The sequence below is a fragment of the Papio anubis genome, chromosome 17, assembly GCF_008728515.1.
Source record: "Papio anubis isolate 15944 chromosome 17, Panubis1.0, whole genome shotgun sequence".
Lineage (NCBI taxonomy): Eukaryota > Metazoa > Chordata > Mammalia > Primates > Cercopithecidae > Papio > Papio anubis.
In genome coordinates this window covers 50573540-50629283 of record NC_044992.1, presented here as the reverse complement: position 1 = coordinate 50629283, position 55744 = coordinate 50573540, and the positions used below count along the sequence as shown (strand labels likewise).

The window sequence follows — 55744 nt, the reverse complement described above, 5'->3', positions numbered from 1 at the left end:
AAAAAATAGCTGGGCATGGTGGCAGGCACCTGTAATCCCAGCTACTTGGGAGGCTGAGGCAGGAGAATCACCTAAACCTGGGAGGCAGAGGTTGCAGTGAGCTGAGATCGTGCCACTGCACTCCAGCCTGGGCGACAAGTGAGACTCTGTCTCAAAAAAAAAAGTTATGCAGGAGAGCTGAGATCTGAAGTCTGCTCACAGGCAAAAACAAAACAAACCCACATACGTTAAAAATTACTTTTGAAGATCCCTTTGGGAGGCACTATGGTGGAGATCCTAATCAAGTCTCAAAGTCCCATGTAGGCGGTTTTCCCTCCAGTGTGGGAACACAGTGGTTGGGCACCCGATGACATTCTTTCTGCATTTTATACCACTCCACAGGCGTTTTCTGCTGCTTACATAATATTTTTACACAATTGTCAGATGAAATGATAGTAATTCTCTTTATATGTATTATGAAGCAGAGTATTAAAAAGTGATCCTTAGCCAAGTGTGGTGACTCATGCCTGTAATCCCAGCACTTTGGGAGGCTGAGGCAGGAGGATCACTTGGGCTCAGGAGTTCAAGACCAGCCTGGGCAACATAGCAAGACCTTGTCTCTATTAAACATAAAATTAGGGCCAGCAGCATTGACTCAACGTTGGCTCATGCCTGTAATCCCAGCACTTTGGGAGGCTAAAGCAGGTGGATCACTTGAGGCCAGGAGTTTGAGAGCAGTCTGGCCAATATGGTGAAACCCTGTTTCTACTAAAAATACAAACGTTAGCCAGGCATGGTGGCACGTGCCTATAATCCCAGCTACTTAAGAGGCTGAGGCACAAGAATCGCTTGAACCTCAGAGACAGAGGTTGCAGTGAGCCAAGATCATGCCATTACACTCCAACCTGGGCAACAGAGCAAGACTGTGTCTTAAATAAATAAATAAATAAAAATAAAAATAAAAATTTAAAAATTAGCTCAGAGGGGAGGTTCCAAGATGGCTGAATAGAAACAGCTCCAGTCTGCAGCTCCCAGTATAAGCGACACAGAAGATGGGTGATTTCTGCATTTCCAACTGAGGTACTGGCTTCATCTCACTGGGGCTTGTCAGACAGTGGGTGCAGCCCATGGAGCAGGGCAGGGCATCACCTCACCTGGGAAGCACAAGGGGTCAGGGAATTCCCTTTCCTAGCAAAGGGAAGCTGTGACAGACGGTACCTGGAAAATCAGACACTCCCACCCTAATACTGCGCTTTTCCAAGGCCTTAGCAAATGGCACACCAGAAGATTATATCCCATGCCTGGCTCGGAGGGTCCAGCGCCCATGGAGCCTCACTCACTGCTAGCACAGCAGTCTGAGATTGAACTGCAAGGTGGCAGCGAGGCTGGCGGAGGGGCGTCCACCATTGCTGAGGCTTGAGTAGGTAAACAAAGCGGCCTGGAAGCTCGAACCGGGTGGAGCCCACCACAGCTCAAGGAGGCCTGCCTGCCTCTGTAGACTCCACCTCTGGGGGCAGAGCATAGCTGAACAAAAGGCAGCAGAAACTTCTGCAGACTTAAACGTCCCTGTCTGACAGCTTTGAAGAGAGTAGTGCTTTTCCCAGCACAGAGTTTGAGATCTGAGAACGGACAGACTGCCTCCTCAAGTGGGTCCCTGACCCCCAAGTAGCCTAACTGGAAGACACCTCCCAATAGGGGCCGACTGACACCTCTCAGCCGGGTGCCCCTCTGAGAGAAGCTTCCAGAAGAAGGACCAGACAGCAACATTTGCCGTTCTGCAATATTTGCTGTTCTGCAGCCTCTGCTGGTGATACCCAGGCAAACAACGTCTGGAATGGACCTCCAGCAAACTCCAACAGACCTGCAGCTGACGGTCCTGACTGTTAGAAGGAAAACTAACAAACAGAAAGGACACCCACACCAAAACCACATTTGTATGTCACCATCATCAAAGATCAAAGGTAGATAAAACCACAAAGATGGGGAGAAACCAGAGCAGAAAAGCTGAAAATTCTAAAAATCAGAGCACCTCTTCTCCTCCAAAGGAACGCAGTTCCTCGCCAGCAACGGAACAAAGCTGGATGGAGAATGACTTTGACGAGTTGAGAAAAGAAGGCTTCAGACGATCAGTAATAACAAACTTCTCCAAGCTAAAGGAGGATGTTCGAACCCATTGCAAAGAAGCTAAAAACCTTGAAAAAAGATTAGATGAATGGCTAACTAGAATAAACAGTGTAGAGAAGTTCTTAAATGAACTGATGGAGCTGAAAACCATGGCATGAGAACTACGTGATGCATGCACAAGCTTCAGTAGCCGATTTGATCAAGTGGAAGAAAGGGTATCAGTGATTGAAGATCAAATGAATGCAATGAAGTGAGAAGATAAGTTTAGAGAAAAAAGAGTGAAAAGAAATGAACAAAGCCTCCAAGAAATATGGGACTATGTGAAAAGACCACATCTATGTCTGATTGGTGTACCTGAAAGTGACAGGGAGAATGGAACCAAGTTGGAAAACACTCTTCAGGATATTATCCAGGAGAACTTCCCCAACCTAGCCAGGCAGGCCAATGTTCAAATTCAGGAAATACAGAGAACGCCACAAAGATACTCCTCGAGAAGAGCAACTCCAAGACACGTAATTGTCAAATTCACCAAAGTTGAAATGAAGGAAAAAATGTTAAGGGCAGCCAGAGAGAAAGGCCAGGTTACCCACAAAGGGAAGCCCATCAGACTAAGAGCCGATCTCTTGGCAGAAACTCTACAAGCCAGAAGAGAGTGGGGGCCAATATACAACATTCTTAAAGAAAAGAATTTTTAAACCAGAATTTCATATCTAGCCAAACTAAGCTTCATAAATGGAGGAGAAATAAAATCCTTTACAGACAAACAAATGCTGAGAGATTTTGTCACCACCAGGCCTGCCTTACAAGAGCTCCGGAAGGAAGCACTAAACATGGAAAGGAACAACTGGTACCAGCCACTGCAAAAACATGCCAAATTGTAAAGACTATCAATGCTAGGAAGAAACTGCATCAACTAACGAGCAAAATAACCAGCTAACATCATAATGACAGGATCAAATTCACACATAACAATATTAACCTTAAATGTAAATAGGCTAAATGCTCCAATTAAAAGACACAGACTGGCAAATTGGATAAAGAGTCAAGACCCATCAGTGTGCTGTATTCAGGAGACCCATCTCACATGCAGAGACACACATAGGCTCAAAATAAAGGGATGGAGGAAGATCTACCAAGCAAATGGAAAACCAAAAAATGCAGGGGTTGCAATTCTCATCTCTGATAAAACAGACTTTAAACCAACAAAAATCAAAAGAGACAAGGCCGTTACATAGTGGTAAAGGGATCAATTCAACAAGAAGAGCTAACTGTCCTAAATATATATGCATCCAATACAGGAGCACTCAGATTCATAAAGCAAGTCCTTAGAGACCTACCAAGAGACTTAGACTCCCACACAATAATAATGGGAGACTTTAACACCCCACTGTCAACATTAGATCAACAAGACAAAAAGTTAACAAGTATATCCAGGAATTGAACTCAGCTCTGCACCAAGCAGACCTAATAGACATCTACAGAACTCTCCACCCCAAATCAACAGAATATACATTCTTCTCAGCACCACATCACACTTATTCCAAAATTGACCACATAGTTGGAAGTAAAGCACTCTTCAGCAAATGTAAAAGAACAGAAATTATAACAAACTGTCTCTCAGACCACAGTGCAATCAAACTAGAACTCAGGATTAAGAAACTCACTCAAAACCGCTCAACTACATGGAAACTGAACAACCTGCTCCTGAATGACTACCGGGTACATAATGAAATGAAGGCAGAAATAAAGATGTTCTTTGAAACCAATGAGAACAAAGACACAACATACCAGAATCTCTGGGACACATTTAAAGCAGTGTGTAGAGGGAAATTTATAGCACTAAATGCCCACAAGAGAAAGCAGGAAAGATCTAAAATTGACACCCTAACATCACAATTAAAAGAACTAGAGAAGCAAGAGCAAACACATTCAAAAGCTAGCAGAAGGCAAGAAATAACTAAGATCAGAGCAGAACTGAAGAAGATGGAGACGCAAAAAACCATTCAAAAAATCAGTGAATCCAGGAGCTGGTTCTTTGAAAAGATCAACAAAATTGATAGACTGCTAGCAAGACTAATAAAGAAGAAAAGAGAGAAGAATCAAATAGATGCAATAAAAAATGATAAAGGGGATATCACCACCGATCCCACAGAAATACAAACTACCATCAGAGAATACTGTAAACACCTCTACGCAAATAAACTAGAAAATCTAGAAGAAATGGATAAATTCCTGGACACACACCCTCCCAAGACTAAACCAGGAAGTTGAATCCCTGAATAGACCAATAACAGGTTCTGAAATTGAGGCAATAATTAATAGCCTACCAACCAAAAAAAAAATCCAGGACCAGACGGATTCATAGCCGAATTCTATCAGAGGTACAAAGAGGAGCTGGTACCATTCCTTCTGAAACTATTCCAGTCAATAGAAAAAGAGGGAATCCTCCCTAATTCGTTTTATGAGGCCAACATCATCCTGATACCAAAGCCTGACAGAGATACACACAAAAAAGAGAATTTTAGATCAGTATCCCTGATGAACATCGATGCAAAAATCCTCAATAAAATACTGGCAAACTGAATCCAGCAGCACATCAAAAAGCTTATCCACCACGATCAAGTTGGCTTCATCCCTGGGACGCAAGACTGATTCAACATATGCAAATCAATAAACATAATCCATCATATAAACAGAACCAAAGACAAAAACCACATGATTATCTCAATAGATGCAGGAAAGACCTTTGACAAAATTCAGCCCTTCATGCCAAAAACTCTCAATAAATTAGGTATTGATGCAGCATATCTCAAAATAATAAGAGCTATTTATGAGAAACCCACAGCCAGTATCATACTGAATGGGCAAAAACTGGAAGCATTCCCTCTGAAAACTGGCACAAGACAAGGATGCCCTCTCTCACCACTCCTATTCAACATGGTGTTGGAAGTTCTGGCCAGGGCAATCAGGCAAGAGAAAGAAATAAAGGGTATTCAATTAGGAAAAGAGGAAGTCAAATTGTCCCCATTTGCAGATGACATGATTGTATATTTAGAAAACCCCACTGTCTCAGCCCAAAATCTCCTTAAGCTGATAAGCAACTTCAGCAAAGTCTCAGGATACAAAATCAATGTGCAAAAATCACAAAGCATTCCTATACACCAATAACAGACAGAGAGCCAAATCATGAGTGAACTCCCATTCACAATTGCTTCAAAGAGAATAAAATACCTAGGAATCCAACTTACAAGGGATGTGAAGGACCTCTTCAAGGAGAACTACAAACCACTGCTCAGCGAAATAAAAGAGGACACAAACAAATGGAAAAACATTCCATGCTCATGGATAGGAAGAATCAATATTGTGAAAATGGCCACACTGCCCAAGGTAATTTATAGATTCAATGCCATCCCCATCAAGCTACCAATGACTTTCCTCACAGAATTGGAAAAAGCTACTTTAAAGTTCATATGGAACCAAAAAAGAGCCCGCATTGCCAAGACAATCCTAAGCCAAAAGAACAAAGCTGGAGGCATCACACTACCTGACTTTGAACTATACTACAAGGCTACAGTAACCAAAACAGCATGGTACTGGTACCAAAACAGAGATAGAGACCAATGAAACAGAATAGAGCCCCCAGAAATAATATCACACACCTACAACCATCTGATCCTTGACAAACCTGACAAAAATAAAAATTGGGGAAAGGATTCCCTATTTAATAAATGGTGCTGGGAAAACTGGCTAGCCATATGTAGAAAACTGAAACTAGATCCCTTCCTTATATCTTATACAAAAATTAATTCAAGATGGATTAAAGACTTAAATGTTAGACCTTAAACCATACAAACCCTAGAAGAAAACCTAGGCAATACTATTCAGGTCATAGGCATGGGCAAGGACTTCATGACTAAAACACCAAAAGCAGTGGCAACAAAAGCCAAAATTGACAAATGGGATCTAATTAAACTAAAGAGCACAGCAAAGGAAACTACCATAGGAGTGAATGGGCAACCTACAGAATGGGAGAAAATTTTTGCGATCTACCCATCTGACAAAGGGCTAATATCCAGAATCTACAAAGAACTTAAACAAATTTACAAGAAAAAAATCAAACAACCACATCAAAAACTGGGCAAAGGATATGAACAGACACTTCTCAAAATAAGACATTTATGCAGCCAACAGACACATGAAAAAATGCTCATCATCACTGGCCATCAGAGAAATGCAAATCAAAACCACAATGAGATACCATCTCATACCAGTTAGAATGGTGATCATTAAAAAGTCACAAAACAACAGGTGCTGGAGAGGATGTGGAGAAATAGGAACAATTTACACTGTTGATGGGACTGTAAACTAGTTCAACCATTGTGGAAGACAGTGTGGCGATTCCTCAAGGATCTAGAACTAGAAATACCATTTGACCTAGCCATCCCATTACTGGGCATATACCCAAAGGATTATAAATCATGCTGCTATAAAGACACATGCACACATATGTTTATTGTGGCACTATTCACAATAGCAGAGACTTCGAACCAACCCAGGTGTCCATCAATGATAGACTGGATTAAGAAAATATGGCACATATGCACCATGGAATACTATGCAGCCATAAAAAAAGGATGAGCTCCTGTCCTTTGTAGAGACATGGATGAAGCTGGAAATCATCATTCTGAGCAAACTATCGCAAGGACAGAAAACCAAACACTGCATGTTCTCACTCATAGGTGGGAACTGAACAATGAGAACACTTGGACACAGGGTGGGGAACATCACACACTGGGGCCTGTCATGGGGTGGGGGGAGGGAGGAGGGATAGCATTAGGAGATAAACCTAATGTAAATGACGAGTTAATGGGTGCAGCATACCAACATGGCACATGTACTCATATGTAACAAACCTGCATGTTGTGCACATGTACCCTGGAACTTAAAAAAAGAAAAAAAAAAATTAGCTGGGCATGGTGCCATGCCCCTGTGGTCCCAGCTACTCGGGAAGCTGAGGTGGGAGAATTGCTTGAGCCCAGGAAATGGAGGCTTCAGTGAGCTCTGATTGGACCACTGCACTCCAGCCTGAGCAACAAAGTGAGACCTTGTCTCAAGAAAAAAAAAAAAAAAAAGTGATCCTTGCTTTATTTCCTGTCAAGGCAGCCCCTAATCCCCAAGACAAGCTGTGTCTACAGCTGTTTGTTGGCTACCAGATTTATGGGAGTAGGAAGGGTAGGGCCCCAGAGACAGAGGTCATTTGGAAGGCATTTTTGCAGTTCATGCAGAAAACTGTTGTTAAAAAATGCACCTGTGTTCAAATATTTATTGGTGGAATGTGTGTAAATGTAATTCCAAGCCCCATTTCAACTAGCAGTCCATATGTTCTGAGCCCCTGGGCAAAATTTTGGAAAAAGTCCATCACTCTGGGCCCAACACTAATAAATCTCCTTATTACAAACCCCTCAAGATGGACCTTTTTTAATCCTTGGGTCTTCAAACAGATAAGTTGGCTGCCTGTATCTACAGCCAGAGAGGATGTGCTCTCTAGAGGAATTTTCTAGGTCAGAAGTGTTAAATAGGTGGCGTATGTGCAGCCAATGCCCATTCCTGCACCTGTGGAAAACATTACTAATTGATCACAGCACTCTCCTATTGTGATCACAGCACTCTCCTGTTGAATTTAATTCAACAGGAGAGTGCTGTGATCAATTAGTAATGTCTTTGGCTCTTTCAGGACAGTGTTCAGTATCAGTTGGGCAGAATTAGTGAGTTATTCCTGTTTGCCATTCTCAATCCACTGATTTGTAACCTTCCCTGCTATCCACTTCATTCTCTGTGAATGGGTTTGAGAAAGTTAGAACCATCTGTCATTTACAGGCAGTGCTCAGATATATTACCCAATTGTATGTTGAAATACGTGCTTTAAAACATGTGGCCAATCAAATTGTGTATCCACTTATCCAGTATCATATCATTTATGCTACCAATCACAGGACCATGCATCCAGACAATAACACTTGATGATTTCTTTAATAACTGCAGAGTTCAGCATTATGCACAAAGCCCATTTTTAATCAGATAGTTAAGAACCAATAAGCAGCATTTCTCTATTTAGTGGAGTTAATATTGATCGATTTCTTTCTTTCTTTCTTTTTTTTTTTTTTTTTTTTTGAGACAGAGTGTCTGTCGCCCAGGCTGGAGTGCAATGGCGTGATCTCAGCTGACTGCAACCTCCGCCTCCCAGGTTCAAGCAATTCTCCTGCCTCAGCCTCCTGAGTAGCTAGGACTACAGTAGGATTACAGGCACCTGCCACCACGCCTGGCTAATTTTTTTTATTTTTAGTGGAGACGGGGTTTCACCATGTTGGTCAGGCTGGTCTTGAACACCGACCTCAAGCAATCCACCTGCTTTGGCCTCCCAAAGTGCTGGGATTACAGGTGTGGGCCACCGCGCCTAGCCACTGATCAGTTTCTTACTCCATTTTTCCTGCCTTTTGAATACAGTCACCAACCACTGCTTCCTTTAAAAGCCAGGCTTATGGTTTCAGAACAAGATGGTATAGAACCACTTTTTCCTCCTCTTCTCCTCTAAATACAACAAAATACTTGGAAACTATTCGACAGACAATGATAAAAGGACTCTGAAAGCTGGAAAGATGAGCTGACTGGGGACCTCAGGACTTGAGGAAAAGCAATGTCATGAGTTTGCTGGGTTTTCTTTATCTCTGTATACCCCAGACTGGACAATGGAGGGGGTTCTGCCAACAGGCCTAGACAGAAAAAACAAACAACATACAAAACAAAGCAAAAAAACAAGCTTGCTTTCTCTGGCCAAAGGGTGGGAAGGAGGAAGCCCAATGGAGACCCATGTAGGGATTCCCAACCCTACCTCCATACTGGGTCACTAGCAGGTTTCTCAATTCATTAGTAGCAGCAGTGGGATCCTGTGTCTCTCTACCCTCCAACCCAGTGGCAAAAGGAGACCCAGGTTCAGCAGAAGGTGGCCAAGTGACACCATACACCCCAAGAAAGCACCTTCTGAATCAGCAGAAGACATCAGCAGGGATTGGGTGGGAGTCCCAGCAGCTCCCCAAGAACAAAGCAGACCAAAATAGCATTGCGAGGGCTTTGAAAATAACTTTCATTGGAACTAAAAACAACAAAAGGCAAGAACCTCCACACTGCACCTTAACAGGACTACTGCTTGCTAAAATAGAAGATTTAAATAGGAAAAATAACACCATAACTCAAATATTTGGAATGCAATAGGAAATCACTATACCAAAAACCAGAAGAATCACAGTCTACACATGATCTAAGGCAAAAGGCCAAGAAGCGATAGAGAACCACAGTCTAAACAAGAAAAGACAGTCAGCTGGTGGCAATACCAATGTGATTCAGATGCTGGAATTTATCTGTCAAGGATTTTAAAGTAGTTGTAATAACAATGCTTCAATGATTAATTGTAACTTCTTTTGAAACAAATTTAAAAATGGAAAATCTTAGCAATTAAATAGAAGATATGAAAAAGAACCAAATGGAAATTATGGGAATGAAAAATACAATAAGCAAAAGAAAAAGCTCAAATGAACTCAGTAGTAGAGTGAAGATAATAAAAGGTAAAATCGGTGTACTTGAGGACAGATCAATATAATTTACTCAATCTTACTGATTTTTTAAAAAGAGCCTCAGAGACCTGTGAGACAGTAACAAAATATCTGTCTCAGGCTCCTAGGGTGTCGCTTTTCCAGCTGCCCAGCTGCAACTGCAGACCGGGGCATCCCTGTGCTCTCAGGGGCCCGGGGTCCCCCTGCCCCTTCAGGCTTGGAAGTGCTGAGTCCCACTGCCTGGCCTCTCCCCACTTCCAGTGCCTGCTCTGATTTTGCAGCAAAGTTGTGACTGAGCCTGGGTGTTGTGACCCAGCCAGGTGTGAGCACACTTGGGGCAGCGCTGACATGCCAGCCCCCTGCCACCTCGGCCCCCTCCAGACCTTGGGCACTGAAGACCAGGGACAGCCTGAAGCATGGGGACTGGGCTGTTAGTTCCAGGTGGAGTCCACAGCACAGAGTGAGAACTTACGGTGCTTTTTCCAGGCTCACCTATGGCCGCCCATGGACCAATCAGCACATACTTCCTCCCTTTTGAAGCCTATAAAATCTCCAGACTCAGCCAGACTCATGGATATGGCAGGATGACCTACCTATGGATAGGAGCTGCCCACTCCAGGTCTCCTCTCCACTGAGGGCTGCAGGCATTGGGACGACCTGCCTGCAGATAGAAGCTACCCACTTCGGGTCTCCTGCGAGCTATACTGCAACTCAATAAAGCACCTCTTTGTCTTGCTCATCTTTCAGTTGTCCTTGCATGTACCTTGTTCTTCCTGGACGCAGGACAAGAACTTGGGGGTCTGCCAAATGGCAGGGCTAAAAGAGCCGTAACCCAAATAGGGCTGAAACACCGCCCCGTCACCACCCCTGCTCTCCATGTTGTGGGTGACGAGAAGGAGAGAAGGGCTGCAGCTCCCTGAGCTAGGGCTCTGACACCCTCTTTGGGGCTCTGCGATTTCTGGCATCTCCAAGCTTCCGAGTGCCACTGCATTCCCCTCATCCAGACGTGGATGCCTGCAGTGGAAGCCGTGTGCAGTACAGCCTCACATGGAGCTGGCACCTGTGCCAGCACCTGAGCTCCCCACCCCACCACAGCAGCCAGCATGCCTGGCTGTGCATAGTGGCCAGACCCTGAACTCACTTGCCCACACACGCCTTGCCACTCCATGCCTGGCTCAGCCCGGCAGGTGTGGGATCTGGGCCTGTAGTGTGAGCCGAGCGCAGCCTGCTGGGCTGAGTGGGTGGAACAAGCCCAGCGGGCACAAGCAATACTCAGGCAGAAGGTGCCACTAGCCACAGAGGTTTCTGGCTGGCGAAGTGACACCCTAAGGATCCCGTGATAGAGCTACTAACATTTGTATCATCAGAGTCTTTGCAGGAAAGGAGAAAGTGTGAGACTGAAAAGTATTCAGAGAAATAATGGCTGAAAACTTCCCAAATCTGGTGAAAGACAAACACAGATTCAAGAAGTTGATTGAGCTCCAAATAGAGAAAACAGTCCAAAGCCATACTGACACATCATAACTAATCTTCTAAAAACTGGAGATTAAGAAAAAAGAAATCTTTAAAACAGTCAGAGAGAAGCAACCAGGAAGGAATGCTAATTCAAACTATTTTTGCAGTACCTATAAAAGAAATGAGAGAGGCCCTCTAGAAGTGGTCCAACACTTATCAAGTGCTGAAAACAAAACCGTCAACCTTGAATCCTGTGTCAGGTGAAACTAACCTTTAGGAATAAAGGGAAAAATGAAGACATTCTCAGATGAAGAGAAACAGTTTGTTGAGACCTACCCTTTAAAAATGGCTAAAGGAAGCTCTCCAAACAGAAATAAATTAACAGAAAGAGGCTGGGACCTAAGAAAGAGAAAGAAGGTAGAAGGAAGGGAAGGGGAGAGGAGGGGAGGTGGGGGGAGAGGAGAAGAAGGGACAGAGGGGGGAGGAGGAGAGGAGGGGAGGGAAGGGAAGGGAAGAAGGAGGGAGGGAAAAGAAAGAAACAACACAATACATAAAAATAGAAGTACAGATGCTCCTTGACTTATGATGGGGTTACGTTCCCAGTAAATCCATGGTAAGTTGAAAAACATTCGAAGTCGAAAATACACTTAATACATCTAACCTGTCAAACATTATAGCTTAGCCAGGCCTAACTTAAATGTGCTCAGAACACTTACATTAGCCTATAGTTGGGCAAAATTACCCTAATATAAAGCCTATTTTATAATGAAGTATTGAATATGTCATGTTATTTGTTGAATACGGTACTGAAAGTGAAAAACAGAAGTAGTTGTATGGGTACTTAAAGTATGATTTCTACTGAATGTGTATTGCTTTTGAACCATTACAAGGTTAAAAAAAAAAAAATCATGCTGGGCGCAGTGGCTCACGCCTGTAATCCCAGCACTTTGGGAGGCCGAGGCAGGTGGATCACGAGGTCAGGAGACCGAGACCATCCTGGCTAGCATAGTGAAACCCCGTCTCTACTGAAAATACAAAAAATTAGCCGGCGTGGTGGCGGGCACCTGTAGTCCCAGCTACTCAGGAGGCTGAGGCAGGAGAATGGCATGAACCCGGGAGGCGGAGGTTGCAGTGAGCCAAGATCGCGCCACTGCACTCCAACCTGGGCGACAGAGCGAGACTCCGTCTCAAAAAAAAAAAAAAAAAAAAAAAAAAAAATGTCATTTAAGTCAAACCATTGTAAGTCAGGGACCGTCGGTATCTGCTGTCTGCAAGTATATGTTCCTTCAAACATAATGACACAAGTAGGCTGGAAGTTAAATGATAAAAGGTAATATATCATGCAAACACTGATTTTAAGAATGCAGTACTGAGTATGTTAATATCAGATAAAGTAAGTTCAGAGAAAGAAAATTACTAGGGACAAAGAGGGACATTATATAATAATAAAGAGATCTCATGTCTATACTCTCAGCACTTTGGGAGGCCAGTGTGGGCAGATCACTTGAGCCCAGGAGTTCGAGACCAGCCTTGGCAATATGATGAAACCCCATCTCTACTAACAAAAAACAGAAAAATGAGCTGGGCACGGTGGTGCATGCGTGTAGTCCCAGCCACTCAGGAGACTGAGGTGGGAGGATTGCTTGAGCCTAGGAGGTGGAAGTTGCAGTGAACTGAGATCACACCGCTGGGAACTTCAGCTTGGGTGACAGAGTGAGACCCTGTCTCCAAAAAAAAAAAAAAAAAAATCAATAACTCAATCCACCAAAAATATACATCAGTCTTTAATGTGTATGTGCCAAACACCAGAGTTTCGAAATATATGAAGCAAAAACAGAGTTAAAAACAGAAATAGACAAATCCACAATTACAGTTGGGGATTTCAACACCCACCCTTAGCAACTGATAGAACTACTAGATAGAAAATCATCAGGATGTAGAAGAACAGAACACCATCAACCAACGGGACCTAACTGATATTTATAGAACACTTCGCCCATTAACAGCACAATACACATTCTTTTCAAATGTCCATAAAATATTCACCTTGATTTAAAAAAAAAAAACACCTTAACAAGTTTAAAAGAATTGAAATGATGAAGTATGTTCTCTGGACATAATGGGATCAAATTAAAAATTAATAACAGAAAGATAACCAGAAAATCTCCAAACCTTTGAAACTATAACTAATATAACCTGAGCAGTTAATGGGCTGGATCATGAAAAGCCTTGTATACTCTATTTAAAGCTCCAGCCCATTATGCAAGAATGGCAAATCACTGAAGCCATTAAGCTAGAAAGTAATATGGGCATATTTTTGCATTAGTAATACAAGTTATAAATCACAAATGCCTGAAATATGGGCAGTAGCTCATATAGAGATTGAGACATAAGCCTCGTAGCTTTTAGACCATAGCCTGGGCAACAGAGTGACTCTGTCTTAAAAAAAAAAAAAAGAAAGAAAAAAGAAAAGAAAAGATATGTAGGGAGGGGGATAGGAGGAAAGAGAAGGAATGAAGTAAAAGATGACCTCAGGTTTCTACCCTGGGTGTCTAGAAGAATGGTTGTTAGTTAATAATGAATTTGTATTTAGACATGTTGTTTTTTTAAAGCTTTTTATTTTGAGATAACTGTAGATTCACATGCATGTAGGAAATAATACAGAGAGATCCTGTAAACTCCTTACCAGATTCCCCCAGTGGTAGCATATTGCAAAACTATATGGTACAGTATCACAACAAGGATATTGACATTGATACAGTCAAGATATAGAACAGTTTCATCACTGATATATTGGATGTCATCAAAAATATTTTGCTCTGTTAAAGACCTTGAGGATGAAAAGACAAATTATAGACTGGGAGAAAAATACATGAAAAGTGCATAGCAGGCAAAGGACTTATATCTAGAATATGTAAATAACTTTCAAAATTTGCTATTTAAAAAATCAGGCCAGGTGTGGTGGCTCATGCCTGTAATCCCAGCACTTTGGGAGGCCGAGGCAGGTGGATCACCTGAGGTCAGGAATTTGAGACCAGCCTGGCCAACATGGTGAAACCCTATCTCTACCAAAAATATAAAAATTAGCCGGGCTTGGTGGTACATGCTTGTAATCCCAGCTACTCAGGAGGCTGAGACAGGACAATTGCTTGAACCCGAGAGGCGGAGGTTGCAGTGAGCCAAGATCGTGCCACTGCACTCCAGCCTGGGTGACAGAGCAAGACTCTGTCTCGAAAAAAATAAATAAATAAAAAATAAAAAAAATTTAAAAATCAGATTAGGAAATGAGCAAAAGACATGCACAGACATTTCACTGAAGAGGATATACAGATGAGATTTCACTACACACATATCAGAATGGCTAAAGTAAAAAAAGTGATAACATCAAATGTTGATGAGGATGTGGAGAAACTGGATCACTCATCCATTGTTGGTGGGAATATAAAATGGTATCATAGCTGCTCTGGAAAATTGTTTTGTAGTTCCTTTTAAAACTAAAATTGGACTTGCCATACAACCCAGCAATTGTACTCTTGGGCATTTATTCCAGAGAAAATATATTTTTGTGCAGAAACTTGCACACAAATGTTCACAGCAGTTTCACATATAATATTCAGGCCGGGCACAGTGGCTCACGCCTGTAATTCCAGCACTTTAGGAGGCTGAGACAGGTGGATCACGAGGTCAGCAGTTCAAGACCAGCCTGTCCAATATGGTGACACCCCTTCTCTACTAAAAATACAAAAATTAGCCAGGTGTGGTGGCACGTGCCTGTAGTCCCAGCTACTCGGGAGGCTGAGACAGGAGAATTGCTTCAGCCTGGGTGGTGGAGGTTGCAGTGAGCCGAGATCGCGCCACTGTACTCCAGCCTGGGCGACAGAACGAGACTCCATCTCAAAATAATAATAATAATAATAATAATAATAATAATGTTTGAAAATCTAGAAACTACCCCAATGTCCTTTGATGGATGTGTGGTTAAATAAATTGTAGTACGTCCATACCATGGAATACTACTCAGCAATAAAAAGGCACACACAACTTGGATGAACATCCAGGAAATTATCCTGAGTGAAAAAAGCCAGTCTCAAAAGGATGGACATATACTGCATGATGCCATTTATGTAATACCGTGAACTAACAGAGAGGTGGAAAACAGATTGTGATTGCCAAGAGTTAGGCTTGAGGGTCTGAGGTGACTGTGGCTAAAGGGTAGCACAAGAGTGTCTTTTGATAATAGTGCTTTTAAGTATCTCGAATGTGGTTGTGGTTACACAAAGCTATACATGTGAGAAAAACTGCATAGAGCTATACACATGTGTACAAAAATGAGTGCATGTATAACTGATGAAGCCTGCATAGGTTCTGTGCATCATCCCAATGTCAGTTTCCTGGTTTTGATATTGTACTCCAGTTATGCAAGATGCTAACATTGGTGGAGACTGGGTGAAGGTTGCAGGAGGCCTCCCTGTTCCTTTATTTTCAACTACCTGTGAATTTTCATTATTTCAAAATAGAAAGTTTAAAAAGTCAGTGCGATGGTTAATTTTAGGTGCCAACTTGACTGAATAGAAAGCTGGTAAAGCATTATTTCTGGGTGTGTCTGTGAGAGTGTTTCCAGGGGAGATTAGCATGTAAGTCTGAGTGAACTATGTGGGAAGATCCACTCTCAATGTGGAGAGGCATCAGTCAACTTGCTGTGGGTTCAGAGAGAACAAAAACAGACAAGAGGTGAATATGTCAATCTATCTGCTGGAACTAGAATACACTCTTCCGCTCCTGTCCTAGGACAACAACTCCAGGCTCCTTGGCCTTTGGACTCCAAGACACATACCGGTACCCTTGTCCCCCCTGGTGGGTTCTCAGGCCTTTGACCTTGAACTGAGAGTTACACCACCTTCTTCTTGGTTCTGAGGCTTTCCGGCTTGGACCAAGCCTTGCTACCAGCATCCCAGTGAGGTGGGAGGCAGAACTTGACTCCAGAGGCGGGGCTTGGACACAGGATCCAATTGAGGACTAGCTAAAACAGGGAAGGGGTGGAAGCAGCTTTCCATAAGACACTCCCATTAGTGTGTCCATGTCAGTTTACCATTACCATGGCAACACCTAGGAGTTGCCACCCCTTTCCACGGAATGATCTAAGGACCCAAAAATTACTACCCCTTCCTATAGGCCGGACACGGTGGCTCACGCCTGTAATCCCAGCACTTTGGGAGGCCGGGGTGGGGGTGGATCACCTGAGGTCAGGAGTTCGAGACCAGCCTGACCAATATGGTGAAACCCCGTCTCGACTAAAAATACAAAAATTAGCTGGGTGTGGTGGCGTGTGATTGTAGTTCCAGCTACTTGGGAGGCTGAGGCAGGAAAATCGCTTGAAGCTGGGAGGTGGAGGTTGCAGTGAGCTGAGATCGTGCCATTGCACTCCAGCCTGGGCGACAGAGTGAGACTCCATCTCAAAAAAACAAACAAACAAAAAAAACCTACCCTTTTCCTAGAATTTCTGCACACACTGCCCCTTAATCTACATGTAATTAAAAGTAAGTATAACTATGACTGCAAAGCTCTCTGCCTGTGGGGTAGCCCTGTTCTGCAGGAGCAGTCATGGAGCTGTAACACTGCCAGAGCTGTAACACTGCTGCTTCAATAAAACTGTCTTCTTCTACCCTACCACTGGTTCACCCTTAAATTCTTTCCTGGGTGAAGCCAAGAACCCTTGCAGGCTAAGTCCCACTTTGGGGGTTATCTGCCCTGCTGCATCAGGGTCTGCAGCTTGCAGATGGCCTCTGGTGGGACTTCTTCAGCTTCCATGATCTTGTGAGCCAATTCCCCAAATAAATCCTCTCTCTGTCTCTCTCTCTGTCTCTCTCTCTCTCTCTCTCTCTCTCCCCTATTGAGTCTGTCTCTTTGGAAAATGCTGACTAATATAATTGGGCTAAAAACTAGCACGACCAGTCATAGCAGGCCTGCAACATTGTCACACCATATGTTTTGAGACATTTTCACTGCTGCTGCTCCCTATAAATGAACAGAGTCCATGGAAACTTCAATGAGGCATTCTTTCCCAATTGTGTATATTCACAGAGGAACTAACGGCACTTGTTCCTTGTGTTTTCTGAACCTTGATGTTGTCATGTGATTTTGTTTTCCGTTTTGACAGTGCTGTACTTGTGGCTGGATGATCTCACCCCAGCTTTTCTTCTTCCGTGGGATGGTGATGACGGTGTATGTTTTAAAGAGTTCTCTGATTTCTCTCTCTCTTTCTCTCGTTAAAACTTCTTTTCATAGCCCCAAATAAAAATGCTCATTGCATCTTTCCTTCTGCCTGCCCCATTTTGGAATGAGAACGTAAAGCCTTTGGGTCCCCTAAATGTAACTTACACATTTTATGTTCCAAGCTTTATTGAAGCGTCTGAAGATTGAGCATTCAGCCACTCAGGAGTGTCTTACGATTCTAAGCAGCCAGGAAATCCCAGGGCCTTCTCTTGTACCTTTTCCATGGTGAATAACCTTGTATTCAGTGGAGAAGAGAGGAGACACATCAATTACACAGAACTATTCTTTGGAACACCTGAGTGTCCATTTAGTCATTACTAATAATGTTAAATAATACAAAATGACAACATGCAGGTGCTTTTGAATACTGAGAGACCTGGAATGTAACTTTGGCACAACTTCAAAGCCACAAGTGCTCCAGTTTATGTCTTATTGGAACAAATCACTTCCCCTCAGACTCCCACAAAGCCTCAAAGATGATGACAAAAGCAATATCATTTCCTTCTTGTATGGAGAGAAGAAATAAAGTCAGAGAGCCCCATGTTTCCCGAATGGATGACTAGTCAATATTATATGAGAAGAGCAAAATCCGTCTCCTTAACTGGGCCCCTCATTCGCCATTTATGGGGTTCTCAGTGCTTTGGTATCAGCTCTGGTCACAATGTTTGATAGTGAGAGAGACATACCTATTCATTTTGGGAGAGAAGATATCTCGTAGTATTTCTGATATAGCGCCTTGAATTCTTGAAGGAAAAAAAAATGGTTTATGTCAATACCAGGGCATTGGTGTTATTACTGAAGTTCTAAATCCTAGGGATGACTTAGAAAAGATTTAAAGACCAAAGTCAGTAAGTGGAGGTTTTTTTAAAACACCACAGATGGCTTCCCCTCCCCTGACCTTTTTAAGGGTCATTCCTAAATGAAGCAAACCAACCACATACTGACTGATTCTTATACCCTAATCCCTGTACATTCAGCCTTTCTTAATGAATTAAGGGATGAGGGAAGATGCTACTAGATTATTTTTCTGGAACTGACACATAATTGTTATGTTATGAAACTGATACATAATAGCTTTGTTACCAAGATGTTTTAGCTGTTTGTTTGATGGTTTGTGCCTGTTAGTTTTGTTTGCTTTGGATGGTTTTTCCTTTAATGATTGTTACATTTCAGGTGATCTGACTCTAGCTGTTTAGGGATCTTTCTGAGACTCTCTAGGCTGAACAGGGACAAACTCTTGTGTGTGTCTGGGAGTATAACATAAGTGCCCACGTGCCTGCCAGTCTATCTCAGATGCCCTGCGGTCATAGTGGGGTTTGCGATCAACAAGCCTCTTCAGAATGCCCTGGTTTTCCATGGTGATTCTCACTAGCTCGCGGTTCCTCGTTTCTCTGTTTAAGCTGAAAAACACAAAACCCCGAGATGGGTGAAGAAGAAAATGCTCATCTTAACAAGTGGGGGAGATGAAGTCATGAGATCATAAATGCCAGGCTGTCTAAGTGCAGGGAGTAACCTGTCCTGCTGAGCCCACAGGCCACTGGGGCAGCCTGTTGATCCGCACTGCACTCTGGGAAATGTACACAGCATTTGGAGGTTTATATCAGTGGTCCTCAACCCTGTTGTCCATGAGAAGATTCTACTTCATTGATCTGAGGTGAACCACGCACACTGGCATTTTGTTAAAATTCCCCAAGGATTATAATGTAAAACCAGGATTGAGAACTTCTGGTTGGGGGAAGGTCTCCCTGTGGATAAATCCCTGGCGACAAGTTTTCGGTCACCTCGCTCCTCTCAGCTTTCAACTTATACCAGAATATAGCAGGATATAGGAATGGCATCTTGACCATCTCCTCCCCCTACACCAAATTCTTTCTCTTGCATGTGCTTCTTTTGTATCCTAATCACACTGCATTGTCATTATTTCCATAAATATCTCCCCTACAAGACCTTGAGTTCTTTGAGGTTAGGAAATATACATCTCATTTCATCTCTGTTATTCCTGGTGCCTAGCACATAGTAGTTGCTTAGGAAAGATTTCTGGAACCAATTTTAAGAATATCACATCATAGCCCCAGCCATGGTGCTATGGTCCAGATGTCTGTGTCCCCAAAATTCTTATGTTCAAATCCTAACCACTAAGGTGATGGTTAGGGGGTGCGCCTTTGAGAGATGATTAGGTCACCCTAATGGAATTAGTGTCCTTATGAAAGACGCCTGAGAGAAACCCCTTGCTCCTTCTGCCACATGAGGTTACAGTGAAAAGATGGCTGTCTGTGAAGCAGGCCCTCATCAGATGCCGAATTTACTGGCACCTTGATCTTTGGACTTCCTTGCCTCTAGAACTATGAGAAATAAATTTTTGTTGTTTATAAGCCACCAGTTTATACCATTTTGCTATAACACCCTATAATGGACTAAGACACATGGCCACCATCTTATAAAAGTGGGCAGTGCATTCTTGTGACAAACTGAATAGGACTCTGAAAAGTCTCTTAGATGAAATAAAAGCTCTTTAATGCTAGAGAAAGGTCCCCATTTTTAAAGTTTTCATTCTGTGTAACATGGTCTGTTTGGTTCTCCCTCAAGATAACTTTCCTTAAGTACTCCTCTGGCTTGGGAAAACCTCACACTAAAACCCAAGAGGAAAGTCAATTTTGACTTTTCAAAACTGAAATGAAGACAAAGAACATTACCTCTTGGAAAAATATTCATTCCAGCAATCCACCTTGGCAGGGCCACGATGGGCATTTGCGATTTTCTGACACAGTTGCTTGTTTTCATACTCGATTTTGTTGATTTTCTTTTGTTCACCCTGGTAAGAAACCACACCTCACCGTGGTGACACCATCAGTACACTGCTCCCACACACAATGACTTGGTGTCCCCCTCCTCTGAGATCATGGGAAAGGGGTGCATTGAGGGCCACAGGGGAGACTGGGAGCAGAACTTAAAAGACTGGGACGCTGGGCGCGGTGGCTCACTCCTGTAATCCCAGCACTTTGGGAGGCCGAGGCAGGCGGATCACGAGGTCAGAAGACTAAGACCATCCTGGCCAACATGGTGAAACCCTGTCTCCACTAAAAATACGAAAAATTAGCTGGGTATGGTGGCATGCGCCTGTAATCCCAGCTACTCGGGAGGCTGAGGCAGGAGAAACGCTTGAATCTGGGAGGCGAAGGTTACAGTGAGCTGAAATCATGCCTCTGCACTCCAGCCTGGGTGACAGAGCGAGACTCCGCCTGGGGGGTGGGGGGCGGGAAATACTAGGGGTGACGTGTGTGGGAAGGAGTGTTAACAAATCTTTGAGTAGATGGGTATTTAGAAGGCTCTGAGAAATTGAACCTCTTTAGGAAATGGACTGGAAGTCCATAAAATACATCTGCACATCTGCAAGCAGCGAGAACAAATACCTGTAGTTTGCTCAATTTTAAAATGTGATGTGTGTGCGCCACTGGAGGTTTGGTATCAACAGTAGGCTTCACTAGAGAAGGGGGATAAAAGGGAACAATGTTACATCACAGGAATTCCAGTAGCGGCCTCAGAAAACCAGCACTAGACAGTGTCCTTGACTAATGAACACTTTTGAGTTAGGACCTTAATGCGACTCAGGAAGTTTTGTTTGGTTTAATTTATCAAATGGACATCTCTGGAGACTTTTGAGCAGAAACAAAAGAATAGTGAAAGTAAAATTTACAGAGATAAATATCCTTTTAATCCAATGAAAAAGCCTCTCTTCCAATCCTTTTCCAATATTTTTAGCCTGTCTATTGGCTTCTGAAGTCCTATCCTCTTTCTTTTTTTTTTTTGAGACGGAGTCTGGCTCTGTTGCCCAGGCTGGAGTGCAGTGGCCGGATCTCAGCTCACTGCAAGCCCCGCATCCCGGGTTCAGGCCATTCTCCTGCCTCAGCCTCCCGAGTAGCTGGGACTACAGGCGCCCGCCACCTCGCCCGGCTGATTTTTTTTTTGTATTTTAGTAGAGACGGGGTTTCACCGTGTTAGCCAGGATGGTCTCGATCTCCTGAACTCGTGATCCGCCCGTCTCGGCCTCCCAAAGTGCTGGGATTACAGGCTTGAGCCACCGCGCCCGGCCGTCCTATCCTCTTTCTAACGTACTTTGGCTTTAAAGAGTTGAAGGGAGTATTTCCATCCAGTGAACTCCCTTGTGGAAGATACATTTTGTTATTGGTGCTAATGCCCTCTTGCCCAAATTCAGCAGATAAGGCCATATCATCCCAAAGCTGTGACCTGGTCTGGTTTACTGTCGATCTCTTTATGGGTTACCATTCCCAAATCCCTGATAGCGGTGTCCAGCCCAAAGTGCCCACATACCTATTTGTATTCTATTCTTGTGAGATATGTAGTGGCCAAAGTCCAGTTTCTTTCTGAAGGTTGTGCTTTGCCTGTGATTAGAGACGATAACAGGGTAGGCCAGATAATCCAGGGAATTGTTCATCTTCTCTTCCTAGTCTCACTTCAGAAATGAGGTACCCAGGCTCCTCTGTGAGGTGCCTAGCTGTCCCCATGACAAGCTGTCATAGTTACCCAGTTATGACATCAGGGACAGGTCCCGGGAAGGGAGTAGGAGCAGCGGAGCATGGCTGGCTGCCTCTGGGCTTGTGTTTTTAATGCTAACCTAGGCTCAAGTCAAGGAACTCGAAAGCGTTCTCCCCTGCTTAGAATGCAGATGCTACCAGCCAACACCAGAAGGAAAGGAGTGGTGTGCTGGGAGGGGTGGCCAGGGATGGGGTGGGGTGAGGGGTACAGAAATTCCAGCCTTGGTTACACATCTTGGGCTATCAGCTAAGTAGTCTCCACTGCAATAGCTTGCCTGAAGGTGCAAGACCACAAGTTTTGGGGGAGGAGAAAGTTGACCCTAATGATAATCTGATCCAATTCCTTTTGCAAATGAGGAAACTGAAGACCACAGCAGCAGCAATGTTACTCAAGAACCAAATTAGTGGCAGGGCTGGGCTCAGGATGTGGGGTTCCTGAATTCAAGGCCAAATTTGCTCTTTGCAGGAAGGGAACTGCCAGTCTTTCATGGCAGTAGGGGAGGGCGGCTTTCCTCCAGTACAGACTATCTTTTGTACTTAGTGGGAGTTCAGGAAATGCTGAGTGGCTTATGGTGGGCTGGCATCTGCTCCAGGAAGGGCTGCAGGAGTCTGATTGATCTCCACCCCAGCACAGGGTGTAGTACCCACTGGGTGCTCAACGCATTTGTTGATGAAGGACCAACACTTATTGAGTGCTCGCCATGCAGTGCTGGGTGCCTTCCTTGAATGTCACATTTAACTCTTCCAGCAATCACCTGGGCGCTTGATTCTGTCAAGCGCCCGGGTGATGCCTCCACAGCAGGGAGCCGCTCACGAGCCGAACCCCGCGGTCCCTGTAATCCTGAAAGACTGAAGGAACCTCTAGGTGTACCCCCGCCACAGAAACGTTTATTGGGCCCTGCATTTAATTCAGGGAAGGAAGTTACCGCGCTTCCCAGTTTACAAAGATACACAAAGATACACAAACGGCCTGGACCGGGATGGGGCGAGGATTCCCGAGACTCGAGGGCGGTGGCGTCTCCCCCCGGGGACGCGCCCAGGAGTGGCGCGCTGGGCCCCCGCGTCACGGCGCCCGCGCTCCTCAGCTCCCGGAGCCCTGCGGGCCCGCCCCTGGGGCGGGACTGGGCGGCTCCCGAAGCGAGCCCCCGCCCAGCTGACCCGCCGCTCTCCGCCTCGCTTGCTCCTGCCGGGCGTGCTGGGCCCCGCCGCCGCCATGTCGGGCTCGTTCGAGCTCTCGGTGCAGGATCTCAACGACCTGCTCTCGGACGGCAGCGGCTGCTACAGCCTCCCGAGCCAACCCTGCAACGAGGTCACCCCGCGGATCTACGTGGGCAACGCGTGAGTCCCCCCAGTGAGCCCGGCCCCGCCGTCCCTCTCGGGACGCCCCGCCCACTCGAGGCCGGGGTCGGGGTGTCGCGAGTCTTGGGTTGGGGGAGCCCGGGCGCGATCGCCCCTCCGGGAGCCACAGCGGGGGCTTGGGAGGTGGCTGGAGTCGACGCCTACCCCAGCGCGTGGGGCCAAGGAACTGGAACCCTGCCTGGCCGGGCGCGGCCATTCCCCGTCGCGGGGTGCACGGAGCCCGGGGGGCGCCTGCCCGGATCCTCAGCCGCCACCCCCTTGGGGCTTGGCCTTGGGCGGGGTCGGGGCTACCATGTTCACTTAACAGGTGGCCCTCGGTCGCCCGGCCGGTCTCCTGCCAGCGCGTCATGTGACAGCTGCCTGGTTCTGCAGTGAGGTCACCGCGGAATGTCTGCCTTCGCCGCCATGGCAACGGGCCGACGTCACAATTCGGGCATGGAATTTTCCTGGCCCGGCAGTCCCGGATCAGGGAACCTAAACACCCCAAACGAGCGAGTCCGGGGAGCTGGGCCGGGATTTCCAGGCCCCCACCTTCCAGATGTGGTTTGATTTACAGGAGATTCTAGAACGGTCCACTGATAATACCCCTAAGGACCTGAGCCACTACCTAGAAAAGGCTCTTGACCTTTCACTCCCAGGCTCTGTCACCCTGGCTGGAGGGCGCGATCTCGGCTCACTGCAACCTCTGCCTCCTGGGTTCAAGCAATTCTCCTGCCTCAGCCTCCCGAGTAGCTGGGATTACAGGTGCCCACCACCATGCCTGGCTAATTTTTGTATTTTTAGTAGAGACGGGGTTTCGCCATATTGGTCAGGCTGGTCTCTTGGCCAGGCTGGTCTCAAACTCCTGCCCGCGTCGGCCTCCAAAAGTGCTGGGATTACAGGCGTTAGCCACTGCGCCTGGTGGCTCAAGCCTGTAATCCCAGCACTTTGGGAGGCCGAGGCGGGTGGATCACGAGGTCAGGAGATCGAGACTATCCTGGCTAACATGGTGAAACCCCGTCTCCACTAAAAATACAAAAAACTAGCCGGGTGTGGTGGCGGACGCCTGTAGTCTCAGCTACTTGGGAGGCTGAGGTGGGAGAATGGCGCGAACCCGGGAGGCGGAGCTTGCAGTGAGCCGAGATCAGGCCACTGCACTCCAGCCTGGGAGCACAGCGAGACTCCATCTCAAAAAAAAAAAAAAAAAAAGAATTTTTTTTAAAATTTAAATTTTAAAATTTTTTATAGTAAGAGTGTCTAATCAGCAGGAGAGAACCAGTGTTAGAATTCTGAGATGTGAAATAGGAGCCACAAGAAAGAATAGATTAGCATGCCTGTACAACCTTGGAAAGGCTCAGGTTGGATTTTCATGAGACTCTGAGGACCCAGTTACCAAAATCCTAAGCTCCATGGCTCAGCCCAAGGATGGCATGTTGAAAATTCAAAACTAACCCTCCTCCCATTTTACAGAGGAGGAAATGGTGGCTCAGAGTGTGTGAGGGACTACAAGGACAGGGTCAATGTCTTGTTCATGTATGTATTTCCTGACCTCTGCTAGGACCTGCTGTTCAGCCTGCCAAGGACTGCCACAGAAATGGGGTTCATCGTGGAACTAGAAGGGGTCCATCAGGCCCTAGCCTCATGGGGACAGTTCTCATCCATTCCATCATTCATTCACCAGTCTGAGTGCCTACTTTATGTCAGGCACTGTACAATGTTCATTCATAGTAGAGATAGTAATAATGATAATGGTAAATTTTTTGAATATTGTATTATTAATAGTATTAGAGGCCTGGCGCGGTGGCTCACACCTGTGATCCCAGCACTTTGGGAGGCTGAGGCAGGCGGATCACCTGAGGTCAGCAGTTCAAGACCAGCCTGACCAACATGGTGAAACCCTGTCTCTACTGAAAATACAAAAATTAGCTGGGCGTGGTGGCCGACGCCTGTAATCCCAGCTACTTGGGAGGCTGAGGCAGGAGAATCGTTTGAACCCGGGAGGTGAGGTTGCAGTGAGCCGAGATCGTGCCATTGCACTCCAGCTGGGCAACAAGAGTGAAACTCCATCTAAAAAAAAAAAAGTATTAGAGAAGGGAGATGAATGGGAGTGACTCTTCAAAGGATTTTTTTCTATCAGCCACTGCTTTACAGTCTTGTGCAGTGTCCTAAGCAGGAATAAACAGAGTCCCACAGTGTCAGCCAAAGGCTTCAGGAATTGCAAAGCTCTAGAGACACCCTTCCTCTTGCCCCAAGCAGCAAGCAGGCCTTGTTAGCCTCAGGAACGCCGCTTGCTTGGGCAGCTTGGCCATTCAGCTGTCATCACTTCCCAAGTGGAAACCAAGGTTGTGCACGTCTGGTGTAGCCAGAGTGGCAATTGCTGATGGCCCCTGTAGAAAATACATCCCTTGCCCTCTAAGCACATCTGACTTTGACTTGGCCAGGGGTGTGGAGGTTCCTCAACAGGAAGGATCAGTGAGCACCAAGCACCAAGAGGACTTGGGCTCCATCCCCTTAACAAAATCAGGGCTGCAGCCATGTCCTCACAAGGCAGAGACAGAGCCTGTGTGAGCCACATTTGCCAGGCCTTGGGGGTTTTGCAGCAGATGTGGGCATGAGAGGCAGAGTGAGGTGTAAGATAGAGCAGGGCTGGATGTCGGGAGAAAGGAGATCTTCCCCCAGCTCTGCCACCGGCAGCACATGGGGCCTGTGCTCATCCCTCTGCTCATCCTGTTGGCCCTGAGTTCAAGCTCTGTTAAGCGGGGATATTGCCATCCTTGTTCCTCACAGGGCTGCTCGCAGTGAGCAAACAAGATCACATAGGAGGTGACATTTTATAAAGTATAAACTGCCATTTGGGCTGGGATGTTTTGTGAGATGAAATAAAAGGGCCTTTTCACCATTCAAACCAATTATGATTTTTATTTTTATTTTATTTTATTTTATTTTATTTTATTTTTCAAGACAGAGTCTTACTCTGTCACCCAGGCTAGAGTGCAATAGCATAATCTCGGCTCACTGCAACCTCCAACTCCCGGGTTCAAGTGATTCTCTTGTCTCAGCCTCCCGAATAGCTGGGATTACAGGCCTGTACCACCACACCTGGCTAATTTGTGTATTTTTAGTAGAAACGGGGTTTCACCATGTTGGCCAGGCTGGTCCCGAACTCCCGACCTCAGGTGATCCACATGCCTCGGCCTCCCAGAGTGCTGGGATTACAAGTGTGAGCCACTGCACCCGGCCTTAGATCAATTATTTTGTAACCTCCCATAGTTCTGTTGGGGCCACTTACTCCCCAAGTACTAAATCACCCAAAAGAGCTTTGGAAATGTAGCTAGTGGAAGGTGGTAGGTAGGATCCCTCTAGGGGGCAGGGAGGGGGCTGCCTGGCACATGACAAATTTATTTTTCTACACTCATTGACCACTTATTTATTCAGCACCTACTATGTGGCAGGTACTATAGCAGGTGGTGGGGAAACAGACTTAAAGCAGACATGGTTCCTCTCTCAAGGAGCTCAAAGCCTGGATGTCTAAACACAGAAGCACAATCAAGCATTAGAATCATAGTGCTCACTACCATGTCCGGCTCTGTCAACGGAATAGCCCATTTAATACTCAAAACAACCTCAGGGAGAAGGCACTGTTATCCCCATTTTACAGAGAGGGAAACTGAGGCACAGAAAGGTTAAATGGCTTCTTAAGGTTGCCTGGCTAGTACCTGGGCTGGGTGCAGACCCAGTTAGTCTGGTTCCAGAGCCCATTTGTAACCAGTTGGCTATGTACACCCCCACCACAGCTTAGGGAGCATGGGGCCAAATGGAATGGAGGGGAGACAAGCACTGCAGAGGGTGTGAAAGATGAGAGGGCGCATTTCTCCAGAAAAGGTGGGAAAGAGCATTCCAGAGGGAACAGCATGGCTATGAAACCACCAGTCTATTTGGGGAAGCTGCTGGCAATTCGATATGGCCAGAGTCAGGGAGGAGGTCATAAGTTGAAGCAGGAGAAGCCGGCAGGGGCCAGAGCATGGAGGGGTTCCTTGCTTTGCCAAGAGGTTTAAATCCTCCTTCATCTTCCTCCCCCTGGGGCTGCCATTTGGTTGGTTAATCATCCCCACCATTGTCTCCCGTCCAGGTCTGTGGCTCAGGATATCCCCAAGCTGCAGAAACTAGGCATCACCCATGTTCTGAACGCGGCTGAGGGCAGGTCCTTCATGCACGTCAACACCAATGCCAACTTCTACAAGGACTCCGGCATCACATACCTGGGCATCAAGGCCAACGACACACAGGAGTTCAACCTCAGCGCTTACTTTGAAAGGGCTGCTGACTTCATCGACCAGGCTTTGGCTCAAAAGAATGGTAAGGGACCTCCCGCCAGGAAAAGATGGGAGGCAGCTTTGACTAGACTATCCCTCTGGAAAACAGGCCCACAACAGGTCTCTTCTTGGAAACCTCCTTGTTTCCCATCTTCTGGGGTGAATGACAGAGCTGTAGGTCTCTCTCTGCTCACCTGGCTGCCTGTCAAGTGGCCCCATGTGTCACAGGATGTGCACCTCATTCACACTGTGGCAGCCCCAGGGTCCTTGCATTTGATTGCACTTTGGCTGGAGGTTGGTTTCCAGTTGCTTACACATCCCCCATTCAAACAGCTGTAACGATGAGGAAGACGTGTTCATGTGTTCATGTGCATGGCAGGAAGTCCTGAGGTGAAGGAGCATGGGGGCTGGTTGATTCAGCAGTTCCGTGGTGGCATCTGGACCAGGCCCTTTCCCTTTCTCTCTTCTGCCACCTCAGTGTTGGGTGCTCCCGTCGTGGTCCCAAGATGGGATCCAGTCACCACAGCCAAGCAGGACAAAGTACAGCAGATGAGGCACTGCAGCTATCTCTTCCCACCTTTTCTCTTTCTCTCTCTCTCTCTCTTTTTTTTTCTGAGACGGAGTCACACTCTTGTTGCACAGGCTGGAGTGCAATGGCGCGATCTCGGCTCACCGCAACCTCCACCTCCTGGGTTCAACCTCCTGCCTCAGCCTCTTGAGTAGCTGGGATTACAGGCATGTGCCACCACGCCCGGCTAATTTTGTATTTGTAGTAGAGATGGGGTTTCACCATGTTGATCAGGCTGGTCTCGAACTCCTGACCTCAGATGATCCGCCCACCTCGGCCTCCCAAAGTGCTGGGACTACAGGCATAAGCCACCGCACCCAGCCACTCTCTCTTTTTTAAAGAGACAAGGTCTTGCTATGTTTTCTAGACTGGTCTCCAACTCCTGGCCTCAAGCAATCCTCTCACCTCAGCCTCCTGAATAGCTGGGACTACAAGCCCGTGCCACCATGCCTGGTCTCTCTCTTTTTTTAAGAACAAGTAAAACATTTCCCAGAAATTCCCCTCACATCTCATTGGCTAGAGATTCATGTGACTGCCTGGCAAGGGGAAAAGGGGTAGCTGTGGTCGGCTTAGGTTGGCAGTCAGCAAACCACAGCCCCCCCAGCCAAATCTTCCAGCCACTTAAAAAACACTTCCTGCAGCCCCCAAAGATAAGGTAAGACTGAAGGAGAACTACCAAGGTGCTGGCAGTCACCAAGGCGTTACAGCAAGAAACCCTAGAAGGCCACAAAGCAGACATCAGCTGAGCAGGCTGGGCCACTCACCCTTTCTCCCTTTCTGCTTTTAGCTATTTCTCTCAGCTCCTCCCTTAGCCTCTTCCTCCCTCCCCACCCCAAACCCTCCCAGCGGAGGAGACCCCCATGAGGTGTGATCAGCCTTGGCTCTACTACTCTGATGATTCTTGGGCCCAGCAGCCTCACCGTCTGAATTATTTCCAGTAAACACAATTTTCTAGACCACTGGACAGTGCACGCTCAGGGCTCAGAGAGAAGCTTTACTGTGGGAGTATCTGCAGACTTTACTGACAGGCCCCTCATGGTCCTTCCCGGTCACTGTCACCCCCCACCCTGCCCACGCCCTCCACTCCAGCTGTACTGAGCTCCTCACCCTGTGTAGACATAGGCTGGGTGAAGGGGAAGGATTTTGTTGTTCTCATGTAATATCAATTGGTCATTCATTCAGGGAATTTCAAGCTCTCTGACTTTGTTTCCTCTTCCCAAAACCTAGGAACATTCTCTTTTTTTGACCTCCTGTCTCAGTCCAGGTGTGCTGGGTCTTCAGTCTGAAAAGTTCTCTCTGCCTCTCCCTACCCGGTCCTCTGGCAAAGTCCACCTCGTCCTTGGCATGGTGTCCTCTCTTCCATGAAGCCTGCCCTCAGGCTGGGTCCACTTTGTTCCTTGTCCATCTCCTTAGCACATAGTAGGTACACCACAAATGATTAATGAGCAAGTGATGAAGAATTCCATGGGCTCTAATGCCAAGTATAAATGCTTTCAAGAATGAGTGGCTAAGTGAGTCAACAGAAACATGCTGGCCTCCGACAGGGAGTGGGGTCCAGGGACCCATCACTGAGAGCTAGGTGGGATGGCTGAGGATGCTCAAGAGGGAGCAGTCACTTCCAGCTGGGAAAACCAAGGGAGGCTTCATGGAGAAGGTGGCATCTGGGCTGGGCTTAGAGGAATGGGAGGTTGAACTGGCCCCTTTCCCAGTAGGCTCTGTGTGCACTGGGCATGCAAAGTATATTCTAGATGGTGAGGTGGCTGCTCTGCAGAGGGTCTCATTCCTAGGGTGGGGCAGGGGAAGCCCCATTCTGAATATTTTGGGCATACAGGCCAGAGGGTGAATGGGCAAGAAAGTGGAGGACTCCTGCTTCCTGATTTGGAAGGCATTGAGAAAACAGAGTGGTGTTTTGCAGGTAGGGTGATGGGAGCAGAAGGGACTCTGTTGGACTCTGGGCTAGCAGATTCCTTGCCAAACAATGCCCTTATAGAGGTGTTAGTAGGTAATAATTCACTCAGCTAGTCAGGAAATATTTATTGAGAGCACAAGGTGTATGCTAGAGATTGTAACACATCCAAAAATCAATGCCCCACATTTCTTGCCTTTGTTTTTTTTTTTTTTTTTTGAGATGGGGGAGTCTGGCTCTCGCCATCACCCAGGCTGGAGTGCAGTGAGCAATCTAAGCTCACTGCAGCCTCCACTCCCAGGTTCAAGTGATTCTCCTGCCTCAGCCTCTCCTAGGTAACGCTGGGATTACAGGCATTATTGGCTACACTTGCGCCCAGCTAATTTTGTATTTTTAGTAGAGACAGGGTTTTGCCTTGACCAACCAGGATGATCTCGAACCTCCTGACCTCAGGTGATCCCTGAAACCCCAGTACTGGAATAATGGCTCCTACAATGCAACCATTTTCACTTTCCAAGGGAATTTGTCCTACTCTGGGAGAGAATCCAGTCTACATGTGCTTGTGACAGGGACAGGGCTGAAAACTGCTGAGGGTGTACCAGGTGCCACCAGAGGATGCCCAGTATTGGGTAACATTTATTGAGTGCTCATGGATGCCAGGTGCTAACCTAGAGGATTCATGTGTCATCTCCTTTAATCTTCTAACCACCTTGTGTGATGGGTACTATTGGCCAGATAAGAAAACTGAGGCACCTTGAGGTAGGTAGATCATCAGTTAATAACCAGTGTATTGGTCAGGATTCTCTAGAAAAAACAGGACCAATAGAATATACAGTGGTCCTCCGCATCTATGTATGGGAACTGGTCTGGGTGCTGTGGCTTTACAGGTTACCTTGTGCCATACGTGTGAAACAAGGGCCTTCTGATGGCCAACCCACCCTTAATGCTGGCCAGTCTATTTTACACAAAGTTTTAAGTTTTCCTGGCGTCAGAGTACTCCATAGTCTCCCTTAAATCCTGTCTTGAAAATTTTCAACATAGTTCCTAGTAGGGTGGGCTTATTTGTGCCTGACCCATGCTTCTTCGAGACAAAACACCACGCTTACACCACACACACACCACAAAACAAAGAACAGGTAAAAGGGCACACACACACTTTTGCAGTGTATGTGCACAGTGTATGTGGGTTCCACATCTGTGGATTCAACCAACCGCAGACTGAAAATATTAAAAACAACATAAAAAAATGTTATGTCTGTACTGAACATGTACAGACTTTTTTTCTTGTTATTCTCTAGATGGTATAGTCTAATAACTGTTTACATTGTCTTGGGTATCATAAGTCATCTGGAGATGATTTAAAGTATAGGGGAGGATGTGCAGAGGTTATTTGCATATATGATGTCATTTTATAATCAGGGACTTGAGCATCTGTGGATTTGGGTATCTGCAGGAGGTCCTGGAACCAATCTCCCCTGTGGATATTGACAGATGGTGTCTATTTTTTATATATATATATATACACACACACACACACACACTATATTAAAATATGTTATATATATTTTTAATAAAAATAAACCTGTATATAAATACATAATATATAATATATATTATAAATATATAAATACATAATTATATGTAATCTATTTTACATAATTATGTTTTAAATTTAAATTTAATTGTATATAATATTAATATATTTTATATAATATAAATATATAATTATATTAAACATATTATTTTATTTAATATAATTATATCTAATATATGCTATAATTTTATCATTCATAATTTTATATAATATATAATTATATAATTATATTATATAGTTATGTGTTATATATTTACATATAAGATATATGTTATATGTAGTCTCTATATATTACATATATTTATATAATATATAGTTTATATGTATATTAATATATATTTTTTTAAGACAGAGTCTTGCTCTGTCACCCAGGCTGGAATGTAGTGGCGCAATCTTGGCTCACTGCAGCCTTGACCTCCCAGGCTCAAGGGATCCTCCTGCCTTGGCCTCCAGGTAGCTGGGACTACAAGCATGCGTCACCACCCCTGGCTATTTCTTTTTTTTTTTTTTTTTTTGAGAGAGGGCATCTTACTATGTTGACCAGGTTTGTCTTGAACTCCTGGCCTCAAGTGATTCTCCAGCCTCTGCCTCCCAAAGCATTGGGATTACAGGTGTGAGCCACCGCACCTGGCCATATATTATTTTATGTATATTTATTATATTGATTTGTATATACATATATGATTTATTTTAAGGGATTGACTCATGTGCTTCTCAGAGCTGGGAAGTCTGAAGTGAGGCAAGCTAGCAGGCTGGAAAGTTTGGCAGGATTTCTGTGTAACAGTCGAGGTGTAATATGTCTTCTCCAGGAAACCTCAATCTTTGTCCATTAGGTCTTCAACTGTTTTGATGAGGCCCACCCACATTATCAAGGGTGGTCCCCTTTTACTTAAAGTCAACTGTCTGTAGATGCTAATTACAGCTACAGAATACCTTCACAGCAATATCTAGATGAGTGTTTGATCAATGACTGGGCATTGTGCATTAGCCAAATGGATGCATTTAACCATTACAATCAGTCAGTCAAATTTAAACCTGGGTTCATATGGCTTCAACAATGTGGGGTTTTTTTCTTTTTTCTTTTTTTTGAGACGGAGTCTCACTCTGTTGCCCAGGCTGGAGTGCAGTGGTGCAATCTCGGCTCACCTCAACCTCCACCTCCCGGGTTAAAGCAATTCTCCTGCCTCAGCCTCCCAAGTAGCTGGGACTACAGGCGCATGCTGCCATGCCTGGCCAATTTTTTGTATTTCAGTAAAGATGGGGTTTCACCGTGTTGCCTAGGCTGGTCGTGAACTCCTGAGTTCAGGCAATCCGCCTGCCTCAGCCTCCCAAAGTGTTGGGATTACAGGTGTGAGCCACCACGCCTGGGCTTTTTTTTTTTTTTTTTTTGAGACGGAGTCTCGCCCTGTCACCCAGGCTGGAGTGCAATGGCTCAATCTGAGTTCACTGCAACCTCCGCCTCCTGGGTTCAAGCAATTATCCTGCCTCATCCTTCCGAGTAGCTGGGATTACAGGCGCACGCCACCATGCCTGGCTAATTTTTTTGTATCTTTAGTAGAGATGGGGTTTCACTATGTTGGCCAGGTTGGTCTCGAACTCCTGACCTCGTGATCCACTTGCCTCGGCCTCCCAAAGTGCTGGGATTACAGGCATAAGCCACCGCACCCGGCCCCTTGCAGGCTTCTGACAGCACAGATGGGTTTCACCCACTTTCCTACTCTGTGGGATTGTCCACCTCATATCTGTGTGCTGCCTCCATGTTGCTTCTGCTAAGTGGTGGGCTGGTCATTCTTTGTATTTATCCTTTCTACTGTGGATGGGCCTTTGGGGGTTTCTAGCTGGGGTCCATGATGTACAGTGCTGCCTATGAATATTGTGACCCATGTTCGTGAAAGTGAATGCATATCTCTATTGGACCTGGGCCTGGGAGTGGGATTGCTGGGCCAGAGGGGATGCACGTGTTCAGTTTGAGGAGATGCCGCCTTGCCACACAACTTTCCAAAGTGGTTGTTCCAATTCACACCCCACCTCCCCCAGCCATGCAGAAGAGTTCCAGTTGCCCCGTATCTTCACCAGCACTTTGGGTTTTCCATCCTTTTCATTTTAGCCATTCTGGCGGGCACACAGTGGCGTGACATTGTGGTTTTAAGTGGCACGTCACGGAAGAGTCTTGACCGATGCCATGGTGTGATGGGACGCCCCCAGCTCACCGCGTCTCCCCTGTTTCTTACAGGCCGGGTGCTCGTCCACTGCCGGGAAGGTTACAGCCGCTCTCCAACGCTAGTTATTGCCTACCTCATGATGCGGCAGAAGATGGATGTCAAGTCTGCCCTGAGCATCGTGAGGCAGAACCGTGAGATTGGCCCCAACGATGGCTTCCTGGCCCAGCTGTGCCAGCTCAATGACAGACTAGCCAAGGAGGGGAAGTTGAAACCCTAGGGCATCCCCGCTGCCTCTGCTTAGAGGTCTGCGGGGGAGGCCGTGGGCAACGATGTCCCGAGCTGCCATGTTTAGGAAACACACTGTACCCTGCTCCCAACATCACAAGGCACTTGTCTACAAGTCTGTCTCAACACAGTCCTGGGCCACTTTCCCCACCCTGGGGAGTACACAAAGAAGCTTGCCAAGGGGGGCGTCCTCGCTCCCCAGTTGTCCTGTTTCTGTAACTTTCGATGTCTTTTCCCTAGGATGGGGGCTCAGAGGGGGAAGGCCTGTGGCCTGCATGCTTCCCGATGGCCCAGGGCAGGAGGTGTGTGGAAGCGTAAGGCCTAGGATGCTCATAGAGGTCCCTCATGATCTCCCTTCCCCTACTCCCAAATCCTCTCTTGAGTGGGGACCTCAACACCTTGAGCTCTAGTAAAGGAACTATGCAAATGCAGGCCACTCTCCCCGCCACATCTGTGCCCCCCACTGTCCCCACAGCCTTCCACACCCTGTACATAGGCAGAGCTCTCACGTCTTGAGGTCCGGAGCTGGGGCAGGGGTGTCTGTCAGTCATTAGTGGATGGAGATTCCCATAGCAAGGCTGCACTGAATGATTTCCTTAGGAAGAATGGTCCCTACACAAAGAGGCCTTGTGTGGGCAAACCTGGAGAACCCTCCTAAATCCATAGAGTTTTCAAAATGTGAATCTTTGGAAGCCTTGAGTTCAGAATCTGCTGCTCTGGAATATTTCGCTTTGACCTTATCTCAGTCACTTCATTTTTGAGAAGAGCGATGCCTTGGGCATGCTTTCTTTTTTTTTTTTTTTTTTTTTTCTCTTTTAGAAAACAGGGTGTTGAAGTCCAACCTATTTAAAAACCCCACCATTTGGAGAATTACAAGGGTTTTGTCCTGATTACAGCGCTGGCAAGCCCAAGCCACTCGTGCTAACTGCTTTTTGTCTCGGTTGCTATTCCAAGAACAGAAGGAGGAAGTTGGCCAATTACAGCGTGTGTGCATGGGTGTGTGGGGGGTGCCTCTCAGAAATGCGGCCAGAAGACAGCAGGGAAGTGAAAAGTCCCAGGCACACACCCTACCCATTGCAGGTGGCTCTTAGAGCTCTCTGGTGCCAGCATGGGATTCCTGAAGTGACTCAGCCAGGCAGACACAAGACATGGCGGAGTATCCAAATGGATCCTTTACTGGTGGTAGAGCAAAAAAACCCAAACACAGTCAGCCTTTCAAAAGACTTTCTAAGGATGATATTGGAATGCACATGTGTATGCACATTTGCCAGAATATAAGAGTTTTGTTTTAAACACAGTCTTGTTAGGATTTTACATTATTGTTATTATGGAAAGTGATTGTGATGCTATTTATCTTCAGGGTCACTCTGGGCAAAGAGAAGGTCCTCAGCCATGCCCCCAGCACCTTGCACATAGTTGTCTGATAAAAGTTTAAGAAATTAAACGCTTTTTGAGCACCAAATATACATAGGGCATTGTTCTGGTGGGTGTTTCACACTCCCAGAAGCCTGAATTCATGGTAGGATCACTTGCAAGGCCTTGTGAAGGAATCTTACCTAAAATGAAATATCAGGGACTTTTGTTGACTATTTACAACTCAGTTTTACATTTAAATTCAGGCAGTGTTAATATGCCAAGGTGGGGAATGTGCCTTTTTCAGAGTTGGCCAGGAGCTCCTGGCTGGGACACGGAGAAGCAGGTGTGATGTAAGGCCTCACTCCCGGCTATGAAGGTCTCTGATCACACAGGAGCAGTCCTGCCCAGCCTGGTCATTTGCTGTCCACTTTTCTCTGTGACCACAGCAGCCCTGAACAACTAGGATGTGTCTTCTTCTCCAGATAGTGAAAAAGGTGTCCAGATAAACCCACCTAAGTGAAATGGCCACCCTCTAAACTGGGTACCTCACTGCACAGCTTCCAGGTAGCCTTCCAACTTAATCTAACTTGAGCCTCACAATAACCCTGTAAAGTTAGTAGAGTTTGTTCTTGTATTGTGGCCTTTATTAAAAAAGGAATTGAGGTTCAGAATGATTAAGGGCATGGCCCCCAGGGTTGTCCAGCTCTATAAGGTGGAGCTGGGTAAGATTTTGGGTTTGCTGCTCCCTGAAGCTGGATTCTTTCATATGATACTCTTTTGCAAGAAAAGGGCTCCCTGGGATTTCCAGGTGTACTGCACATGCCCTTGATCCAGCCCCGGAGAAGCAAGTAAAAAGGGTGGGTCCCTCATAGGCTAGAACGTGCAGCTCTTTCTCCAGGTGGGATGTAGTACCCCTAAGTAGAGCTTTCTGCTCTGCTCCTGGAAGAGGCTAGGGAGCTGGGGCTGGGGCTCCCCTCCCATGCCCAGGAAGTGGTCACCCCATGGGACAGGCACAGCTACTTACGTGAACACAGCAGGTTGGTGTGGCTGGCTAACTAGGACCTCTCAAAAGCCTCTGTGGGGGCATGAGGGAGAAAAGGCCACTGGGAGAATTACTGCCTTTACTTTGGAACTACTTTTATGCTGATAACTTGGGATTTCTTGATAGTCCTTCACCCCCAAAACCCCGTATTTACTTAACGAGATTTAGCTCCTAGTTCTTCAAGTAAAATAAAAGTCTCTTGTGTAAGAGCCAACACATGCCCAGTTGTGGATGGGAGCTGTTCCTGGACAGCCTTCTACCGCCTGGGAAGTGTTGGAACAGGAACTCAGGGTGCCCTTACCCCCTCCCCAGACCTGATCCCTTTCTTTGACAGACGGAGCACCATCCAGGCAAAATTAGAGCGCCAAATGGTTTTCTCAATCTTAAAGCAGTATACCGTTCCACAGGCTGGTCTGTGTCCCTGCCACTCTGAGTTATCCAGAAACCACCACCTACAAATGAGGGGACTCATCTAGAAGACCTCTAAGGTCCCTTTTGGCTCTGAGGGGTCTCTAATAATCCCCACTTGGAATTAAGCACCGCAAGGAAATTATGGGTATGTGAGTCATAATGTGATGGCCAGCAGGTGGCGCTGCCTTCCACCCATGGTGATGGATGGTTCGGAAAGGGAATGTTGGGGCCTTTTGTGCCACAAGTTAAGATGCTACTGTTTTAATAAAAATAAATAAAGCACTGATCTTCAATATGAAGACATGAGCTTTTCTCGCAGGAAATTTTCTTTTTCACAGAACTGGTGTCAGGAATCACTGAAGGGCTAACAGTGATGGTCCTTCCAAGTCAAGGTTTTAACCTGATTGGAAATAGAAGACATTTCAGATTGAGAGAACAGATTGGTTGGAAGCTTAAATTTTGTTGCCTCTTAACTCCGCCAGATTTTAGGGTAATTTGATTGTGAAAGAGTGAATTTTCTGGACAGAAAAGGGAGAGCTACCAAATTGTTTTTTTCTTTTTTAAAGGAAGTTTAATGTCCATTGTATCACAAATCAGTGTTAAAACACCAAAACTGTAGCCAAAATAAATGTCTTACATTACAAAGGTATTGTTTTTTTTTTTTTTTTTTTTTTTGGTCCTTCTTATCACAGTTGATTTTCTTTTATGTTTTTATGCTTAGCTTTTTTCGTGAGGGCTTAGCTTTTATATTTGCTTTTTCTAACTTTTTAAAAATAATCATCTTTAAAACATAGCTGTTCTGAGCTAGTTATAGGTTCCATGATGGTCCTGTTTATGCAGTAGATATTGATGAACATCTTTCCAGTACCAGAAATGTTCTGTTAGGAATATTCTTAGGTAGAATGGCCCACCTGGATGAAGGAGGTAAGATTTGTACTCCTAAGACAGTAGGGGACTAGGGTGTTCATCTCAAGGTAGCCTCACGTGATGACTGGGTGGCATTTTGGGATTTGAGTGATCCTGCAAATGAACAGTCCCTAAACATATCCCCTTCCCCCAGATGCCTTAAATTCCACTATTGGTGTTATGTTCCTTTGAATAAAAAACCTTAGAGAAAGTGGGTGCCTTTTCTCCCAGACAGAAGTCTGGGCAGAGAAAGCCCCTTGAGGTTCCTGTTGCCTCTATCATATGAAGCAATTGGACTCGTTCACTATTTGTCAAACCTCTGACAACATAATCTTTATGGTTCTACACAAAATCTAGAGGCAGAGCACTAAAATATAAAACAGGTAAAAGTGTTTTTAAGTATAATTTTAAAAATTTTTCGTTAAAAATAATATGATATGTATATAGTAATACACTTAAACAATGCAAAAGGCTTATGTGGAAAAGTGAGTCACTTGCTCCTTCAATTTCTCTCCCCATAAGCATATCCTTACAGGAAAATCTCAAGCATATATAAGCACACACATGTGCACACATGTGTATATACAGAGATATCTCTGCTTTGTTGTTTGTTTTGCTTAGCTTACATTTTAGTTATTGTTTTTATCGTTCTACCCCATTCATCTTAACAGCTACATGGCCTCCATTGTGTATGGATGTGCAAATAAAGACAAGGTGATTTGGACATCCCTCAATGCAGGCTACTGCCTAAAAGCAGAAGTTTTCCCTCCCAATCCAGATACTTCCTTTTTACCACCTACCAGTGGGAGCAAAATCTGTTTTAAAATGCAGCCAATAAGGAGAATCCTCAGTTTCCATTAATTAGAGATAGGGGCCTCCTCCAGAACCAAGTAGAGAATTAAACAAGATGACCTTTGAGATTCCTTCCAGATCAAAGATTCTATGATCCCAAGGAGTCAAAGGAACGTAATATACTTTCCAAATTTGGCCTGTCATTCAAAGTCTGGTCCAAATGTCACTTTTTTTTTTTTTTTTTTTTTTGGACAGAGTCTCGCTTTGTCGCCCAGGCTGGAGTGCAGTGGCCGGATCTCAGCTCACTGCAAGCTCCGCCTCCCGGGTTTATGCCATTCTCCTGCCACAGCCTCCTGAGTAGCTGGGACTGCAGGTGCCCGCCACCTCGCCTGGCTAGTTTTTTGTATTTTTTAGTAGAGACGGGGTTTCACCAGGTTAGCCAGGATGGTCTCAATCTCCCGACCTCGTGATCCACCCGTCTCGGCCTCCCAAAGTGCTGGGATTACAGGCTTGAGCCACCGCGCCTGGCCCAAATGTCACATCTTACCATAAGGATCCCAGACCCTCGCCAGGGGAAAGAGATTGTTCTCTCCTTTGAAGGCCCATAAGAAAATTGTCCTTTTAAAAAAATGCATCTGGTGAGGATGTGAAGCAACAGGAACTCTTTGTTTCAATGGGGAATGCAAAATGGTACAGCCACTTTGGAGGACGGTTTGCAGTTTAGTTTCCTGCAAAACTACACATACTTTTATTGCACAATCCAGCAGTCATGCTCCTTGGTATTTATTCAAATGATTTGAAAACTTATGTTCATATAAAAACCTGCACACAGCTGCATGTGGTGGCTCATGCCTGTAATCCCAGCACTTTGGGAGGCTGAGGTGGCAGATTACTTGAGGTTAGGAGTTTGAGAACACCCAGGCCAACGTGGGGAAACCCCTTCTCTACTAAAAATACAAAAATTAGCCAGGTGCGGTGGTGCTTACCTGTAATCCCACCTACTCGGGAGGCTGAGGCAGGAGAATCACTTGAACTCAGGAGGCGGAGATTGCAGTAAGCTGAGATCACGGCACTGTCCTCCAGCCTGGGAGACAGAGTGAGACTCCGTCTTAAAACAAAAAACCTGTACAAAATATTAATACCACCTTTATTAATAATTGCCAGAACTTGAAAGCAACCAAGATGTCCTTCAGTAGGTGACAATAGGTGACTAGATAAACCGTGGTAAATCAAGATGATGGAGTATTACTCAATGCTAAAAAGAAATAAGCTGTTCATGCCATGGAAAGACATGGAGGGCCGGGTGCGGTGGCTCATGCCTGTAATCCCAGCAATTTGGGAGGCCGAGGCGGGCGGATCACCTGAGGTCAGGAGTTTGTGCCCAGCCTGACCAACATGGAGAAACCCCGTCTCCACTAAAAAAAAAAAAAAAAAAAAAAAAAAAAAAATTAGCCAGGCATGGTGATGCATGCCTGTAATCCCAGCTACTCGGGAGGCTGAGGCAGGAGAATTGCTTGAACCTGGGAGGTGGAGGTTGCGGTGAGCTGAGATCGTGTCATTGCACTGTAGCCTGGGCAAAAAACAAAACAAAACAAAACAAAACAAAAAACACATGGAGGAACCCCAAATGAATATTTGTGAAATAAGTGAAAGAAGCCAATCTGAAAAGACTATGTATGGGTATATTCCAACTCTACAGGACATCCTGGAAAAGGCAAAAATAAAGGTACAGTAAAAAGATCAGTCATTGCCAGGGGTTGGGGAAAGTTGGGGAGGGATGAATAGGCAGAGCACATAGTTTTTTTTGGACGATGAAAATACTGCTAATCTATGTGATATTATAATGGTAGATGTATGTCATTATACATTTGTCCAAAGCCGCAGGATGTACAACACTAATGCTGTGATGTAAACCATAGACTTCAGGTAATAATGATGTGTCATGTAGGCTCATCAATCATAGCAAATGCACTACTCTGGTGGCGGGATGTTGATAACGGGGGCGGCTGTACATGTGTGGGCACAGGAGGCACGTGATAAATCTCTGTGCCATCCACTCAGTTTTGCTGTGAACCTAAAACTGCTCCAGAAAAAAAAATAAAGTCTTTTTTTTAGAAAAAAGCACCCAAACCTTTTTTCAGTGGCACTGGCCACCTTCCATCTGGTGGTGGAGTTGTCTGGATGCAGAAATTATTTCTTCCATGGTATGCGAGCTCCTGGAGAGGGAGTGCATGTCCCCCTTGCTTTATTAAATGTTTGGCAAGTGAACATTGGAAGAAGCAACTCGACAGAAACAAAAGCTAGTAAATCATCACATGGAAAAACAGTTTTTCTAGAAATTAAGGTTCAACTATTAAATTCAATTTTTTAAAAAATCGGCTGGGTGCCACTGGTGGCTCCCGCCTGCAATCCCAGCACTTAGTGGGATTGTGGGAACACCTGAGGTCAGGAGTTCAAGACTGGCCTGGCCAACATGGCGAAACCCCATCTCTACCAAAAAAAAAAAAAAAAAAAAAAAATTAGCTGGGTGTGGTGGCTGGAGCCTGTAGTCCCAGCTACTTGGGAGGCTGAGGCAGGAGAATTGCTTGAACCCAGGAGATGGAGGTTACACGAGCTGAGATTGCGCCACTGCACTGCCACCTGGGCAACAGAGCAAGACTCTGTCTAAAAAAAAGAAAAAATCAACAGCCCAAACCCAGTGTCAACGATCTTGTTTATGGGTTGAACTGCATTTCTCCCAAATGCGTATATTGAAGTCCTAAGTTGCAGTACCTGAGAATGTGACCTTATTTGGAAATAGGGCTATTACAGATGCAATTCGTTAAGATGAGATCATTAGGCAGGGCCTAATCTAATATGCCTGACATCCTCAGGAAAAGGGGAAAACTCGAACACAGAGAGAACATCATGTGAAGATAAAGGCAGGGATTGGGGGTGACGCTTCTGCAAGCCAGTGAATGCCAAAGCTTGTCAGCAGTCAGCAGAAGGCAGGTAAAAGGCCTTTGTCACTGTCCTCGAAGGAACCAACTTTGCCAGCGTCTTGAACTTGCACTCCTAACCCCCAGCGCTGTGAGACGACTTCTGTTGTTTATGCCACCCAGTTTGTGGTACTCAGTTACGGCAGCCTCAGCAAAGTGCGGTCTATGAGAGCCTCTATTTTGTGGGTGAGGGCAGGGACCAGGCCGGGTTTTCTGGAAAACAGCCGTGTAATATCCTCATCAGACCCACCAAACTCTTCACACTCCCTCAGACACAGCATTCACTTCCAGAAATAACTCTGAAGTTTTTTTTTTTTGTTTTTTTTTTAACTTTGTGGAATACTACTCAGCCAAAAAAAAAAAAAGAAAAAAAGGAACACGTTACTGATACGTACAACTTTGATAACGGAAATAATGCTGAGTGAAAAAAGAAAAATCCCCAAAGGCTAAAAACTAATTGATTCCATTTATATAACTTTTTTTTTTTTTTTTTGAGACAGTCTCACTCTGTCACCCAGGCTGGAGCACAGTGGTGCGATCTCGGCTCATTGCAACTTCCACCTCCTGGGTTCAAGCGATTCTCTTGCCTTAGCTTCCCAAGTAGCTGGGATTACAGGTGTGTGCCACCATGCCCAGCTAATTTTTGTATTTTTAGTAGAGACAGGGTTTTGCCATGTTGGCCAGGCTGGTCTCGAACTCCTAACCTCAAGTGATCTGCCTGCCTCGGCCTCCCAAAGTGCTGGGATTACATGAGTGAGCCACTGCACCTGGCTGCATTTATGTGACAATCTTGAAGTGAAAAAAAAAAGAAAGACAGAAATGGAGATTAGATGAGTAGTTGCCAGGGGTTAGTTGTAGGAGGGAGGGCAAAGGAGGGAAGGAGGTGGGCAACAGGAGAAAGACTTGTGATCACAGAGCTGTGCTTTATCTTGACTGTGGTGGATCCCCAAATTTACACGTGACAAGATTGCACAGAACTAAGTATACACACACGTGAATGTGTGTGCCCACAGAGAGTACAGGTTAAACCACGAGAGATGTGGGTAAGATTGGTAAATTGTGCCAATATCAATATCCTAGTTGTGCTATTGTCTTATAGTTTCTCAAGGTATTATTGTTGGGGGAAACTGGATAAAGGATACATGGAGTCTGTTTTTTTTTTTTTTTTTTTAATTTTTTGAGACAGGGTCTCACTCCGTCATCCAGGCTGGAGTGCAGTGGCACAAGTATGGCTCACTGCAGCCTCAACCTCAACCTCAAGTGATCCTCCCACCTTAGCCTCCCGAGTAGCTGAGACCACAGGCATGCGACACCATATGCCCAGCTAATTTTTAAATTTTTTGTAGAGACTAGGTCTCATCATGTTGCCCAGGCTTTTATTTATTTCTTATATTTAAATTTATAATTATATCCTAATTTAAAAATTTTAATTTAAAAAATTACTCCGAGGCCAGGTGTGGTGGCTCAAGCCTCTAATCCCAGCACCTTGGGAGGCTGAGTTGGGCAGATCACCTGAGGTCAGAAGTTTGAGACCAGCCTGACTAACATGGAGAAACCCGTCTCTACTAAAAATACAAAATTAGCCGGGCGTGGTGGTGCATGCCTGTAATCCCAGCTACTCGGGAGGCTGAGGCAGGAGAATTACTTGAACCTGGGAGGTGGAGATTGTATTGAGCCAAGATTGTGCCACTGCACTCTAGCCTGGGCCACAGAGAGACTCTGAAAAAAAAAAAAAAAAATTCAGTCGTACAAGGATGTTCACAGCAGCCTTGCTGAAAATAGGAAAAAGACTGGAAATAACCTAAACTACTCACAATAGGAGTCAGCTAAAACCCTGGGGGTTTAATTCCAGGGAATACTGTGAACAATGACAAGTTTGTGGACTGAGTAAAAATAAAGAGCTGTCAATGACTTAACATTAAATGAAATGGCAGATGTCACAGCAGGTTCTCACTGAGCCATTGGGAGGGGTGGAGATCATTTAGAGGTTCAAGTCCACTGGATTCTTCTTTTTCCGTTTAATATTACTTCACTTCCAAATAAGGAAAGGACAGGAAATCACGTCCGATCCTGAGCCTTGCCATCCTGCAGTCACCCACAGGTGGCAGACGTGTTCCAGGGATGAACCCTGCTGCCTCTTTAATGCAGATGGTCTAGCCGCTCCCAACAGCAGGTGGGGCTATAAGCATCCATCCTACCTGCTCAAGGAACCCAGGCATCAGAACTGCTCTCTCCCAAGTCCATTGTGAGAAGGCAGTCGTCTGGCCATGAGAGGGTTAACAGTCCACATTCCAGATTGAGGGAAAAGGAGGCTGGAGGGTCATAGACAAGGGGAGGGGGCGCGGAGGGCCAGCTTCTCACAACACTACCGGCTCTGCTGGGACAGATAGATCACCCCCAACAATGGCCACAGCTGTTTTCATCTGCCCTGAAGGAAACTGACTTAGGAAGCAGGTATCAGAGAGGGCCCTTCCTGAGGGGGCTTCTGTCTGGCTTGTAAAACTGTCAGAGCAGCTGCATTCATGTGTCGGATGATGGATGATGGAAAGGAGGACAGTGGGCTGCAGATGGACACAGCGACTTGCAAGTTGAGGCAGGTGGCAAAGGGCTTGCAGAGGCTCTGCAGGTGGGGCATACTGATTCATTACCCAGTTAAAATACCAGGAAGATATGGGCAGCCTGTTCGCAGGAGCTGCTTGTCCTCAAACAATCTGTCTTCAATGAAAGCTTCCTCTGGCCTGCCTTTCTCTTCTGGCACCTCAGGTGTGAACCTTTCTCCCCCATGCCTCTACCGGCCCTCCCCTCCCTGCTGCCCCTGGCCCTGTGCCGCTTATTATATGCAGGGCCAATAAGGCAATTTCTTCTATCTTCTTTGTGACCAGTCGGTCCTGGGATGGCTTCATGGAACACATCCTGTGGTGTGCACCAATGAAGCTCTCCATACAGGACTCAAAAATGTTTTTGAAAAATGTAACCAGCTGGAAGACAAGAAAATAAAATGTCAGCACTAAAAACGCTGGCTGTGGCTTTTGCTAAGGAAAGGAATTTGGTGTTGTCTGCTTGCACGCACAGCCTGGTTGGGGAAATGACTGTCTTCAGTACATCACCCTGCGAGCCACAGTGAGTGCCCTGGCTCGGAAGTGCCTGTCACGGTGCACAGGATCCCCAAGGAGCATGAGCTGGGATTTCCTCTGTGCTCTCCATCACAGGAGCCTGAGTGACCAGCGCATCCTCGATTTGTAACCAGAATCCTGCCCCATCTCCCAAGTGGGCACCCTTGCTCTGGCCCTCTAGTTCTCTCTCTTGCCTTCCGGAGAATGCCAAGACAGGCTTTCTTAGTCAGGTCAATCAATGCTGAGACTTGTGGAGTTAGGACGAATGGGATTTCTTTAAAAGCATCATTTTGCCTCTAGCTGGGTCTATGGGGGTCAGACACCCCTTGGGCCATTTGTTGGTGGGGTGACAAATGAACTTGGCCTGAGAAATGGAGTAGGCTGGGCTCAGCCCCACGAAGCACTCGGAACTGCACATTCTCTTTGTTGAGCGGGTCCACAGTTTGTTTTGAGAATGCCTGAGGGCCCAGGGAGACAGACAATTAAAAGCCGGAGCTCATTTTGATATCTGAAAACCACAGCCGCCAGCACGTGGGAGGTGCCGGAGAGCAGGCTTGGGCCCTGCCTCACACGCCCCCTCTCTCTGGGTCACCTGGGAGTGCCAGCAGCAATTTGGAAGTTTGCTGAGCTAGAGGAGAAGTCTTTGGCGAGGGTTTGCTCTGAGCACACCCCTTTCCCTCCCCCCCGGGGGGGCTGAGGGAAACATGGGACCAGCCCTGCCCCAGCCTGTCCTCATTGGCTGGCATGAGGCAGAGGGGGGCTTTAAAAAGGCAACCGTGTCCGCTGGAGACCAGAGCCTGTGCTACTGGAAGGCTGCGTGCCCTCCTCTGGCTGGCACCATGCAGCTCCCACTAGCCCTGTGTCTTGTCTGCCTGCTGGTACACGCAGCCTTCCGTGTAGTGGAGGGCCAGGGGTGGCAGGCCTTCAAGAATGATGCCACGGAAATCATCCCCGAGCTCGGAGAGTACCCCGAGCCTCCACCGGAGCTGGAGAACAACAAGACCATGAACCGGGCGGAGAACGGAGGGCGGCCTCCCCACCACCCCTTTGAGACCAAAGGTATGGTGTGGTGGAGAGAATTCTTAGTAAAAGGTCCTGGGGAGGTTTTAGAAACTTCTCTTTGGGAGGCTTTGGGAAGACTGGGTAGACCCAGTGAAGACTGTTGGCCTCTGCCAGCACTGGTCAAGGAACAGTCTTGCCTGGAGATGGGGGAAGGATGGCTCACTGGTGCAGCCTTCTAATTCAGGTGTAGGGGCATGAGACAACAGACACTGGTGAGAGCCCAGGGCAGGGAGGAGGCTGGGGTGGTGAGGGTATGGCATCAGGTTATCAGAACAGGCTCCGGGGCTCAGAAGAGAAAAGGTTTCAAAGAATCTCCTCCTGGGAACATAGGAGCCACGTCCAGCTGCTGGTACCATTGGGGAGGGAACAAGGTAAGGGAGCCTCCCATCCACAGAACAGCACCTGCAGGGTGCCAGACACTCTATGCTGGCGGTGGCTGTCTCCATGACACAGACCCACGTCATGGAAGCCCCAGGAGGTGAACCCCCAGCTTGAAGGGGAAGAAACAGGCTCCACGCACTCAGTAACTTGGTAGTGAGGAGAAGAGCTGAGGTTTGAATCTGGTTTGATCAACTGCAAGATAGCCCTGGTGTGTGGGGGGGGTGTTGGGGATAGATCTCCACAAAGTAGTGGGAGAGGAAGGCCAGAGAGGCACCCCTGCAGTGTGCATTGCCCATGGCCTGCCCAGGGAGCTGGCACTTGAAGGAATGAGAGTTTTCCACAGTTTTAGCCCCTGACATGGGTGCAGCTGAGTTCAGGCCCTGGAGGGGAAGACAGCATCCTCTGCGCAGGAGTAGGCACATCCGTCCTCAGCGGCCACCCCATTCCCAGCCTTGCCTCATTCCAGGGGAGGGAGAAGGAAGAGGGACCCTGGGTTCCTGGTCAGGCCTGCACAGAGAAGCCCAGGTGACAGTGTGCATCTGGCTTTATGGTTGGCAGGAATCATGAGGCCGTGGGTGGGGGCTGGAATGACACTTCAGACTAAGGGCTTCCCTGCCCTCTGGCCATTATCCAGGTGGCAGAGAAGTCCACTGCCCAGGCTCCTGGACCCCAGCGCTCCCTGCCTCATAACCTGTTGGGGCTATGGGGTGCTAAAAAGGGCAACTGTATGGGAGGCCAGCCAGGACCCTGTGTCTTCCAAATGGAGGACAAGGGTGCCTCCTCCCACAGCTCCCCTTCTAGGCAAGGTCAGCTGGGCTCCCGTGACCGCCTCAAGGGCTGTAAGGAACCCAAACACAAAATGTCCACCCTGCTGGACTCCCATGAGAGGCCACAGCCCCCGAGGAAGCCACGTGCTCAAAACAAAGTCACAGGCTGCAGAGGAAGTGCCTGACTTGGGGCACTATTCTTGGAAAGCCCCAAAATGCCCCCTTCCCTGGGCAAATGTCCCCCCGACCACACACACACCCCAGCCCTGCAGAGGTGAGGATGCGAACCAGACCACAAACCAGAAAGCAGCCCAGACAATGACAGTGGCCACATCTCTCCTGCTGTGCTTGCTCTCCAGAGTGGGGGTGGGGAGCGGCCTTCACTGTCCCCTCTCTGGTTTGGTCTTAAGACTATTTTTCATTCTTTCGTGTCACATTGGAACTATCCCCATGAAACCTTTGGGGGGTGGACTGGTACTCACACGACCAGCTATTTAAAAAGCTCCCACCCATCTAAGTCCACCATAGGAGACATGGTCAAGGTGTGTGCAGGGGATCAGGCCAGGCCTGGGAGCCCCATCTCTGCCTGCCCAGGGAGTATCACCATGAGGCGCCCATTCAGATAACACAGAACAAGAAATGGGCCCAGCAGAGAGCCAGGTAAATGTTTGTGGCAGCTGAACCTGTAGGTTTTGGGTCAGAGCTCAGTCCCCCTATGGTAGGAAAGTAACTAGAGTGAAAAACAGCCCTCAGCTCCATCCCCCAGCCCAGCCTCCCATGGGTGCTCGAACACAGAGCCTCCACTCTTGTGGGAGCCAAAAGGTGCTGGGACCCCAGGGAAGTGGAGTCTGGAGATGCAGCCCAGTCTTTTGGGCAAGTTCTTTTCTCTGGCCGGGCCTCAGTATTCTCATTGATAATGAGGGGGTTGGACACACTGCCTTTGATTCCTTTCAAGTCTAATGAATTCCTGTCCTGATCACCTCCCCTTCGGTCCCTCGCCACCACAGCAGCTGCCCTGATTTATTACCTTCAATTAACCTCTACTCCTTTCTCCATCTCCTGTCCACCCCTCCCAAGTGGCTGGAAAAGGAATTTGGGAGAAGCCAGAGCCAGGCAGAAGGTATGCCAAGCACTTACCCTGCCCAGGCCAGGGACCCTGCGGCACAAGTGTGGCTTAAATCATAAGAGGACCCCAGGAGAGAAATTATAATAGTAATACATAACAGCCGACGCTTTCAGCTATATCTGCCAAATGGTATTCTCTGCATTGCGTGTGGAATGGATTAACTCACAGTGCTTGGGGCGGCCCATTTTACAGACTGGAAGAAGAGAGAGATTAAGGAACTTGCCCAAGATGACACCAGCAGTGAGCGATGGAGCCCTGGTGTTTGAACCCCAACAGTCATTTGGCTCCGAGGGGATAGGGTGCGCAGGAGAGCTTTCCACGAGCTCTAGAGCATCTGGGACCTTCCTGCAATAGGTGTTCAGGGGAAAAAGCCTCTGGAGACAGGCTTGGCAAAAGCAGGGCTGGGGTGGAGGGAGTCGGGCCGGGCCAGGGCAGGGGTGGCCAGGCGGGCGGCCACCCTCACGCGCGCCTCTCTCCTCAGACGTGTCCGAGTACAGCTGCCGAGAGCTGCACTTCACCCGCTACGTGACCGACGGGCAGTGCCGCAGCGCCAAGCCAGTCACCGAGTTGGTGTGCTCCGGCCAGTGCGGCCCGGCACGCCTGCTGCCCAACGCCATCGGCCGCGGCAAGTGGTGGCGCCCGAGTGGGCCCGACTTCCGCTGCATCCCCGACCGCTACCGCGCGCAGCGTGTGCAGCTGCTGTGTCCCGGTGGTGCCGCGCCGCGCGCGCGCAAGGTGCGCCTGGTGGCCTCGTGCAAGTGCAAGCGCCTCACCCGCTTCCACAATCAGTCGGAGCTCAAGGACTTCGGTCCCGAGGCCGCTCGGCCGCAGAAGGGCCGGAAGCCGCGACCCCGCGCCCGCGGGGCCAAAGCCAATCAGGCTGAGCTGGAGAACGCCTACTAGAGCCCGCCCGCGCCCCTCCCCACCGGCGGGCGACCCGGCCCTGGCCCCGGCCCCGTGCCCCACGTTTCTGTCCTCTGCGCGTGGTTTGATTGTTTATATTTCATTGTAAATGCCTGCAACCCAGGGCAGGGGTCTGAGACCTTCCAGGCCCTGAGGAATCCCGGGCGCCGGGAAGGCCCCCCTCAGTCCGCCAGCTGAGGGGTCCCGCGGGGCAGGGGAGGGAGTTGAGAGTCACACACACTGAGCCACGCAGCCCCACCTCTAGGGCCGCCGACCTTTGCTGGTCCCACTTCAGAGGAGGCAGAAATGGAAGCATTTTCACCGCCCTGGGGTTTTAAGGGAGCGGTATGGGAGTGTGAAAAGTCCAGGGACTGGTTAAGAAAGCTGGATAAGATTCCCCCTTGCACCTCACTGCCCATCAGAAAGCCTGCGGCGTGCCCAGAGCACAAGACTGGGGGCATCTGTAGATGTGGTTTCTAGGCCTGGTTCTGCCACTAACTTGCTGTGTAACCTTGAACTGCACAATTCTCTTTCGGGATCTCAATTTCCACTTTGTAAAATGAGGGTGGATGTGGGAATAGGATCTCGAGGAGACTACTGGCATATGATTCCAAGGACTCCAGTGCCTTTTGAATGGGCAGAAGTGTGTGTGAGAGAGAAAGAGACAGAGAGAGAGAGAGAGAGAATGAATGAGGTTGCATTGACTCAGTGCCAAGGTCCCTTCCAGAATTCAGAGTTGTGATGCTCTCATCTGACAGCCAAAGATGAAAAACAAACAGGAAAAAAAAAAAAAAAGTAAACAGTCTATTTATGGCTGACATGTTTATGGCTGACAAACTCCTGGGAGAAGCTATGCTGCTTTCCAGCCTGGCTTCCCCAGATGTCTGGCTACCTCCACCCCTCCATCTCAAAGAAATAACATCACCCATTGGGGCAGAAAAGGAGAGGGTCCAAGGGTGGTGGGAGGGAGAAATTACATCCACCCCAACTTCCCAAAGAGCAGCATCCCTACCCCAACCCATAGCCATATGTTAAAGTCACCTTCCGAAGAGAAGTGCAAAGTCCCAGGACACCAGGCTCAAGGGAGCAGCCATCACGAACTCACAGACCAGCACATCCCTTTTGAGACACCGCCTTCTGCCCACCACTCACAGACACATTTCTGCCTAGAAAATAGCTTCTTACTGCTCTTACATGTGATGGCATATCTTACACTAAAAGAATATTATTGGGGGGAAAACGACAAGTGCTGTACATATGCTGAGAAGCTGCAGAGCATAATAGCTGCCATCCAAAAATCTTTTTGAAAATCTTTTCCAGACAACCTCTTACTTTCTGTGTAGTTTTTAATTGTTAAAAAAAAAAATGTTTTAAACAGAAGCACATGCCATATGAAAGCCTGCAGGACTGGTCGTTTTTTTGCAATCCTTCCACGTGGGACTTGTCCACAAGAATGAAAGTACTGGTTTTTAAAGAGTTAAGTTACATATTTATTTTCTCACTTAAGTTATTTATGCAAAAGTTTTTCTTGTAGAGAATGACAATGTTAATATTGCTTTATGAATTAACAGTCTGTTCTTCTGGAGTCCAGAGACATTGTTAATAAAGACAATGAATCATGACCGAAAGGATGTGGTCTCATTTTGTCAACCACACACGATGTCATTTCTGTCAAAGTTGACACCCTTCTCTTGGTCACTAGAGTTCAAACCTTGAACACACCTTTGAGTGCTCTCTGGTGGCCCTTGCAGCAATTATGTCTTCCTTTGAAAAGTCATGTCTGTTCCTTCCTTTCCAAACCCAGACCACATTCTTCACCCAGGGCATAGTAATAACCTCAACCCTGTATCCTTTTAGCAGCCTCCTCTCCATGCTGGCTTCCAAAAACACTGTTCTCATTGTATCACTCACCTGCTCAAGAGCCTTCCATAGCTCCCCCTTGCCCAGGATCAAGTACAGGTTTCCCAATCTGACATGGGAGGGCTTCTCTGCTTGACTCCCACCTCCCACTCCGCCAAGCTTCCTACTGACTCCAAATGGTCACACAGATCCCTGCTTCGTTAGTTTGCCATCCACACTTAGCCCATCCAATAACTTACCTTCTTTCTTTAGGATTCACGTTACTTGTCACCTCTTCCCCCAACCTTCCAGAGATGTTCCAATCTCCCATAATCCCTCTCTCCTCTGAGGTTCCAGCCCCTTTAGTCCACACCTCTACTTTGGTTCCTAATTCTGTTTTCCATTTGACAGTCATTCATGGAGGACCAGCCTGGCCAAGCTCTGCTTAGTACTGGCATAGACAACACAAAGCCAAGTACAAGTCAGGACCAGTTCACAGGAAACTTCGTCTTCTTCGAAGTGGGAATTTTATGTCTCCCAGGTAGAAATATAGGATCTTCAAAAGCGGGCCAGCCTCCTGCACTTTTCTCAAAGTTTCACCTCCCCGGGATGTCTAATAGTGCTGGATGCTAGCTGAGTTAGCATCTTCAGATGAAGAGTAACCCTAAAGTTACTCTTCAGTGGCCCCAAGGTGTGATGGTCAACTGGAAAGCTTTAAATTAAGTCCAGCCTACCTTGCGGGAACCCAACCCCACAAAGAAAGCTGAGGTCCCTCCTGATGACTTGTCAGTTTAACTACCAATAACTCACTTGAATTAATCATTATCATCAAGTGTGATAAGTGTGAGTGCGTATCAGTGGCTGGTCCTTCCTGTGGCTCCAGCCCCTGAGGAGGCCTCAGTGAGCCCCCGCAGAAAACCCATGCTTCATGAGTGTCTCAGGGCCCAGAATATGCGAGCAGGTAGGAAACAGAGATGTCCTCCATCCCTGAGAGGCAGTGTGGTCCAGTGGGTGGGGATATGGGCTCTGGGCCAGGTTTGTGTTTTTGGTTTGTTTGTTTGTTTGTTTTGAGACAGAATCTCGCTCTGTTGCCCAGGCTGGAGTGCAGTGTCACGATCTTGGCTCACTGCAACTTCTGCCTTCCCGGGTTCAAGTGATTCTCCTGCCTCAGCCTCCAGAGTAGCTGGGATTACAGGTGCACACCACCACGCCTGGCTAATTTTTGTATTTTTAGTAGAGACAGGGTTTCACCGTGTTGGCCAGACTAGTCTTGAACTCCTGACCTCAAGTGATCTGCCCGCCTTGGCCTTCCAAAGTGCTGGGATTACAGGCGTGAGCCACTGCGCCCAGCCCCAGGTTGGTGTTTGAATCTGAGGAGACTGAAGCACCAAGGGGTTAAATGTTTTGCCCACAGCCATACTGAGCTCAGTTCCTGGCCCTACCCCTCACTTGAGCTGCTCAGAGCCTGGTGGGCACATGGGCAATAATCAGGTCACACTGTTCTGTACCAAGTGTTATAGGAACCCAAGATAGGAGTAATTTGCTCTGTGGAGGGGATGAGGGATAGGGGTTAGGGAAGGCTTCACAGAGTGGGTGCTGCTTAGAGATATTCCGGGTGGAGAAGGGGGCTTCTAGGCAGAAGGCATAGCCTAAGCAAAGATTGCGAGTACATGGCTGCTCATGGGTAGAAGAGAATCCACCATTCCTCAACATGTACTGAGTCCTTGCCATGTGCAAGGCAACATGGGGATACCAGGAATTCCAAGCAATGCCCAAACCTAGGGTCTGCTTTCTGGGACCTGAAGATACAGGATGGATCAGCCCAGGCTGCAATCCCATTACCACGAGGGGAAAAAAAAAAAACCTGAAGCCTAAATTGTAGGTCGGGTTAGAGGTTATTTATGGAAAGTTATATTCTACCTACATGGGGTCTATGAGCCTGGCGCCAATCAGAGGAACAAACAACAGACCTAGCTGGGAGGGGCAGCATTTTGTTGTAGGGGGCGGGGCACATGTTCTGGGGGTACAGCCAGACTCAGGGCTTGTATTAATAGCCTGAGAGTAAGACAGACAGAGGGATAGAAGGAAATACGTCACTCTCTCTCTCTCTCACACACACACACACACACACACAGGCTCTGTAGGGGTCTACTTAGGCTCCAAGTACAAATCAGGCCACGTTTACACAAGGAGGTAAAGGAAAAGAAACTTGAAGAAGCCACAGGACCCCAAAATTCCCTGTTTTCCTTGAGTCAGGCAGGACTTATGCAGCTGGGAGGGTGGAGAGCCTGCAGAAGCCACCTGTGAGTAAGCCAAGTTCAGAGTCACAGACACCAGATGCTGGTGCCATGTCCCACACCCGCCCACCTCCCACCTGCTCCTTGACACAGCTCTGTGCTCCACAACCTGGTTCCAAGATCATTGATTATAGCTCTGGGGCCTGCATCGTCCTTCCTGCCACACCCCCACCCCATTCTTGGAACGTGCCCTCTGTCTTCTCCCTTGTCCAAGGGCAGGCAAGGGCTCGGTTATTGGGCAGCTTTGACCAACAGCTGAGGTTCCTTTTGTGGCTGGAGATGCAGGAGGCAGGGGAATATTCCTCTTAATCCATGCAACCACATGCCTGGTTTGCCCAGGGTGGTCTCGTTTACACCTGTAGGCCGAGTGTAATTATTAACAGCTCCCACTTTTACTCTAAAAAATGACCTGATTCGGGCAGTAAATTATATGGTGCCCATGCTATTAAGAGCTGCAACTTGCTGGGCGCGGTGGCTCATACCTGTAATCCTAGTACTTTGGGAGGCCAAGGCGGGTGGATCACCTGAGGTCAGGAGTTAGAGACCAGCCTGGCCAGCATGGCAAAACCCCATCTTTACTAAAAACACAAAAATTAGCAGGGCATGGTGGCATGCACCTGTAATCCCAGGCACTTGGGAGGCTGAGACAGGAGAATGGCTTGAACCCAGGAGGCAGAGGTTGGAGTGAGACAAGATCATGCCACTACCCTCCAGCCCTGGCAACAGAGCAAGACTTCATCTCAAAAAAAAAAAAAAAAAAAAGATACTGTCAATCACTGCAGGAAGAACCCAGGAACGAATCAGGAGAAGAGAGGGGCTGAGTCCCCATAGTGGCAGCACCAACTCCTGCAGGAAAGGCGAGACACTGGGTCATGGGTACTGAAGGGTGCCCTGAATGACCTTCTGCTTTAGAGACTAAACCCGAGCCCTGCAAGTGCATGCCTGTTCATGGGTGAGACACTCAATTCATCATTCCTCGGCATATACTGAATCCTTTCTTATCGCCACCCTCCAATGCCCAATTTCCCTACAATTGTCTGAGGTGCCTAAGCTTCTGCCCACCAAGAGAGCCAGAGCTGGCAGTGAGCAGCTGCAGGTAGGAGAGATAGGTACCCATGAGGGAGGCGGGAAAGAGAGATGGAAGGAGAGGGGTGCAGAGCACACACCTCCCCTGCCTGACAACTTCTTGAGGGCTGGTCCTGCCAGAAGATTTAAGGCGGAGGCAGGGGAGATGCGGCGGGAGAGGAAGTGAAAAAGGAGAGGGTGGGGATGGAGAAGAAGAGAGGGTGATCATTCATTCATTCCATTGCTACTTGACTGGATGCCAGCTGTGAGCCAGGCACCACCCTAGCTCTGGGCATGTGGTTGTGATCTTGGAGCCTCATGGAGCTCACAGTGAGTGCTGTAAGGAGACGGATAATGGACGGATAACAAATAAATGTTTAGTACAATGCCCGGGAATGGAAAGTTTTCCAAAGAAAAATAAAGTTGGTGAGCATATAGACAGCCCTGAAGGCAGCCCAGCCAGGCATTTCTGAGGAGGTGGCATTTGAACTAAGACCAAAACGTGATGGGAGAGGGAGCCACACAAGGATCTGGGGGGGTGTGCACTGGGAGGGGGAGCAGCAAGTGCAAAGGGCCTGAAGGTATGTAGGGGGTGGAGAAGGGACACCACTAATTGCCTTGGGTGCCTTTCAGGCGTCTCCATGCCAAGGCTCTAACCCCTGATCTGGAAACCAACATAGTAATTATAATTATAGTGGAGAGGGGTGTGTGTGTGCGTGTGTGTGCGTGTGTGTGTGCGTGTGTGTGTGCGTGATTGAAAGAGAGAGAGAATGAGCCTCTGTACATTCTCTTGGCTCCATATGTTGAAGACCAGTGACCCTAAAGAAGAATATTTGCATATTATTAATTATGTAGCTATACACATTTTTCTTTTGAGACAAAGTCTTGCTTTGTCACCCAGACTGGAGTACAGTGGCAGCGATCATGGCTCACTGCAGCCTCTGCCTCCCAGGCTCAAGCCATCTTCCTCTCTCACCCTCCTGAGTAGCTGGGCTATAAGCAGTTGCCACCACATCCGGCTAAGTTTTGTATTTTTTGTAGAGACGGGGCTTCACCTTGTTGTCCAAGCTGGTGCACATCTATATTCTTTTTTTTTTTTTTTGAGACAGAGTCTCACTCTGTCGCCCAGGCTGGAGTGCCGTGGCACAATCTCGGCTCACTGCAACCTCCGTCTCCTGGCTTCAAGTGACTCTCCTGCCTCAGCCTCTTGAGTAGCTGGGATTATAGGCATGTGCCACCACACCCGACTAATTTGTTTTTGTATTTTTAGTAGAGACAGGGTTTCACTGTGTTAGCCAGGATGGTCTCAGTCTCCTAACCTCGTGATTCCCCCGCCTTGGCCTCCCAAAGTGCTGGGATTACAGGTGTGAGCCACCGCGCCCGGCCACATCTTTATTCTTTAGGCTCTTGATAGGTTTGCTTAAGTAATGCTGCTAGCACTAGGCAGATGTATTACAATAGGAATATTGATGCCCTTGAACTCCTTCTAGCACATGCAGATGTGATACAATTCATATTTAGTTGCAGAAATGCCTGAAGTTTTCATTAA

General features: G+C 47.0%; 3 protein-coding genes across 3 annotated transcripts; 2 read left to right on the top strand and 1 right to left on the bottom strand.

Moving 5' to 3' along the window:
* Positions 1 to 17546: 17546 nt before the first annotated feature.
* On the bottom strand, positions 17547 to 21952 carry CFAP97D1 (CFAP97 domain containing 1). Its single transcript, XM_031657116.1, has 6 exons — positions 21768 to 21952; positions 20849 to 20919; positions 20132 to 20250; positions 18715 to 18838; positions 18123 to 18181; positions 17547 to 17670 (listed from the first exon to the last, which is right to left on the bottom strand). Exons 1-5 carry the CDS (start codon positions 21889 to 21891, stop codon positions 18125 to 18127), a joined length of 495 nt encoding a protein of 164 aa, XP_031512976.1. The 5' UTR covers positions 21892 to 21952; the 3' UTR covers positions 17547 to 17670; positions 18123 to 18124.
* Positions 21953 to 23082: 1130 nt separating this feature from the next.
* Positions 23083 to 37611, top strand: DUSP3 (dual specificity phosphatase 3). The gene is made up of 3 exons (XM_003911510.4): positions 23083 to 23329; positions 27459 to 27685; positions 33944 to 37611. Exons 1-3 carry the CDS (start codon positions 23205 to 23207, stop codon positions 34147 to 34149), a joined length of 558 nt encoding a protein of 185 aa, XP_003911559.1. The 5' UTR covers positions 23083 to 23204; the 3' UTR covers positions 34150 to 37611.
* A 5723-nt stretch (positions 37612 to 43334) lies between these two features.
* Positions 43335 to 50622, top strand: SOST (sclerostin). Its single transcript, XM_003913140.4, has 2 exons — positions 43335 to 45814; positions 48573 to 50622. Exons 1-2 carry the CDS (start codon positions 45460 to 45462, stop codon positions 48992 to 48994), a joined length of 777 nt encoding a protein of 258 aa, XP_003913189.2. The 5' UTR covers positions 43335 to 45459; the 3' UTR covers positions 48995 to 50622.
* Positions 50623 to 55744: the final 5122 nt, after the last annotated feature.

Coding starts and splice junctions, on each gene's coding strand:
- CFAP97D1 (XM_031657116.1), bottom strand. CDS start 21,891: ATGAACAATTCCCTGGATTATCTGGCCTACCCTGTTATCGTCTCTAAT. Junction 20,251..20,848: donor TAAAATTGAGCAAACTACAG/GTATTTGTTCTC, acceptor GTTTCTTACCAG/GGTGAACAAAAGAAAATCAA. Junction 18,182..18,714: donor CATCTGAGATAGACTGGCAG/GCACGTGGGCAC, acceptor TTTTCCTTCAAG/AATTCAAGGCGCTATATCAG.
- DUSP3 (XM_003911510.4), top strand. CDS start 23,205: ATGTCGGGCTCGTTCGAGCTCTCGGTGCAGGATCTCAACGACCTGCTC. Junction 23,330..27,458: donor CGGATCTACGTGGGCAACGC/GTGAGTCCCCCC, acceptor TCTCCCGTCCAG/GTCTGTGGCTCAGGATATCC. Junction 27,686..33,943: donor GGCTTTGGCTCAAAAGAATG/GTAAGGGACCTC, acceptor TGTTTCTTACAG/GCCGGGTGCTCGTCCACTGC.
- SOST (XM_003913140.4), top strand. CDS start 45,460: ATGGGACCAGCCCTGCCCCAGCCTGTCCTCATTGGCTGGCATGAGGCA. Junction 45,815..48,572: donor CCACCCCTTTGAGACCAAAG/GTATGGTGTGGT, acceptor CTCTCTCCTCAG/ACGTGTCCGAGTACAGCTGC.